Source organism: Gorilla gorilla, chromosome 17 (assembly GCF_029281585.2).
Source record: "Gorilla gorilla gorilla isolate KB3781 chromosome 17, NHGRI_mGorGor1-v2.1_pri, whole genome shotgun sequence".
Classification (NCBI taxonomy): Eukaryota; Metazoa; Chordata; class Mammalia; order Primates; family Hominidae; genus Gorilla; species Gorilla gorilla.
Window position 1 is genome coordinate 76,946,352 of NC_073241.2, and position 72,089 is coordinate 77,018,440.

General features: G+C 45.5%; 1 long non-coding RNA gene across 2 annotated transcripts; it reads left to right on the forward strand.

The window, feature by feature from the left end:
* Nucleotides 1-15,608: 15,608 nt before the first annotated feature.
* Nucleotides 15,609-42,055, forward strand: LOC109023968 (uncharacterized). Of its 2 annotated transcripts, XR_002003440.4 has the most exons (6): nt 15,609-15,814; nt 16,836-16,942; nt 21,443-21,581; nt 27,442-27,486; nt 40,961-41,163; nt 41,717-42,055. It is a non-coding gene; the product is annotated as an uncharacterized lncRNA (long non-coding RNA). The 2 variants fall into 2 exon arrangements; XR_002003441.4 differs by lacking the exons at nt 27,442-27,486; nt 40,961-41,163; nt 41,717-42,055 and adding an exon at nt 22,971-23,080 and having other exon boundaries at nt 15,612-15,814.
* The last annotated feature ends 30,034 nt before the right edge of the window (nt 42,056-72,089 follow it).

A 72,089-nucleotide genomic window follows, 5' to 3' on the forward strand; every position in this document is an offset into this window, starting at 1 on the left:
TCAGACTTTTCTTTATACTCAAATAGGTCACAAGGCCACTCCCAGATGCAAATTGGAAGCTGGGAAAGCCAATGTCTGGCATCCTTTGCCTCTAAGATAGAAGGTGAACTCTGCCCACTTGAAAGAAGGAGAGATGGATGACTTCTGGGTAAGTAAATGACGCATTTGTCCTAAGTTAAAGCTATGTGTTGTCAATATCTACTGAAAAAAAGTGACAGTTTTGCAGTGGAATAAGTAGAGAAAACGGTGAAAGAAATTCAGTCATCATTCAAGACACGTTGCTATAAGCAAACCTAACTCAAAACACTGTGCATAGGTTCAGTAAAGTAGCATCTCCTCTACTTTACCCCTGTCCCCAAACCTACAGACCCACCCTTTGATGCCATGTCAGACCCTGGCATGCTTAGGCAGTTCAAGTCTATGACTCAATTACTTTAAAGAAACAAATTGTGTCTGCCTTCTTCCTCCTGCCTTTCCTGAGCTCCTCAGCTCAACTCCCTGGCCTCCTTGACCCCAGGTTTATGCACATATACATGAACTTCCTTCTAGCAAACCTGATCCCACCTGGCTTTAAATTGCTGTTAAGGTATTTCTTCCTTAGGACTTCATCTATGACCCCTCCCAGAGACTGCATTTCATAGAAAGAATAGGACTACACAGGAGAAAGGGCATAACTTTGTAGTCAGACAGGATTAAAATCTTGACTCCAATACTACAGATATCAATAGAATAGTAAGAGAATATTACAAGAAACTTTATCAATAAATTCAACAACTTAGGTGAAATATACAGATTGTCTAAAAGACACAAATAACAAAAACTGGCTGAAAAAGAGGGAGAAAAATCTAGAGTCCTATATCTGTTAAAGAAATGGAATTAGTAATAAACAAACAAAACTTTGCCACAAAGAAAATACCAGAAAGAAATAACACCAGTCCATCATAAACTCTTTCAGAAAATAAAGAGGAAGTAATGCTTCTGAAACCATTTTATGAGAGCACATTACCTCTTGTACCAAACCAAAGACATAAGAAAACTGCAGTCTATCTCTTATGAAAAGAGTCACAAAAATCCTTAACAATTAGTAAATTGCATACAGCAACATATAAAAAGGCTAACATATACCATGGCCAAGTGGGGTTTATATCAGAAATATAAGGTTGGCTTAATATTCAAAAATCAGGCTGGGCACGGTGGCTCATGCCTGTAATCTCAGCACTTTGGAAGGCCAAGGGGGGCAGATCACCTGAGGTCAGGAGTTCAAGACTAGCCTGGCCAACATGGTGAAACCCCGTCTCTAATAAAAATACAAAAATTAGCTGGGTGTGGTGGTGGGTATCTGTAATTCCAGCTACTTGGGAGGCTGAGGCAGGGAGAATTGCTTGAACTCTGGAGGCAGAGGTTGCAGTGAGCCAAGAACACATCGCTGCACTCCAGCCTGGGTGACAGAGCGAGACTCCATCTCAAAAAAAAAAATCAATATAATTTATCATATTAACAGAATAAAGAATACCATATGTCTATCTAAACAGATCCAGAAAATGCATTTGATAAAATTCAGCCCCAATTCATGATTTTTTAGAAAAATTACCAGCAAACTAGAAATAAAAGGGAAATACCTTAACATGGTAAACAGCATCTGTGAAAAATTTAGAACTAACATCATACTTGATAGTAAAATATCGTATGTTTTCCTCCAAATATTGGAAACATTGCAAAGATATTCTTTCTTATCACCCCTATTTAAGCTTGTATTTGGGGGTCAAAGCTAGAGCAATAAGGCAAGAAAAAGAAACAAAAGTGTTAAAATAAGAAATGAATAAGCAAAAGTGCCTTTATGTGCATAGAACATGACCATGGACTTAGAAAATCCTAAGAAATCTATCTAAAAGCTACATACATCCACACAAAAACTTGTACACAAATGTTTATGATAACTTTTTTCAAAATTGCCAAAAACTGAAAAAACTAAATGTCCATCAATGGGTGAAAAGACGAACAAAACAGTAAAAAGAGACAAATAATTGATACATGCAAAAACATAGACAAAATTTTAAAAACCACATGTTGAGTGAAAAAAACTAGAGACAGAAGAAAATATGTTGTATGCTTTTCCTTTTATGAAATACTAAGTAAGACAAACCTAATCAACAGTGAATAAAGCAGATCAGGATTTACCTGGGGATGCAGTGAAAATCAACTGGATAGAAACATCAGGAAACCTTTGGAGTCATGGGTAAATATCTTGATTATGGTGACAGTTACATGGATGTACGCATTTTTCAAAACTCATCATACTGTACATCTAAAATGTGTGCATTTTATTCTTTGCAAATTATATCACAGTGAAGTTGATTTTTAAAAATTCTGTCCTCTTTGTTTACAGAGAGGCCTAGAGCAGCTGATTTATCCCTCAGAATCTTAATTTCATAAGATGACAATTCCATAAGTATTTACTTGCAGATTTGCCATGATTATCTATCTAAGTATGGTACTTAAAACTGAGTAAGTAAGCAGTAACTTATTATTAATAAATCTGAAGACTCAAATAGACGAATCTCTAATGGCAGGGCTTCAGATGTGATGAGAAGTTTGGAAAATACTTTGAGGCAGGAACTCTTGACCAGTCCTCTTCATAATGGTCATTTTCTCTAACGGAAAGTCCAATTTTCCCTAATGGCCCAGTAAATTGAGCCATTAATATCCTTCCTCCAAGATAACCCTAGGTTTGGAGTTTAAATGATATATTCTCATATTTTAAAAGAACTTTATTTCATTTGACTCCCATAGCTATCTTTGGAAGTGGGTAGATCATGAACCATATGACTCTAGAGTACAGAAAATTAAAGAGACTTGCCTAAGCCCACATACTTCAACCAAGCCTAAAATCAAGTGACTGAAGTATTTAGTACATTATCCAGAGAAGATGAGATGGGGTGGTGGGCAGGGGGAGATATGGAGGGGAGTTCTATTTTTGCAGAACATCAAAACAATCACTCTGTTTGAAACACTTTAGTAATGCGGGTCCATGTCCAAGGCCACAGAAAAAATTAGTGGCAGAATGAGATATCTCCTGAATCTCCCAGGGTGTTCTTCCTGTATCCCCTGCCTCCATCTCTCTCTTGAAAATGGTGATGGACCTGGTACTTGCCCTTGACCTTCAATAGAGCTTAACAGCACAAGATACTCTCCTCCCGTGCATTTTTTCCCTGCCTTTTCTGGGCAGCGTGGTCCTCTGACCCACTGCATACTCCTGCCAGTGCAAGCAGCTAGGGCTGGTGAAGATCAGTGGACAGTTGGCCCAGCTGTTCTGGCCAGGGAGGTTGCCCCACTCCTGGCTGCCCAACGGGAGTAGGAGGGACAGAGTAATTAATTTCTATGCATATCATTGCCAGGATCACTTACTGATCCGAGGAGGGAGATTAGAGATGTCACCCTGTAAATTGAGTCAGAGCCTTCACCTCGGTGCTTGGCTGGCAATTTTACACAGTGCCTGACACAGTAACAAATGCAGGGTACAAAAAGGCAGCAGCTCCCCTGGGTGATGGACGGGGGGAATTGGCCCAATAAATTGTTCCCTGTAAAAAGCCATGTTTCCGTCATTAAAAGGCAGTGAATTCTCTATTGCTTTTCATTAGCTCTGGCCTTGCTAGACATGAGGTGTAATTGACAGTGTGGTTACAGGAGGTGGGCCCCAAGGTGAGGGAGACAAAGAAACTGAAAAGAGATTCTTATTTATTAAGGTGGAGGTGACAGGCAGCCGCTTAATAAGTTTTTGGCATCGGGGCCAGGAGTTGGGAGAGTGGTCGGATCCTCTGAGGGTTGATCCAAGGACATTCATTCTACCCAGGAGAATAAAGAGCTGGTCAGACTCAAGGGAGAAGTTGGGGCCACCCTAGCAGGGCAGAGGCAAACCCTGGAGCGCTGGGCAGTGGAGGCTGCTCACAGCTGTCACCCCCACCCAGCTTAAGGGAATCATGAACACTGGACTGGGCTCAAAAGACCTGGGGTCTGGTTCTAGATTTCTCATTGACCAGACCACTAAGCAATTCTAGAAAAGTCACTGTATCTTTCCAGGTTTCCATATCTCCACCTGAAAAGTGGGAAGAATGAGGTCAAGTGAGACTTGCTCTCTGGAAAGGCATTTGGCGGAAGAGTAAAATACTGCAGACACACTTCTGATTTCTAGAATTGTTTTATTTTCTTAGTTTAAGCATAAAACCAAGAGTTTTTTCTACTGTGTGGGTTATAAGTGATTCTTCTCACTACGATTTTGATGTTCACGTTGTCCCAGAGGTGGTCCCTGGGAGCCTTGAGCTGGCCCCTGCATCTCCTCACAGGCCTCCTAGATTCTCGGAGCTTTACCTTACATCCCTGCACAATGAGATGTTCCAGGCTTATCTGATACATCCATTCCCTCCACACCCCAGCCCTGGCTCCTTTACTGGGTCAAAAGCAAAACAACTTGCATAGGAGCTGTCACTGCACATTTAGGAGTGAGATGTAGATCGCCTGTAGGACTCAGCCTCACATGCCACAGGATGTAAAGGGGTTGAAGTCAAAGTGACCAAGGATGTTTCTGGAGAGTGAGAGCTGTGGCTGTGCTATGAGTCCTACACCCACAGGCAGGTGGGAGGTGTGCTGCCCCAGGAGCTAGAGGCACACTGGGCTCGAGCAATCACAGACAAGAGGCCAGGGTAATGGGGAGGTGAGAAGGCTCTGGCCCAGGGTAATGGGGAGGTGAGAAGATCACCTGTCTGCAGCTTTCTCCTGGGCCAGGTGTGGGCCCTGCAGGAGAGAGAAGCCCTGAGGTCTTTTTTATTCATGCCCCAGAGGACTGCCCAGAGGGACGGGACCGCCCAGAGGGACGAGACAGCCCAGCAGGGAGCAGGGGCTGTGGAGACCCTTCCCCTAGCACCATGGGGAAGGTGTACATGGCCAACGTGGTCACCTGATCAAATGTATCACCCTTCATAGGAAGTGCAGTCAAGGGTTCCCTGTGGGACCTTCATGAAAGTGTCCCTGAAAGGAATAATGAGTTCAGAACATTGGCCAACTCAGAGACGGTCCATATGAAACGGTTTCCCGACAGCAAAACAGCAAAGCCAGGTTACCCTGGTTCCAGATAGGCAAGACCTCCCTTTCCCTCTCCAGCCTTCTAGGGATCAGGAAGTGCCTCTAGGACCAGGTGGGGGGCCGGGAAGAACAGCTGACCACAAACCCCCAACGTGTCCCAGCCAGTCCAGGCTGCCAAAGCCACCTGGGCTATAGGAGGGGAAGCGGGATCGAGTATTTAAACAGTCGTTTCCTGGACATTTTAATTACCCTATGAGATTACTCTTCTGATGGGTTGGGTTGGAGAATACAGCTATTTCCTAGTCGAAGCCTAGTGAACTTGTTTCCTGGGGCTACTGTAACAAAGTCCTAAGACTGGGGGGCTTAAGCAAGAAACACTGTCTCACAGTTCTGGAGGCCGGAAGTCAAAAATTAAGGTGCAAACAGGGCCATGGCCCTCTGAAAGCACTAGGGGAGGATCTGACCCAGGCCTCTCTCCTCGCTCCTGGAGTCCTTAGGAGTTCCCTGGCTTGTGACTGGATGTCTTCTCTCTGTGCCTCTTCACAGTATCTTCCTCTGTATGTGTCTCTCTGTGTCTAAATTTGCCCTTTTCATAATGATACTGTCAGATTATAGTAGGGGTCACCCTAATGACCTCATTTTAACTTGATTACATCTGCAAAGGCTTCATTTCCAAATAAGATTACATTCGTAGGTATTGGGGTTAAGACTTCAACATCTTTTGGGGGACATTATTCAAGCCAGAACACCTTGTATTTACTGCTCATTTGATAAACCCTTCCTTCTTGAGCACCTGCTGTGTCAGATGCTATGCTGGGCACTGGGATGATGAACACATGACTCAGGGAGACCCACAGTTGTGGAAAAACACAGCAGGACAGTGATTGCTTTGGCGGAGTGGACCTGTGCTGCACCCAGCCGGGAACATCGCTCCAGAGAAAGTGATTCTTGAGTTGAGTCTTTTCAAGTTGACTTTCAAGTTGATAGCTTTGAGTAGTCAGGCTAGGCTGGAGGAAGGGTTAGGGTGACCAGCTGTCCTGGTTTGCCCAGGACTAGGAGAGTTCTTAGGATGTGAGATTTCCGATGCTCATGTTGGGAAAGTCCCAGGGAAACTAGGAAGAGTTGGTCACTTCAGACAGGGAAGACACCTGACTTCAGGAAGCAGAGACAGGCAATTGGCCTAAAATCAAAGGTAAGAGGAAGTAGAAAGCTCTTGTTGAAGCTCTCTGTGCAGTTATAAAAAAAAAAAAAAAAGGAGCAGTGTTGGCCGTAGTGTCTTGGGAAAACTTCAAGGGGGAGATGGAGCTTAAACCGGGCCTTTGAGGATGGGAGGATTTGGATGGGGGAGAGAGAGGGCTCTCCAAGTGGAAGAACAGAAGGAGCAATATACACGAGAGAGATTCGCACCTGTGGGAGCTTCAGATGTAAGATGAGGTACAATTCCTGTCCCTGGAGCTTAGAACCTTGTGGAATAAAGACGGAGCCATGCTGCGTGCAGAGACACTATTAGGGAGGCAGGGAGTGAGCCATATCAGGGTCCACAGGAAACCAGGCACGTACAGGCAAATGCTGGAAATGGTGGGCCATGGGGAGAGGGGCCCAAGTGCTCTCCAGACTCCTCCTGGGGAAAGCTTTGCTATGCTCCTATAGAATACCAGAGGCCAAGTTCGGGATTCTAATGAGGCTGAGGTCCCCCAGGGCTACAACCCACCGGGCAACTGAGAAAGGCCCTTTTCTTCCCTTCTTCCCTATTGACTTCATTCACCCTTCCTTCCACCCATCCAATAATTACTATGTGTCCATTACATTCCAGGCCACATACTAGGGGCCAGGAGCACAACAGTGAGTAAAAAGAGAAATGGCCTCTACCCTCATAAAGCTGCAGCTCAGTGGGCAGAGGCAGACATTAATTAAATCCTCAGATAAATAAACATGAAATCACAAATAGGATCAGTGCTATGAAGATGAGGGCCAAGGCTCTGACGGGCATATCCAACTTGGTCTGGAGAGTCAGAAAGCAGGGATTGGGTCTGTCTGCCCAGGGAGCCTGCCCAGCATAGCACAGAGAGGCACTCAATCAATGAAAAAGACCAACGAATGAACCTGGGAACTGGGGAAGAGTTAGGATAGGGTGCAAATGGTAAGAGCCCAGATCTTGCCTGTTTAGGAAAGAAATTTTAGCACATACAAGCCAAAGATTCTTGAGAGGGAATGCCTGATAATTCATCTGATTTTTTTTCCTGAACAATTTGTCCTCTTCCCACTTGGCTGTCCAGATAATTGGGGGAACCCAAGAAATTGGATCAAAAGCCATTTCCCCATAGTAAAGAGCATGATTCTCTCCACCAACATTTCTCTTTGGGTTTTCTTAATTCAATTCCTTTTCCTCTTCATTCTACTACACAGGAATGCCCAAGAAGGGCCAGTCCAGATGCCTGGCACTCCACGCCTTGTTGTCCTCAGAAGAAATACTGGCAAAATGGGAGCCTTAAAATTAAGTAGCAGGCAGTGTCCAATAATTAATTTTATTTTATTCCCATTGTTTATTTAATACAACTTTAAAACTACATTAAGAAGGCAGAACTGTGCAGTGTAGCATGAAAATGAGCTGGAAGCTTTCCAAGTGGAGGCCAGGAATTAGCAAATTGGTCAGATGTGCAGGATGACTTCAACTAAGATGTAATCAAGAAGCCACACTTCTAATCGTTCATCAGCAAGAGATACTACCCCCAAAGCACTGGATTTCCTGATCCCTGGGCTGCAGGATGGCCTGCGGCCCCCAACCAGCCAGAGTGAAGACTATAGACTTCAACACCAGCTATAGACTTCCAAGGAGACTGCACTGGGGTATCCCTGAGCCACAGGCAGGGAGCAGAGATCTGTCCTGCTTCCCCTCATCCAGATGCCATTTGCTTCAGATTGCTTGCTGCCATCTGGAAGGAGAACCTTGAAAAGCCACCCTGGACCTGGTCTCTGCAACTCTAGAGGTAAATGGGGAGCTCTGGGCATGAGGCAGAGCTGCCTCTGTTAGTAAGGGCTAGGTGCCTCTACGAAGCCCATTTGTCTGTTACTATCTTGCCTGTTTGGTTTCTGTGGCTTCCCTGGATCTGACCATCTTATGAGCTTCCTGACCCCCCATTTTACCTGAACCCTAAATACAACTTTCACCTGCCTCTCCCTTGCTCCCTAGGAATTCCTGGGAGCCTGACCACAGCCTGCATGTAAATCCCACCCCTACTCAGTCCCCTTCTGATGTCCATTCACACATACGACTCTCTGAGCCTTTATGCCCACTCTACCTCCTGGCACCTTGGTCTTATGGTCTACAATGGGCGTTAGTGCCTGGCTTGACTGCCAGGAATCTGACTCACTTCCTAGTCACCTGGTCCAAAGCCCTCAGCACCGCCTCAGCTACCAGCCTCCCAGCCCCATCTCACTCTCATCTTGACCTCCTACTCTGGGCTTTCAGCCTTCTTCCATCTCTTTCTTTCCTGGCTTCTCACCTGCTTTTACAACCTCCTGCCCCTGGATTTGCTGTGGTTAGTGTCTGCCCGGAGCAGTCACATCCTGCCTGGATCCTCTAGCTCAGTCACTTGACAGCACCCTTCCCTTTCCTGCCATACATGCTCAACCTCAAGCAAGGCTGTCCTCTCAGTAATGCATTCACTAAGAAGTCCAGATGCCCCTAGGACAGCTCCACTGTGGGGCCTGGACCTCAGCTAGCATTCGGGGCCCTGCTATTTATAAGGAGGGATTCCTGTCAATGCCTCCTGCATCTCCTGTTGCTCAGCTGCTGTGTAAGCCAGCTCCAGCATTCCCTCCCCTCATCCCCTGGCTGTCCTGGTGCAGGCTGGCCTATTGCTCTTCCTTATGTGTTCTTGACACTGTCTTCTTCTCATTGGCTGCAACTGGTGTCCAATGCCCACCCACAGAGCCTCTCCCTAGGGAGATGTAAGTTTCAACCTCCCTGGCTCCACCTAGTCCAGACGACCAACTGGGCAATAATATTTAGTCAAAACAGTGTTTTCTAATGACCAATTTCTATGCCATCAATCAATAAGTCTATAGTATTGAACTAAACTAATGAAAAATGTCATAGAAAACACTTGGCCCATTGATTTTTTTCCGCCTCTGTTACAATTAGAGAACAATAGAAGGTCACATATGATCGAAGGCTAGATCATGTGTAAAGGACTCTGATAGGCAAAGAGTTAAGAGAAGGAAGAGGAAAGTCAGCGTGGGCTTCATCAGACAGACGCAGTTTAAGAGATCTTTGGGGCTCTACCTTTTACTATCTGTGCAATTAGAGACAGGGTATTTAGTCTATTTCTTTTTCTTACCTAAAATAGGACTGACATGATTGATTCGTATGAGGATATGAAACCAAAGAAATTTTTGGCCGGGCGCAGTAATCCTAGCACTTTGGGAGGCCAAGGCAGGTGGATCACCCGTGGTCAGGGGTTTGAGACCAGGCTGGCCAACATGACAAAACACCGTCTCTAGCTAAAAATACAAAAATTATCGGGATGTGATGGCGCATACCTGTATCTCAGCTATTCAGGAGGCTGAGACAGGAGAATAACTTGAACCCAGGAGGCGGAGATTGCAGAGAGCTGAGATCACGCCACTGCATTCCAGCCTGGGTGACAGAGCAAGACTCTACCTCAAAAAAAAAAAATTATACAAATTTACTTATTCATTTTCAATCATTTAAACATTTATTGAGTATCTTCTATGTCCCAGACAAAGTATTGAACCTAGGGTTATAAAGATAAATAAGACACAGTTGCTCAAAGAATTTGCAATCTAAAAAGGGAGGCTGTAGACACTTAAAGAGAGTCTGTGTGATAACAGACATATGCAAAAGTCATTATGGGAGCAAACAGGAGGGAGGTGGGGAGCAGAGACAAGATGGGAAGTCTCCCTGGAGGTGAAGATGACTGAGATGTGGTGGAAATATATGTGGCTTAGTCAGACAAAAAGGGATAGAAGAGCTCCCCAGACAGAAGGAGCAGCATGAACAGAGGCTTGTGGGAGGGGAACAACTTGGGGAGTGCATGTTTGTGTGTGCATTGACATGAGAGAATTATAATCCCATCAAGAATTTTTAGAGCCTAACGTTAAAGGCAGAAAATAATGACAGATCAGTCCAAAGCTAAGTAGTGTCCTAAGTCACATATTAAGAAGTTGGGAATTTACTTACTCCATGGGAAATGGGGAATTGCTCCATACTTTAAGCAGAGGAATGGCATGGTCAGATTTGGTGTTAGAAAGCTCTTTAGGCCTAGAGGATGGGGGAAAGGATTAGAGGGAAGCAGGCTTTGAAGTAGGGAGACAGGAGGAAGGGCTGAGCAGTGATCCAACTGAGGGTCATGAGGACCTGAGCAGGCGAGGGCCCAAGAGCCTGGTTATAGGTCAGAAGATAGCATAGAAAGACAGAAGGATGGAAAATACAGAGAAGCATGCAGGAGCCCCTTGGGACATGGTGACAAAATTAACTTCACTGTAACTGGAATACCAGAGCACAGAAAATCTTTAAAGCAGCAAGAGAAAAAAAGAAATATTACCTTCAAAGAGCAGCAGTAAGTAAGACTTATAGCCAACTTCTCGACAGAAATAATGGAAGCCAGAAGATAGAGAATGATAGATTCAAAGTCCTCAAAGAAAACAACTGCCAACACAAAATTCCTACAATGACTATATCCTTCAAAAACAAAGATGGAAAAGAGTTTTCTGCTTCCTGGTGGGATACAGTAGCTTGAGGCACACCAGTCTCCCTGCCAAGAAACACTAGCAGGGCCAGATGAAATAGAGAAATCATTCATTTGAAGTCATCGAAGATGTGCTGAGGAAATGGGAACTGGAGAGGCTCAGATTCTGGAAAGAGAGGGAATTTGGAGAGGTCAGCTGACTTCCCAGCCTGCAGGAGTCTGAGAATGGGGCTTTGCACCAACGGCTGCTGCTTGGGACCAGAGAATACAGCAGGACTTCTGATGGAAATTTGGGTGGGCGGGGGAGGTCTTGATCTCATGGCCTCTTTTCCTCTCAACCAAATCCCTTCACCAGAGCTCCCTGCTGCACTTCCTCTGCAGAACAGATGCTTGGGATAATGCTGGATGCTGCAGCCTGGGTCAGAGTGGGGCTGGATCCCTGCCCTCTGTCCTGCCCAGCTTTCCATGGAGCTCAGGGGGATGACTTTGGTTCTGGATGGCCTCAGAAGTTATGTAGCTGTACTGGCTTAATGAGAGAGTGAAGGTCAGGGTCAGAGTCAGAGCTGGGAACACAAAAGAAGGGTTGAGGGCAGAGATGGGTCACACCTAAGCCAGTTTTGGGAGACCACAATTAAGGAAAATCCAGAGACCTGAAACCCCACCTCTTACCTGAGACTGAACTCATGGCCTCTCTCATAAGCATGCTTCTTTGCTTATTATTCTTCTCTTCCTGCCTGGAATATCTTCTTAAACCACCTCTCCTCTCTCTAGCTATTCATTATTTCTCCTACAAGCCCTACCCACTATTATGAAGGAATCTGCACAGAGCCCTCCCTCCTTGACACCCTCAGACCACTTGCCATTGGTCACAAACTCCCTTGTATGATTGGCACTCAATCCCATCATGAACAGTTCCCAATTACCCTACCATACTGTAAGCTCCTTGAGGGCACAGGCCAGCCCCAGAACAGGGGTCTGCACCTAACACACATCTGAACATGATACTTTGAGTGAGGAGAGAGAGAATGACTGTGGCATTCTCAAGAGGCAAATATCTGAGCACTCAAGGTCAGGGCAAATGTAGATCCTCAGTTCTTGAAGGCAGAGGTCTTGTCTTCTCTCTCATCTCCCAACTTCCAGCCTCCTCACTCCCTAGAGCCTTGCTCATAGAAAGTACATGTTGAGACCAGGTGCAGTGGCTCACACCTGCAATCCTAGCACTTTGGGAGGCCGAGGCAGGTGGATCACTTGAGCATAGGAGTTTGAGAGCAGCCTAGGCAACATGGCGAAATCCTGTCTCCACCAAAAATACAAAAAGTTAGCTGGGCATGGTGGTGCACGCTTGCAGTCCCAGCTACTTGGGAAGCTGAGGTGGGAGGATCACTTGAGCCTGGGAGGTAGAGGCTGCAGTGAGCCTAGATGGCGCCACTGCACTCCAGCCTGGATGACAGAGTGAGACCCTGTCTCAAAACCTAAAATACATGTTGAATGACTGAATGAAGCCATTTTTCCAGTTATCTTTGTAATGGACTGGTCAAGATTTCTCCTCCTCCTCTTCCACCTCTTCCTTTATCTTCACCAGCCTCCGAGAGGACCTGGACCTCAGACTTGACTTTTGGGATATGGACTCCTTTAGGAATCTAAACCCTCTCTCTCTCTTTCTAAAAAAAAAAAAAAAAGGACTTCTCCCTGTACCAAAGTATATCACCCATACAGTGGATCTTTTGAATGGTCTAATGAAATGGGATGGAGATTGTCACCAAGGATTGGCTCCTATCTGTGAGGGCACCTGAGGCCACAAACACTCCTCTCCAAAGAGAATCAAAGTGATGTGATCATTTTTCCAGCCTACTCATGTGATTTCCAGCCACTTGTGATGTATAAACTGGCCATATATAATCTTGGGCAAGTCACTGGACCTCAGTTATCTCATTACAAAAGAAAAAAATCTCATTATAAAAAGAAAAAAAAATTAGATGACCAAGACAAAAAGAAGTTTTCACTTGATTCCATGGATGATCAATTCAAGATCAGTAAGATCAATGCCATATTCTTTGCTCCCACAGAGAAATCCCAACATTGACTCCAACAATGATTTTGATGTCAGTTGACACTGGGCTCATTCCCTCTCAGCCTGAGGCCCTATCTTGCAGGGCCACCTCCTTCTTGTTACCAGGTATGCTAGACTGAACAATGACCCCCAAAGATATCCAAGTACTAATTTCTGGAACCTGTGAATGTTACCTGGCAAAAGGGGCTTAACAGTTGTGATTAAGTGTGATTACCTTGAGGGTGATTACCACAAACTTAGTAGCTTCAAACAACACAGATACATTACCTTAAAGTTTTGTAGGACAGATATCCAACATGGGTCTCACCGGGTAAGGTCAAGGTGCTGGCAGGTCTGAGTTCCTTAGGGAAGCTCTAGGGGAGGGCCTGTTTCCTGCCTTTTTCAGCTTCCTTTTCAGCTTCTAATGGCCACCTGTCTTCCTTGGCTGTTGGCCCCATCCTTGGGCCAAGTCCTTCTCATGCTGCCATCTCTTCTATTCTCCCTTCCAATTCCCTTTTCCACTTTTAAGGACCCAGGTGATTACACTGGGCCCACAGGACAATGTCTGAGAATCTCCCTATCTTAAGATCAGCTGACTAGCAACCTTAATTCCCCTCTGCCATATAACCTAACATATTCACAGGTTCTGACAGTTAGAACATAGACCTCTCTGTGTAGTGGGGGCAGGTGGATATTCTGCCTACCATAGAAGGAGACAGTAAGGAGAACCTTCCAGACAAGAAGGAGAAGTATGACAGAGAAGTATGAGCCAAAGTCCATAAGAAGAAACCAGAGTTTCAGAAGGAGAATCATGAAAATAAGGCTGAAGACATAGTTTAGAGTCAGATGGTGGGCAAAGGGCTTTGAATGCCAGGATGGTGTAGGGCTCTGTTGTATAAACAAGAGGAAACAGGGTGTCCCTTGCTGGGACTGTGGTATAAAAGTTGCCTGGATGGGCCAGGTGCGGTGGCTCATGCCTGTAATCCTAGCACTTTGGGAGGTTGAGGCGGGCAGATCACGAGGTCAAGAGTTCGAGACCAGCCTGCCCAATATGGTGAAACCCCGTCTCTACTAAAAATACAAAAATTAGCTGGGCGTGGTGGTGCACACCGGTAGCCCCAGCTACTCAGGAGGCTGAGGCAGGAGAATCGCTTGAATCTGGCAGGCGGAGGTTTCAGTGAGCTGAGGGACAGTGCAGTGCCTGGGAAACAGAGCAAGGCTCCGTCAAAAAAAAAAAAAAAAAAAATCCTGGATGTTGTCATTTATTTATTTGACCTTCTCTCCATCATGGCACTGGGAAGTGAGGAAAGCAGTTCTCCTGGGCATCTATGGGCAGCTGCGGACAGGTGTAGAATTAATATGACCAAAACAGCAGGACACTGAAAACGGAAAGTGGGAAGAGAGGAGGAAAAGAGAGTGTGAACAGAACAGAGTTTAACCCCTTCATAACCTGCTCGCGCCTTTTAATTCCCATTGAATAGGCCTGATTCCATTTTGATAGAAAACATGCCCAGTGCATGGTTCAGAAGGCTATAGAATTGAGAGCTATTAAATACTAAAAAGACAAGGTGAGAAACAATTTGCAAAATCTCCTCTTTTTATAGACTGCAGCGATTGAGAAAAATTGAGTAAATTCCCCAGCTGCCTCAACTGCAGTCTGTTTCAAGATTCCATCAATTTTTTTACGGTACAATCAATATTTATGAATCCCCAAAGAAATGTCGCAAAGAGAAACCCAGCGCAACATTTTCTCAGTGGTTTGCAGAGATGTAACAGGGGGACCTAAATAACTTTTAAAATAATCTCAATGACAATCAAAGACTCTTCCATAGCCAATGCGGTTTAATGTCGGTCTTTATATTAGCGCTGCTCTGCCGGGGGCGGGGGCGGGGAAGGGAAAACGCTGAGAGTTTAATCTGTCCAAAAGATGACACTTGGCTATAATAAGTACGCTGTAATATGGTACTTAAAAATTCAAAGGAAGTGCTATATTAATAAGTCCCTGGATTTTTTGTTTAATGCATTCAAATATCGGTTAAGCAATAGATTTTTTCAGTCAGCTGGAAAAAAAAAGATTTCTGGGGAAAAAAAACAGACAAATCCACATTGCTTTAATGGCTACTTTAGGTTTAATATCTAAACTTATTTAAATAACTCTGCTCCCTCCTGCTGAAAAATATTGAAACTAATGGATTCCTTTGTGCGTAACCTCCATTTAAATGTGGAGTTTAATTTCCCTTTTGGCTAAACCTATGGGAAACTAGTCTTGAAATGTCCCTCTTAAAAAAGAGACGAAAACCCCATATAGAATATTTAGGGGCATTCCTTTATTTTATTTAAAATTGGTTTGGGGCATTAAAACTAAGTAGCCAACGAAAAGCAAGCCCGCAGACTCCCTACGTTTATACCTGGAGCCCGAGGTGGGTGCTGGGCGACTGTGGTTTCCCAGGTGCGCAGACGCCCATGTGCGCAATCAGAGCGCCTAAGCCCCGCGCAGATCCGGCACCCCCTTGGAGGGTGATCCCCGCCAGGGCCTGGCTCTCTCGACCCCCAAACGCTGTCCCCATCCTTCTCATAATGATAACACCGAAAATTCCACCACTGGAGCTTCCTCTCTGAGGCCTAAGGCTTTGATTTCTGTTCCATGCAAATCTCCTCAGGCAGAGTCGGACTTCCCTGTGGCTGAGGGCTATTTTGTGCGCATGAATATGCATAGAGACCTGTGATGTCAGAATGGGAACTAAGACCTAGAAAGTAATCCCTGCTGCCCTTTCGCTGGCCCAGGAAGGGGTGAATCACAGATCAGTGTCAGAGGTGCGATGAAAACCCAGGAGTTCTGATTCCTGGGTCACCATGCTCCCTTTGCCAAGGGTGGAGCCGACACCAACAGACTCTTAGCTCCTGTGCCCTGTGCATCCTGGTGTTCGTGCACGTGCTGCACGGGTGAGCCTGCCTGAAACTGAGCGTGTGGGTTAAGGTACAATATGCTTCTTATAACCACTCCAAACTGTACAGACATGAGAATACTAGGGCTGTCATTGTCATCAAAGGATTCCTTTAGACGTCTTCTCTCAGTTGTGTAGATAAAATGCAGGTTATAAAGATGCAGCTTGTATATAACTCTCTTTACAACACCCTACTGCGTAAAACCATCCACACCTGGGTGTGCCTGCCTAGTGATAGGCTTCAGCATGGCTGGTATATTATAATTCATGGACAATGGTAACTACTAATGATTTAAAGCTGAGAGGGAGAAAGAATGAGTTGGTCTTTCATACAATATATCTGTGATAGAGAAGAGCCCTGTGACAGAAGGTGGGAGTCCTGGGTTCTGGTCCCAGTTCTTTCGCTTACCAAAGGTGGGAGCTGAGCATCACTCATCTTTAAAATGGTGAGAGTGATAACAATAACTTGTAGACCAAAGGCAGGCCCCCGGAGCAAATGATTTGGGGAGATTCCTCAGGCTACATGATTTGATTATATTACATTATAACAAACATGACAGCAAGCTAAAGACATAGAATGTGATTCAGTTTTAGTATGTGCACACACACATACACGCACACACACACACACCAGCTCTGAAGTCAAGATCCCTTTAACAGATTTGCTTATTATAGGTGACTTAGAAAATGTGAAGGCTAAACATGAACCATAGCCTGAGGTAGTCCTGCTAGAAAGCCATGTGCCTGTCCTGTCAGTCTCTCCAAGACCACTTGTAGAACAGCCCAGAATGCCAGATGGCATGGGCAGTGTGATCTGAGGAGTGCCATGAACTACATGCTCTAAAAATTTCATCCCCACCAGCTTGTATCTGGAATCATGATGTAAAATTGCTCCTATGGATAAGAATGTTAAAAAAAAATTGAGTTCAAACGTAGAATTAATGCCCAAGGGAGACATTGCTGTTATTAGCCTTAACTCTTTAGCTAGAACTCATTTCTAGCTAAATTTCACTTTTAGCTAGAATTCAGTTCGATTCATTTGTCATCTAACAGGGTCTGGAAAGATGCATAAATTTCCACTAGAAGAGGAGAAAGGCATAAGACAGACCTCAGCTGTCGTCCAGGAAAGGAAGGGCCGCCAGTCTGGAGTGACAACTAGGGTCAGTGGAAGTCTGGGCAGTGGAGAGGGGAATCCTGAAAATAAGTTGCTTACTTCACTCAGAGTGTTCCAAGGACTGGCCTTGGCACCAGCATTGTCCAGGGGCCATGTCAGCTGATGTATTCTGCTCAGGGCTGTGAGGGCCTCTGAGAAGCAGAAGAAATGACTCCTGCTTTCCAGAGCTTATTGTCCAGCTGAGGCTATGAGACATTACAACATTCAGTAGGAACTCAAAGGGCATGGAGACTCAGAGCAGCATGGAGACTCAAAGAAGAAATCAGACTAACTGCACTCGTGGGAAAGGCTCTAGGGAGAAGAGGCCAACTGGAGAAAAGGCCATCCAGGACTGGTCCGACAGGGGTGGGCAGAGGGAACAGTGAGGAGAACAATGGAGAGGACCCACAGCTCACCAAGGCTACTCCAAAATATCCCACCAGTCACAGGGTCTCCTGAGTTAAAGTGTTATGTGGGTCATAGGCCAAGACTCAGACTCTACCCACAGTGACCAAAGTCCAGACCGCAGGCCAGTGGGTAGGAAGCATTCCCTGCCTTCCTCCATTCACAGGGCAACTCAGTCCTAACTCGTGTGCTGTTTAATCAACACAGAAGCCCAGCATGGACAGTCAGAGCCTGACAGACTTCAGAAAGCTTCTCCTCCAGGAATTCTTATTTTTGAGGTCATAGTTCCTTTAAGGATCTAGAGAAAAGTATGAACCAACCCTCTCCCATGAAAAACATGCACCTGTGAAATACACATACAATTTCACAAGCTTCAAAGACCCTCTCCTACTCCCCTCCACTGCAGAACCAATCCTTGAACCCCAGTTAGTAAGAGCTAGCCCAATCCTTTCATTCTGCAGAGAAGAGGATCTAAAGTAGAAGAGTAACATCCCAAGGTCATCAAGTTAGAGCTGGACCAGAACCGGCTCCCTCTTTCTAGTAGTGCAGTGATCTTTGGCAGTTTTTACAGACTCAGGGGTATCCTTAGGTATCCTTTCATATTTGTATCAATTGCCATGAACATACTGTGACAAACCATCTCAAAACTTAGTGACTTGAAACAACAAGCATTCCTTTAGCTCTTGAGTCTGCAGGTCAAAGATTTTAGGCTGGACCTGGTTGAATGATTCTTCTGGTCTCAACTGGGGCTGCTCCTCTGGAGGCCAGCTGACTTACAGCTTTAAAGTCTTACAGCTTTATGCTTACCTTCTCCCCATCCCACCTACCAGACCATGCACACATACATACACACACACACACACACACACACGTGTACACTTCTTTTCCCCTGCTTCAGCCATGTCTGACCCACTGTAGATAGACTTTCCTATTTCTGCTTAGCGGTTAAAAGAGGAATATCACGTCTTATCTTAACCTCCTAATGATCCTCCAGCTTTCCCCAGAGAATGGGTCTATAAATTGTACAGGACGGGGAGTTTAGCCCACTACATTCGTGGTCACCTTCAAAAAAGGTGGCCCACCAGCCAGTTTCTTCCCACAAAACAAGGCATTAGATCTCCTACAGGGCACTTTCTTGGTTAAATCACCCATGCTACTCCAGCCGTAGCAAATCTAATCCAGGTCCAGTGCATAACCTGAAGCAACCACAAATGACCCAGACACCAGGGTGCCACTAAGGTAACCTGGCTTATATTCTGCCATGCACAGGCACTTCATACTGAATGCTGCAAATTGGCCACCAAAATCCTCTGTTTGGGAGGACTAAATGTTGGCCGAACAAAGAGAAGATGAGTCACAGGATTTGTGGTGGTTGTCCTTATCCTACTTTTTCATTTCCCTATAAAAAATGTTGCACATCTTTGTTTTAGAAGAGCTGTATCCTGGGACAATTTTATGGCTGATGAGAACATATCTTGATCCACTCCACATTTCAGTGTAACCTTGCAGTATACCTATAACACTGGAGGCACACATCTCTTCCCTAGCAGCCCTTAAGAACCTGAATGGTAGAAAGAGGGAGGATCACAAAAGTTTGCTTCCAGCTCTATACTCACCCACAGGTGATTCCATATTTGTTTGTTTTGACTGTTTCTTCTTAATTCTTTTTTTTTTAAACTGATTCATTATATTGATGTCACTGACTAGCTTACCATGGTTCTTAATTACTTGCAGTCCGATAAGGGTATCATCAGGTTAACTTAGTTTCTGTTTTATGTAATTACAATACCAAACTCCTCTCTTTCATCGTCTGCCTTTCCAGTATGTTGGCCACAGAGCATTGTCATCCTCCCCATAACCCACAACACTCAGAGGGCACTCAGAATGAGGATGGGTAACTCATTATCTTTGTCGATCTGCCCGAGTTAGAATCCCTGCTGGTAGTATTACTTTCCAATATATGGGGCCTGTGTTCACATTGTTGAAATGTTTCTTAATTAAGAATCTTTTTTTCTGTCTTATGCATAAATTAATCAAGGTAATTATTGTAGCATTATTATTATTACATTGTACTTATAGAGCACTTACCTCCAAGGTGCTCAAAGTAGCTTATAGATTTTTTTAATCTAATGAACTCTAGTAGCCTCTAGGCAAGATGGAGAGCAGAGCAGGGATTAGAGTCACATTATCGTTGGAGAAATGGGTCAGGCCAGAAGTAGGGGTGGCTGTGGGTTGCTGCAAAATAACTCATTCAGATCCATGTTCTCCCTGTCTGTGGAGGTATGAGAAGCGAGCAAAGGGCTATCTTTGGGGTAGGAAGAGCTCCTTCTCTACCTGCAGAAAGCATAGGCAGGTAGCAGCTTTTGAGCCCAGAGGGCTCCTCCAGCAGGGTTTGGATCTAGAAAACACACAGGAGATATTAGTTGTTTTCTCCCTTCTTCTAATTTCCACCTGCCATGAAGTTTGACCAGGTCCCCAGACTGCTACTTTGTGGTGCAGGAAGCAAAGGGTATAAGGAGAGAGGAGGAAAACTTAGCACTTGGCATCAGCACCAGTTTACTCTGACCCTGACTCACATTATTGCATTTTCACATGCCTCTTTCTGATGCTCTACATTTCTTGGGAGCAGCTGAGCAGGGTAGACTTAGCCACAGACAGGCACCATCATGGTCTGGTGGAAATTCCTGTGCTGATGGAGATGGGGACGGGGGGCGGGGTCCAGCTCACTTTAATTTGACTAGAGGGCAACAGGAGATAGCAGCATTTTGTAAGAGCCTTGAGTTAAAACTTCCTGCATTAAGTACTGACAAATATAGAATGTGTGATGGGTGACTCAGAGAATGACCGTTGCAAGTACCACACAAAAATATTAATAACAACAACAATATCAAGGTACTGATCTTGCACGTCTATTTCTAGGTATAGATCATAGACTTTCTCCTCTCTCACAAGATTGCTAGGGTATGTATGGCTGTCGACGTCCACATTGTTATAACTCAGCAGAATCTAGTGGTCACTCATTAGCATATAAGCATATCTTATTGCTTGCAGGGGATAAAAATGGTAACTGACAGTGAGCAAAGACAATCTCATGATACATTTGGTAACGATAGGGTCTCTGCTTCCAGAAGACTCTCATCCATTTCATTAAGCAGACCCAATTCATGGTGATCCATGTGCTCCCTCAGCATAGAAAACCTCTTTCCTACCCTTGCACTGTCTGCCTTAGTCAGTACATCCATTAAGTCTCAACTCAGGCATCATTCTTTCATTTTATAATAACTTTTGACAATAGTGCCCATCCCTAAAAGACCAGGCATTATTCTGGGCACTGGGGTATAGAAGCAACAAAACAGATTGAAAAAAAAAAATTGTTGCCATCACAGAGTAGGGAAGGTGAAAGGACAGATAACAAAGAAATAGCAAGTTATCAAGTAAGTTAGAAAGCTGTCAGTGCTATGGATAAACATTAAAGCAGGGAAGAGGTACAATTTTAATAGAGTGGTTAATGAAGCCTTTCAGAAAGGACTTGGAGGGGATGGGAGAGTGAACCATGCAGATTTGTGACAGTATTCCAAGTAAAGGGAACAGGGAGTGCAAGGTACCAAGACCAGAGGATGGTTGACCCCTTCAAGGAAGAGCAAGAAGCAAAACAGCTGTCAAAAACAGAAAATAACAAATGTTGGCAAAAATCTGGAGATTTGGAACCTTTGTGCACTGTTGGTGGAAATGTAAAATGGGAAGCTGTTGTGAAAAAAAGTTTGCTAACTCCTCAAAAAGTTAAACATAAAATTACCAAATGACCCAGTAATTCCACTTCTAGGTATCTACACAAAGGAACTGAAATCAGGGACTTAAACAGATACATGTACACCAACATTCTTAGCACCATTATTCATAATAGCCAAAAGATGGAAATACCCAAGTGCCCATCAATAGATGAATGAATAAGCAAAATGTGGTATATCCATGCAATGGAATACTGTTCAGTAGACCACCATAAGGACTTTGACTTAGACTTTAGGATGGGAGTCGTGGAGGTGAGGAAATGGGGTGTGACATGATCTGACCATCTTTTAATAGACTTCTATGTTATGAATAGATCAACGAGGGGCAAGGATAGAAGCAGAGACATCAATGAAGAAGAGGCTATAGAAAGATTCTGAGCAAGAAATGACAATGGGTTGGTAATGGTAGTGCAGGTGATAAGAAGAAGTCATGTTCCGGATGTATTTTTTCAGGTAAAGATAAGTGTAAATACCAATGAATTGGATGTAAATTATGAAAGAATGAGAAGAATTAAGGGTGATTCAAAAGTTATTTGACCTAAGCTCCAGAAAGGATAATGTTACCATTAACTAAATAAATAGTAAGATGGCAGGGAAAGCAGGTTTGAGGATAAGAAGATCAATGCCTCAGTATGGAACATGGATTTAAGTGCTTATTAAACATCCAAGTACAGATGTCTAGTAGGTAGTTGACTATATGAATCTTGAATTTGGGAGAGCAGTTCAGATTAAAGTTTTTAGAGTCATCAGCATGTAGTTGAGACTAGTTGAGACAACTCAAGAATAATAGAAAAGGAGTATCCCAAGGACCGAGCTGTGGGGGACCAACATCAAGTGGTCAAGTTGATGAGGAGACTGAGAAGCAGCAGTCAGTGAAGCAGGAGGAAAAATAGGAGTATGGGATATCTCGGAAGCCAAGTGAAGAAAGTGTTTTTAGGAGAAAGAGTGATTGACTGTGTCCAATGCTATTGATAGTTCAAATAAATAAGGACCAAGAACTGGCAATTAGATCTAGAAACATGATGACTTGATAAGAACAGTCAGTGGAGAGGACAGGGCAAGAGCCTAAATGGGCAAGTTCAAGTGAGAATGGGAGGAGAGAAATTGGAAACAGCATATGTAGAGAAGCCTTCTGAAGGGTTTTGCTAAAAAGAGAAAGAGAGAGGTGGGGCAGTTGATGGAGGGGAAAGTGGAAGGAGTTGGGGTCTCAGAAGCTCAGAAGCTCCTCTGTTTCTCTGGCTGGTTAGGTGCCCCTCCTCTGGGTTTACACCCTGACCTTTGTGTGTATGCCTTCCCAAGCAGGCTGCAAGCTCCTGGGAGGCAGGAAGTGTGTATCTTAGTCATCTCTGAGTCCCCAAGGTCTAGCAATGTGTCTGATATACAGCAGCTCTCAGAAAATATTTGCTTAACTGAACTAAGTACAAATTTGATCATAGGCAGATTGATTTGCAAAGGAGTAAAAATTGGTGAAGAAATTAAAAAAAAGAATATCCAGCAAATCATCTGAATGGGATATGAATCGTGAATCAGGTCCTGGCCCTGGGATGTGCTTTACATCTTGGAGGGAAGATTTTGTGCCTTTAACAAACAAGATGGAGCTCTCAAATGCATTTTCCTTAATTTGACACTCATGTCTGCCATGGTCAAGTGTAGATAAGTGTAGCCTATGAAACCAGTGCCACTAGAAGAAATGTACCCTATGTTAGCAGGACTCAGCTATGAGGTCAATACCTGATGACATTAAAGGCTTGATTCATTGGCCAAAGTAAAGTCAATTGTTTTGAATTTGAATTCAAGTGACTAACAGCAGCTTGCTGGTCCTGCTTATTTCTCAATTTTCAGTGACTTTTATGAAGATTTTTAGACAGTGGACATCCAGATGGAGATGGATTTGTGCTTCCTTTTCTACCCTACAGTAAGAAGCAAAAAGGCCGCCATATCCTCCATAGAAGGCCAAGAACGTAATAACTCTTACTCTCCCCTTGGCTGAGTGACAGCTTAACAGCTAACATTTAACTCTGTGCCAAGCACTATATTAAAGCATTTTACATGTATTAACTCATGTAATCCTCTCAACACCTTCATGGAATTGATTCTATTACTGGTCCTGTTCTCTGGTTGAGAAAATTAAAGCACACAGAAATTAGATTAATTTATCCCAGGATACGTGGCTTATGAGTGGCCATCTAGCTCCAGCGTCTGTGGTCTGAACTATACCTGATATGGCCTCTTTCTCCTCTAAAAGGGTCTAGACTCATAAGAAAAGGCATCAAAACTTGCTTTTACTTCCAGGTGAGTTGGGTTCTCTATGGAAGGGCTCATTTAACTGGAGGAAAAGAACCAGCTCTTGATTCCACATTTAGCACTAGAAAATTATTCTTTAGAAGACTAAACATCCATCATATGTGTATGTCCTTAGATGAGTCATTAGCCTCTCTAAGTCTTAGTTACCAACCCAGGAAATGAGAATCATCTTACCTGCCCTATGTAAGACTGGTTGTCGGCAGGGTTAGACTGACAGCCAGTGGGGAAGAGTGTGGCCTAAGAAAGAGGAGATCCAAGACCCAGGTCTGGCTTTGCCTATGACTGCCAATATGCCCAGGAAACATTCTTGAACTTTGTCAGTTCTCCTGTCCTCAGCTTCAAAATGATGACATTTGGCCTCCAATAGTCCTCTCCATACTAACACCCTCCATTTCGTGTGAAATGAAGAAAAACAAGGCATTGTTCGGCTTGTTGGTTTCCTCCTCCTTTATGTTGTGTGTTGACATTGCCATTGGCCATAGCACCCTAGATTGTCCAGCCCATCACTTGGTGCAGCTTGAGGTCTCATTTTGCCTGGCTAAGAGGAATGGCACCGTACCCATGTGTGTGCCCTTGGAGGCACTCTAAACAACTAGCACACACAGGGGCCCCAAATCATTTTTGGTGAAATGGGCTTATTGCAGTCTCTTCCAATTTACAGATTTTGTAAATCTAGGAGAAGACTGGCATTTTTGGAAGACCCAAGGAAGGGGGCATAAAGAAATCTTTTAGTAAACCCAAATTGCATTCAGTAACCTAGACACTTTAAGAGAATACCAGGACCACATGATTTACAATTATACAAGGTTCTGCAGGTCAATTATGCTACAGGGTATAACAGAATTAGATTATTACATGGAAAGTGGTCCTGCACCCTCACTAACACTAGAAGGGAGTGTCCCTTTTGATGTTTCCACACCCATAGGCTGCCCCTTTTTTTTTTTTTTTTTTTTGAGATGGAATCTCACTCTGTTGCCCAGGTTGGAGTGCAGTGGTGCAATCTCTGCTCACTGCAACCTCCACCTGCCAGGTTCAAGTGAGTCTTCTGCCTCAGTAACCCAAGTAGCTGGGATCACAGGTTCCCACCACCAAGCCCACCTGATTTTTGTATTTTTAGTAGAGACAAAGTTTCACCATGTTGGCCAGGCTGGTTTCAAACTCCTGACCGCTAGTGGTCCACCTGCCTAGGCCTCCCAAAGTGCTGGTGTTATAGGCATGAGCCACTGTGCCCGGCCGTGCTGCCCCTTTCTTGATTTCACCAAAACTGTAACCAAGTGCTTGACTTTGGGACCAATGGAGTTCTGGGATGCTCTCACCAGTCTTCCCAGGAGGCTCTGCCTCTCCAACTGTCTACCTGTGCTACAGTCCTAAAACAGCAACACGATGCCTCAGCTTTTACTCCTTGACGTGTGCCACAGACATAGGCGGTGATGCCTCATTTCCTGCCTCTCCGAGAAGATGCTGCTCCACCAGGCTGTGGGCCCAGATGAGCACCAACACTCGCTTGGTTAAACCTATGGAGATGAAAATCTTCCTAAAGCAGATTAAGCTTCCTTGCCTTTTTTACGGAGTAGTATGAATATGAGTTAGGCTTTTTATTTAGTGGCACCTGGAAATAGAGAATGTAGAAGGCCCAGCATAGATGTCTTAGTCCATTTGTGCTGCTGTAACAAAAGATCTGAGACTGGGTAACTTATCAGGAGCAAGATTTATTTTCTCACAGTCCTTGAGGCCAGAAAGTCTAAGATTAAGGTGCCAGCAGGTTTAATGTCTGGTGAGGGCCTGCTCCATCAATGGGCCTCATCTCACAGTGCCATCTTCACCTAGTAGAAGGCAGAAGGGTCAAAAGAAGATGAATCCTGTGTCCTCACATGGTAGAAGGGTGGAACTTGTCCCTTCAAACCCTTTTATAAGGGACAAATCCATTCATAAGAGCAGAGCCTTCATGGCCTAATCACCTCCTAAAGGCCCCACCCCTTAATATTACCACAATAGGGATTAGGTTTCAACATGAATTTTGGAGGGGACACATTCAAACCATATTAATCAGCTTTCCACGTAGATGCTCAAGTTTTGCAGAACACTAGAGCTAGAAGACCTTAGATTTCACCCAACACAGTGTTTCATTTCCTCATTGCTGGCACCTGGGTAACAAGTGTTCTTTGAATGAAAGAATGCGTAAATGAATTAGTACTGAGCTGTAACACACTAATTCCTTTAAAAGCTAAGAAAGTGGTTAAGGCTATTTGCTCCTCTCTCCAACCACAGACGACCATGACTCCTTCAGCAGATGTCTGCTTTCTGTGAGTGTCCTGTCTCTTCCTTCTCTGAGGTTTCACCTGCCATGATTTACTACTCTCTGTGCCTGCCTATGGAAGCAACTTCTCTTTTCATTTCACCAGTTCCAATATGTTGATTAACCAGAAACCAGATAATCAATCTTCCTTAGGCGGTACAAAAAGTAAAGGTACCCGGACTCTGAGACAGCACCAAAGAGTCTCTCCCATTGGCCAAGGGCTTGAATTTCAGTGTATCAAGAGATGAAACCTATTTTGACTGGGACTTACCATTCATTCATTTATTCAATGCTTATTTGGTTCCAAGCATTTGGACCACTAGATAGCTAGATTTCAAAAAAGTGAAATATCACTTTAAAAGTGAAATGGGGGCTAGCCTAGCCCATAAAACCAGTTCTGACATGCTTGACCTGAAGTGAATAGGTTTTCAGTTGGCCTTTCCAATATAGGTCCTTTATTCTACTGTCTGCTCTAAAATGTAGATGAGTTTTTTAGCTCAAAGATTGTATGGTTTTATTAAAGTCTTTAGGCCTCAGACTTTTTTATGCTAATTGGTTCCAAAGAGTAAATTGAACCCACTTTTGAATTTTACTCATCTGGCACATCAAGGCAGGACTGAGGCTCAATTAACATTTCTCAGTATTGATACTTAAGGTACACCATATTGCTTTGGCCAACAATGGGTATTCTCCAAAAAAAGAATTGCTAATAAGGCCTTGTTTCAAGGATTTTATTCCTAGGGCTTTTCACCATAAGTACCTGATGGTATGAGGCAATACATTCTGTTGAGTACATCCCTATGTAATTGAGAAAGCCAGTCTCATGACTTTTGAGCCAGCCGTCCTCGACTCCTGTGCCTGCTGGCTGCTGTGACTGCAATAGAGTCACATCCTGATGTCTAAATATATAAATGTGCAAAGACAGTTAACTAGGACTTATTTGTGCCTTGGGAATTTAAAAAAAAGTAATTAACTGGTATTTTTAACGCATTTTCTCTTTACAGGATGATCTAGTTAAATGGTTCAGTTATAAGATCAGGGAATTTGGTACCTTTTGAAATAGCCCATCTTAAGTGGTTCCAAAGTTATCTTAATGGGCTGATAGCTTGCGCTTTGTCTCCCGGAGAAGCTAAAGGAGAGGGCACAGTTGATCTGATGAGCAGGTTGAAAAAGACGCAAGAACACAGAACAAAGAGGTCACGGTCAGCACCCACCGTGGTCAAGCCAGGAGTAAGCAGTTCACTCCCTGGGCTCAAGAATGTATTTAAAATATTATCTCAGATTTAGAAAAAAAATTTCTATCACCAATGCAATTAAAATACCCAATTTATAATCTGTAAGGAATAAAAATATCTCTAACTTCTTTAGACATCAAGCTACAAATTCTATATTTGGATCTATTGGTCAGTCCACACTGTTAGCTTAGGGGTCAGGAGAGTTCTGGGTAAGGTGCACTGTCCACTAGCATCTACAATGTGTAAAATGTGTATAATAGCATGGGAAGAAAGATAAAGTGTCACCAGCCTCCAAGATGGCCCCCAGTGATCCCACCTCCTGATCTTCGTACCCTGTGTAGTCCCCTCCTATATTATATCAGATTTGTTCTACATGACCAACAGAATATGGCAGAAGTGATGGTATGGTATTTTTGAGGTTGGGTTATACAAACACTACAGTCTCTGTCTCTCTCCCCTCTCCCTCTCTGTTTCTCAGATCATTTGCTCTGGAGAAAGCCAGCAGGCATGAGAGGCCCATATGGTGAGAAACCGAAGCCTCCTGCCCACAGCCACATGTGTGAACTTAGAAATTAGAAGATCTTCTAGCCCAGTCAATGGCTGTACAATGGCTACAACCCTGGCTAATACCTTGACTTCAACCTCACGAAAGACTGAGCTAGAACCACCCAACTAAGCTGTTCCTAGATTCCTCACCATCAGGAACTGTGTGCTGTAAAAATGCTTGTTATTATAAGCCACTAAATGTTGAAGTGTTGTGTGACACAACAATCTGTAAATAATTCAGAATACTAAAATATGAATGGGAACACAAATGTACAGACATGGTATAAGGAATAATTGGATGGTCACAGTGGGTCATTTCTGCCCTCTCGTATCTCAGAGCGATTACACCCTTTAACCTCTACTTCTCCCCTCTTCCTGAAAATTCTGCTCAGGGCTTAGGCTTCTAGGAAGCTTATCAAAGCTAGCCTCTTTGCTTTTCATTGGTGTTATTTGTGGGTGTTTATCCCATTAAGGCTGTGGGGTCCCAGCCCATATGGCAGCTTTAAACCTGATGCCTTTTTAGGCCCTCAGCTGTCTGAACAGGAAAGACCCTGGGGCCCAGAAGATCTCTCACTTCTTAGCACAGTGAGGCTGCTGGGCCTTTGACATTGTGTGCACATCTCTGAAGAATTAGAGTTGGGGCAAGAAGGAACAGAAACCCTGCAAGGAAGATCCCCACCCACTGCTGTCTTTTGCTGCTATTTCAGATTAAGTAAAGCAAACCCTATAGATGGGAGAGGCGCTCTTCTGAAGATGACATTTTCCTTAACTAGATACAAGGAGACAAGTGACCTGAGACAGGAAAGCAGGCTAGCCAAATAAATGAGAGTATCAGCCAGAGTTCTTCATGCAGGAAACAAATCATTTAATTTGTGTTAAGCAGAAAATGATTTAATATGCGAAACCGGTGCTTAGAAAATTAGTGAAAGGGCTGGAAGAGCTTCCTTTAGGCTGGATCTCTGGGAATGATATCCTGAGCATGCACTATGCCCAACTGACCAACCATGAAAGGTGGAAATCAGGAGGCCCCAGTGGACCTAGTGATGTAATCTGCAATCTGGGGAGGCAATTGCTGCTTTTGCCGCAGCTCCCTTCAATATCCTCAGAGCTTAGTGTTTGCACCTGCAGCTCTGCTCAGCAGCCTAAGGTGTCCACGCCGTTAGCCAAACTCTCAGGAAAATTGCCTTGGCATTAGTCCCACCTTCCAAATCTCACACAAGTATATTTAATGGACAGAATTCCATTCTCAACCAGAACCCTAGAGGCCAGGGAGTCAGTAACTTTTAGATTTCCAGACTCTGAAATTCAGAAAGGCACATTACAAAGAGGTTGGATTAATACTTAATACAGATTAACCATTTCTAAGGCAGAGGGCAAGCTCCTAACACCATGGCTGAGCTTCTTTCTCTTCTAGATGTAAAATTAGAGGAATCTAGATGTGCTCAAATGAGCTTCCAGATGACAGGTTAAAGATAACTTCTGTACCATTGAGGTGGCTGAGGGGACAGCAAAGGATCCTCTCTAGGGGATCCCAATTGAAGATGACTGAGCCAAGTCTTATTTGCATGATCTCATTCCTGTTTCCTTCTTTACCTGTTGCTATCCCCACACCTTTGATAAAATCTCATCTAAATATTTCAGCTGAACTCAGCTGGAATTAAGAGGAGATTTTTATGGCCAAATTAGGGGCAAAGCATAAAAAGGGAAACATGATGGTGACAGCAGTAATTATAGTGAAAGATTCCCAAGAGGAAGTAAACCTTGGGGAATGTCTTAGTCTTCTCAGGCTGCAATAACAAAAATACTTTAAAAAGGATGGTTGACTTATAAACAACAGAAATTTATTTCCCACAATTCCGGTGGCTGGGAAGTCCAAGACCAAGGTGCCAGCAAATGTGGTGTTGATTTCCTGATTCATTGATGGTAGTCTTTTTGCTGTGTTCTTACATGGCAGAAGAGGTGAATGAGCTCCCTGGGGCCTCTTTTATAGGGCATGAATCTCATTCATGGGCTCCACCATCATGACTTAACGGCCTCCCAAAGACCCCACCTCCTAACACTATCCCTTTGGGGGTTAGGATTTCAACATATGAATTTTCAGGAGGCATAAACATTCAGACCACAGCATGCAATAAGCCTCAGCCACCCTCTCTGCACAGACATCCTTTCCCTGTGCTCATCTCACAGGATACAGGCTTATTGTTGTGAAGGGAGCTAGTAGTATTCCTGCGAGCCAGACACCACAGCTCAGACTCCTTCCCCCAGCCCCATTCAGATGTAGGAAATTAACCAAGTGTCTTAACATCTTAGGCCTTCACCGCCTCATCTCCAAATGTCAGGGGGCTGAGCCAGAGGAGCTCTCCAGTTTCCTTCCAGCCCTAAAATCCATGAGTCCAGGCTCATGTTTATACCAGAGGAATAACAAGTGAGAAGGAGGAATGGGGCTGATATCTCTACCACCTGCCACAATGCCACTAGACAGTGGAAAAGAGATCCCTTGAGAATTTGAGTGAGTGTGGGTAGTTGTCAGAATAGGGCAGATTACCATCAAGGTCAATTGCAAGAGCAAGAAGCTCATCTGAGATCAGAATGGCTAGCAACAGGAGGTGGTGGCTTCTGGAGAGTCCTTGCTCTGAAGATGGTCTTAGGTGTCCATTCTGGGCCCATTCATTGGCACCTTCCTCTCCCAAATTAATGTTTTCTTATAGACCTGGGCTCTTTTAGGGCAAGAGCCCCATCTAAACCTGTCAGCCGTCAGCATCTGAGTCTGAAGCTTTCGCCAGCAGGCATGGGAGGTGAGCTCTTCTCTGTAAGAGCACTTTGGAAGTCATCAGGGGTTATACAGATGGAAGGGATTATCATTGAAATATAATTTCAACAAAGGTGGTACAATGCTCTGTTCCACTATGATGAAATGTGTCATTAAATATAGAAATAGATCAAGCACCTTCCCACTGAGATCCTCTGGCACCAAGTATCTAGGTGAGAAGCTGAGTAGCTGTGAGAGCTCACCAAATGTGAAGGAGGTGGGAGGAAAAATTCCTCACTAGGGAGATACACTTAACTAGACCTATAAATAGCCCGATCGCAGCTCGTTTGATTAATTTGGGGAAAAGGAGTAAAAGTGTTTTGACAATTCATCAGATTTCATGCTTTCAAAGCAGTTGCTAATGTAAATATTAGCATCCAAAATGAACAAATTGTCTTTGGTAATTAAATGCCCTAATTTACAGGTTCCATTAGCAGAGAACAGAGATAATTTCCCCCCTTAAATTAACTTTTCTCTCCTTCTCCCTTCCCTGTCTCAACTTGATAAGACAAGTGGATGTGTGGGGGCTCCAGAGGGGGCTGGAGGAAGTTTACTCTCTCTTGGTCTGAGTGCAGAGGACTGAGTCAGTCCCTGAAGGCAGAGCTCAGAAAGAGTGGAGTGAGTACCTGCCCCCAGAAAGCTTAACTCCCAGTGGCTGTGGCACACTGAGAAATGACCATCCCAGGGGCCAGGAGTGGCCTGCTGTTAGGGTCAGGAGTTCTCCTAGTAACTGTGCGAGATCTGCCTTCTGTTGTCTCTCTCTAGATCAGGATGTACCCCTTGGAAACCTATACTGGAGAGAGGTGGCCAATGACCGAGACCCCAAGGCTGGCCCCCAATTTCTAAGTCATCATATTTGTTCTTTCAAATACCTCTACCTTTCAGGATCTCTCTTATTCCACAGAACTCCTCTAAGGAGCCTAAGACTGTGCCCTATTACTCAAAACTCTTGGTTGACTACACTCCATGAAGTGCTCGCTGGTGGCTACTACACATAAGTCCTGGAATGTTTGCATTCTCGTAGGGGGCTACAGACTCTTAAACCAGCATCAGCCAAACAAATTGAGCTGAAGTTAAGTGGCCAGTGACTCACCACAGTGCTGAGGGAGGAGTTTGGACAGGAAGGCCTAGCTTCATCCCTCAATTCATACTCCATTTCCTATTATCCTGTTTTATTTAGGGTGACTAGGTGAGGTGAGTGAGGCTCCTAGGGTGCAAAATTGAAGAAAGTGTAGAGCTGGCATTTGCATGCCTCTGACAGTGAGTTCCTTCTCAAATCTGCACCCTAGGAAGGTGGCAGCAATATCAGCCCCATTCCCTGTCCTCACTAGTTATTCCTCTGCCATAAACATGAGCCTGAACTCATGGCTCTTAGGCCTGGAAGGAACTTGGAGAGCTCCTCTGACTCAGCCCCCAGTGTTCAGAGGTGAGGCAGCAAGGACCCAAGGTGTTAAGGCTGGACCTAGACCTGGATGGGGTGCCATGGAGGAAGATGGGGGACTTAGGAATGGGATTGGTGGCTGGGCTCTTTGCTCTTTGATCACACTACACACACACACACACACACACACACACAGAGAGAGAGAGAGAGAGCCCTGAGAAGACCTATAGTGAGGCAAGACTCCTCACTATTCTTCTAGGTCTCCAGCACATGGACAAAGGGAGGAAAGCACAGAGGATGGCTTTGAGAGAAGATTGGTTAAAGAAAGCGATAAGGAGAAGTGGGAAAGGGTCACCAGAACCCGTGGCCTGGCCCCATGGGATCTCTGTGAAATGTCCTCCTTCATAAAAAAAAAATATATATATAAAATATATAAATATATAAATATATTTATTATTATTAAATATATATATTTATAAATATATATATATCTCAAAAACTCAATAGTTACTCACATACTAAGAGCCTACTATGTACCTAGACGGTTCTAAGTGTGGGGAAAGAGTGGGGAAGCAAACAAGTGTAAGGCATGTAGCTTGCCCTGGAGGCATTGGCAAGCCTGTAGGGGAGAAAAAGAAAGATTTGACAAGTTAGCAAATCATGTAAGTCAGGAACTTCCAGCAGGAACAGGAGTGACTGCTGGGGCAAGGGATCTATGGGGATACAAGAGCAGGTGTGTAAGTCAGAATAGGCTAGGTTATGCTGCAGTAACCAATGACCCCAAACTGTCTGTGGCTGACAACAGCAACAGTCTGTATCAGATTGATTTCCAGCTCACTGCACATGAACAAGCTATGCTCTGTTCCATCATTTTCGTTTGAACCCAGGCTGATGGAGCAGTCTCTATCCAGGACATTTCTATTTGTCATGATAGAGAGAAAAGAGAAAACCAGTTGGTAAAGCTTCTCCTTGGATTGTGATACTTGTCATGTCCCCTCACAGTTCATTGAATGAGATCCACTCATGTTATGACCAAAGCAAGTCACATGCCCAAGCCAACCACTGATGGAACAGGGAGATATAATTCTCCTCAGGAAAGAACAGAAAGTATCTGAGAATAATAATACAATCTCCTACAGCAGGGAAAGCTTCCTGGGGAAGAAACAATGTGACATGGGTCTTGCAAGATGAATACATTTGAAAGAAAACATCAGTCCAGAAAGGCAGCATATTCTAATGATTAGAAGTGCAGGTTCCAGAAGCAGACTGCCTGGATTAAGCTCTCTGTCCCTCAGTTTTCTCATCTGTTATATGAGAATATGAATAAAACATATTAGACAGCGTTGCTGTGAAGCTAAATTAATTAATACAAATAAATTTTGAGGGGATGGTGCCTGGAACATAGTAAATAAATACCTATAAAATATACTAGATGAATACCAGGTCTTATTATTATTTCAGATTTTGTGGAAGCCCAAAGGATTAAAGATTCAGGGTGCATTTGGAGGACAATGCAGTACAGAACATTCTTATAGAAGTAAAAGAGTTACAGTAGACAGGACTAGCAGACAACCCCCAAAAACTGAGAGAATCAAGCCTGATTATGGAAGACCATGGATGCCAAGCTAAGAGGTGTGGGTGTGACTGATCCATGAATGTATGGACCAATGAGCTGACTCTCAGTGATCCCTTGGAAGTGTCATGGGGGTTTCCATTAAGTTTAGGTCAACTCTTCCACTGCCACAGGGAAATGGCAGTCTTAAGTCACAGTGGTGTCATGCACTGCTGTGTCAGAGCTCCTTCTCAGACAAGCTAGGTGACCCTAGACAAGTTCCTTTACCTCTCTGGGTCCTGAGTCTCCCCCTCTGTGAAAGGAGAGGCAGGCTTCAGGATTGGCAGGGGCCCTTCTGGCTCAGCCATCCCTATCACTCTTCTCCACTCTCCCAATCTACATCGGGCCTGGAACTTTCAGATGCTCCCTTACATCCCACCCTACCAACCTTTTACCCACTCCCTCCCACCCCAGTTCACACCCCCTCCCACCTCCATCTCCAGCAACCCCAGCTTCTTGTTTCCCAGGAAACCCTGTTTTGCCAACAGTGCCCAGAGCACAAACATGCAACCCAAGCAGCCCAAATGAGTCTCATCCCCTCTCTCCACCCACTGGAACACAGAGGACCTGGCTGGTATTTAATTAGTTTGCAATATTGCATATCTGTTAAATCTTTTAATCCATTTAATAAAAAAAAAGTTAAGACACATACACACAACTAACCCACTAACAATGGCCCCAATTTGTGTTTTGTCTGACTGGGAGTAATATTCATGTCTACATGAGGATGGCATGTAATTAACATGTCATAATCAAAATGACTAAGTTTGACACATTATAATCACTGCATGGAGATTATAGCATAGCCAGGGGCGATCCACACAGCCTATCTTAATATAATTTGCATAATGAAAGCATGGTGGCAGTAATAGCTTTTTTCTCTTGTTATCATAATTTCACCCAGGGCTGCAAGGGGCTTCCGCACTGTCAGATGTTGCCTGTTAAAAGTCATTGTGACTTGAAGAAGGCTGCAAAAGTGACCCAAAGTCTTGAAAAAATAGCTTGATGACTTGTCCCTTGTGAACAGAGTGGGGCAATACCAGGATGAGCCCCCCAAAAATTATTCTACAAACCCATACCCAGCAGGCATTGGGACAGGCACTGGGAACTTGATGTCCTCAGGCCCCTTGCTTGCTGAGGATGTGAAATTACCTTCTGATCAATGGCAAGTGCTGATATTCCTAGACCCCAGGCAAGCATGGCCAGACATGCATATCCCCCTAAGCAGACCCCTCACAGTTTGACAGTTGCCCAAATGGGGTTCTCATCCATCTAGGGCCATGATGCTGACCCTAGAGGTCAAAGGTATGGGTCTGAGAGCCATGCCGGCCAGTCAGTCAACCTCCATTTCATGGTCACAGACCATGTCCCTAACCTGAGTGAGTGCCTCATGGAATTAGGTGAGAAATTATGTGGGAAAACATCCACTCACACAGCATTCGCTCTTCCCCTAATTTGCCACAGGTTGCATTTAACCTGCCACTCTTTTAGCTCCCTGCGAAGCCTGCTCCTCTATGCCGGCCAAGGGCAGTTGTTCTCTATCAATCGCCCACTCTGTCCTCTTGCTCCTTCCTCCTCACCTCCTGCTGCCCCAAGCCCACTGTCTGACTTACCCGAAACCTCAGCTAGAGACCCACTTTTATTTAACCTGCTGATACCCCCTCAGTACCACCAAAAGCACTTTTATAAGCATTACATTTTAATCTCAGAGAATCATATTAATTGGGACAGGAGGACTTTTTTGACTAGGGCCTGAACTTGGAAATAATATCCCCATACAAATTTAGAGCATAAAAATACTTATACTCACTTCTAACAAAGGAAAGGGGACACTAATAACTTTACAATGGAAAAACCTTCACCAAGTGATCAAAGTTAATATCACCAGTGGCAAGCCATGTTGCTATCACGTACCCTTGACCTCATAAGATGAAAGAGTACTTCATTTCTGTGGCATTCTTCCTCTGAGTTCAAAACCCCGGTCTAATCATGAGAAAGTATCAGACAAATCCAAGCTGAGGGACATTCTTCAAAATACTTGACCAGAACTATTCAAAAGTGTCAAGATCATGGAGGAGAAAAATAAAAGACAGCAACTGTCACAGGTCAGAGAACACTATGGAGACAGGACAACTAAAGGCACGAATGGTATTCTGGTTGGATCTCAGGACTGAAAAATATTATTTGTGGAAAAATCCAAATAAAGATCATAGTGTAGTTAATAGTATTGCATAAATGTTAATTTCTTCTCAGTTTTGATAAACGTTCTATAGTTACATAAGATGTTAACATTAGGTAAAACACTGGATAAAATTGGGTGAAGGTATACCTCCATACTATCTTTACAACATTTTAGTTTATTCAGGCTCTATGAAAATAAAAAGGTTTAAAACGACATTTTCAAAATGTCACAAAAAAATATTGAAACTGCGGAGATCTCACAAGCTTTTAGCAAACTGTCACAGAATCCAATCTGAATAGAAGTCTTTGTTCCCAACTACATTTCCCCACGGTTTAGCAAATTCTGCCCACCTGGCTGATGGCTCTTGTGACGCTAAGCTATAATTACATTTTGGTTTTCATATGAGAGGGTAGAAAGAAGAATCTGAATCTATGATCATAAACTACCCCAAAATGTAGAGCTAACTCATTCCGTGGAAGCCTGCCAACCACATAGCAAATGGGCTTGTTTTCCACCTCGTATGTGATGTCATAAAGACACAGATGAAGGTGATTCAATGGTGGTTAAAATGCATAAGAAAAAAGAACTTCTAGTAAGATCCCAATAGAACTGGAAGAGACCTTTGACTTCTTGGGCCTGACCCTCTTTTTTTCTCTGAAGGGACTGAGGCTTAGAGAGCTCAGGGTCACACAGCAGATTGGCATAGAGTTGGAAGTGGGACCCAGCTCTTCAAATTCCCAGCCCAGGGATCAGAGTAAATTCACAGGAGCTCATGTGCAGAGTAGACTGTGAGGTGGTATCCTGGTCACCCATCTGTCCTGAGAGATAGAGAACTGCCAATGCATACTTCAAAGTCCTCCAGGACACATTGGCTAGTCTTGCTCTTCCTCATGGATGGTGTAAGCCTCCCTCTGCTTTCACGGCCACTTTCACCAGCTCCACTTTGCCTGGACCTGCAAGCTGCACTCCTGCACCCACCCAGAGATGCACTTTCTAGATACATTTTCTGGATGAGGCTGGATGCTATTCACAAGGCCCCAAAGCAAAGAGCTTTGTTGCCAAGTCAGGGCTGTTTTCCCCCTGCCAACACCCCTCCCTTATTTTTGGGGCTTGTCATTCACGGCTGCCTGTCAGTCATCCAGGTCCTGGTAAGGAAATGAGGCCAAGGAACTCAGGCACAGAGCCCCCCACTGCGAGGGAAATGTTGACTCACAGCCAATGCATTTTAACACAGGGAAACTCCCAGGAAAATCAGAGGGCTGCGCCTAGGCTCCAGGGCTTTCCATTCTTCTCCAGGCCTGGAATTAATGCCATCATTTTTTTCTGGGCCAGGAAACTGCAGGAAGGCTCTCCTCCACCATGGGCAGCCCTCCTGCCAACCAAAGGGGCCACTGCTCCACTGCGCAAGTTTCACAGCACCTCCTTACTCAGAGACAGCCTTAGATGTGGCAATATTATCTGAAAAATAATGACTGGCCCCCTCCCCCTCAAAAACATCCCCTACTATGTCCCTTCCTGGTGCCTGGAATTTCTCCACTAGATTTGGATTCCTTCGAATTAAGGAGAGTTTTTGCTTTGTTTTTTAACCTTTGTCCTTGGCTGCAAGGAACAGAGTCCACTTAAAGTCCCCTAAGCAAACTGGGGGACACTACAGTAACTTCTGAAGGAGGAGGACAATAAGAGACGCCTGGCCATGTGAGGAGCACTGCTCCCCATGATAAGCTTTGCCAAACCCCTAGATTAGACCAGTTGCCTCCTTTATCTCTCCCAGCTTTGTATAACTTCCCTCAGCACAGCTAATACTTATACAGTGATTCTTAGAAATATTTGCTTCATTTCTCTCTTCCCATTAGAATGTAGGCTCTGAAAACTCAGAGGCTGTTTTGATGTGCTGTCATGTCCTGGTACTAGCCTGGTTGCCAACACGGAGAGGAAGAGCAGTGAATATTACTGAAAAAAAAGAGAAGGGAAAAGGGAAAGAGGCCAGCCTGACTTTAACAGCAATAACAACCTCAGAGAGGAGGCAGAGGATGCAGCTAGGACCACCCAGCTCCTCCTAGGACATAAGAAGCTAGCCTGACACTGGACCACACAGCTCAGTGTGACCACCTGCCCCATTCTCTAAGAGCAGCTCTGACAGTTCACTCTGTTTCCAGCATTGTGAGATAAAAATCAACCCTCCTAAAAAGCAAACTGAATTTTTCCATATTGGAATTCTGTTTTCGACATTAATCATCATAAAGATCAAGGTCCCTACACAGAAATTCTTCCTACCAGTAACGTTTGCCATCTGCAAAGGCAAACTAAATACAAGACAAGTACATGCAGCCATGCCTCAACCAGACAGAGCATGTGCACCCTGCAGTGCTATAGGAGGCATTCAAATGAAATCAAAGTTTTGATAGTGTGGAGTCATATATGGGATTTTATTTTTGTGTTGTATTTACCTCCCCACTCCCAAAGGCCTGTAGCCCCATCCATGAAAGCAAGAAACTGGGGCATCATTATAGGCTTCCGTTCAGCAGCAAGTTAACAGAATACCTGTTTAATGGGTCTTCTTGTATGTCTCACAATAAGTCAGAAGCAGGCCAGGTGCAGTGGCTCATGCCTGTAATCCCAGCACTTTGGGAGAGGGATGTGGGCAGATCACTTGAGGTCAGCAGTTTGAGACCAGCCTGGCCAACATGGTAAAATCCCATCTCTACTAAAAATACAAAAAAAAAAAAAAAAAATCAGCCAGGCCTGGTGGCACATGCCTGTAATCTCAGCTACTCAGGAGGCTGAGGCACGAGAATCACTTGAACCTGGGAGGCGGAGATTGCAGTGAGCCGAGGTCGTGCCACTGCACTCCAAACTGGGTGACAGACTGAGACTCTGTCTCAAAAATAAAAATAAAAAATAAAGTAATCAGAAGCAATTGCCTACCTAGCATATATGACAACTGCAAGAAATCATTGGTTAAAAACTCTTTACAATATTATTTTTAGCAACAAGTTTCAAATTTGCCTCCATTGTCTTATGCAGGGACCTTGGCACATGAGAGTCAGGGTGCCTGGCACCCTCTATTTCATCCCTAGCCCTGACCCAGGGGTAAGTTCTGCCTTCAGACACACCAGTGGCAGCCAATATTGGATCCCATTTCTGCCACAATTCCAGTTGTTGGTGTGTGTATCACCCATTCACACTGTTGCTTTGTCATTTAAGTTGACTAAGGGGAGAGGAGCAGAGTGCGTGTGTATGTGAGTGCACACACACCCACACACTCACACACCATTGATGCTGATTAAAGGTTTATGAGAAGCAAGAAAATCTGATAGGATTTGGGCAGAATCCGACCAGTTTTAAGTTTTCCATCCTTAAGCCGTTAAGTCCTCACAAGCCGTTATTTTTGTCCTTGATGTTGAAGGGAGACTAAGTTGGGGAATGTAAATGGCAAGGCCCAGAGTTGCTGAGACGATTATCAGATTTGTGTAAGATTTACTCTGCTCTTTAAAAAAGATCATGCACTCATCCTCAACTCTCTCTCTCTCTGGTTTCCTGCAACCCCAGCCTGCAGAGAGATCATCAGAAAATTCAACTTTCAAGTGAGGATCGTAAGCCAGAGAGTGCAGGACTCCATACCAGGGCAGATGACCTGTGGATTCCAGAAGCTCTCAGGAATTTTGCAGATTTCTCAAGGGCAACCCTGTCCATAGAACGGGGAAAAGAACAAGCCCATGCCTCCAAAGAGAAACTTCACAGTTTGCCTAAGTTTAACCTCTAGTGATTCATTCTCTTGTGTGTGGGGGCCTTCCGATCTCTGGGAGCTCCCTCAAAGGCAAACTCCCATGCAGAGGGCATTTCTGAGGACTGAAATCCAGGTGATAATAGTAACTACTGCTTTTTTAGCATTTAGTGCTAACTTTGGCATTTGGCCAACCATCAAACACTCTCTTCCATCATCTCGCCCCTCCACCCACAGCCCTGTGTTATCAATCCCCTTTCCCAGCAAACCTGGGGACAAGTTGACTTGTCATCACCATCTGTACCTCCCCACTTTACACTCTCTCCACAGTCCACTCCACTAGGGCACTGGCTGCACATGTCACCAAAACCACTCTTGTCAGTGTCACCAAAAACTCCAATGTTGCAAGATACAAAGGCCATTTTTCGGTCTCTTGTACTGAGCCTCTCCTAGAAGCATAAGGTCCCTGGGCTTCCTTGGCACCTCCTCCGCCAGCATCTTCTCCTCTTTTTGGCTGCTCCTGACATAGTTCACCCACTGCCCTCTCCTTCTACCACTCTGTCGAGTACTGGTGCACCCCAGGGCTCAGTCCTAAGCCCCATTCTTCCCTCTATCCATGTGTGCTCCTGCAGTCCCATGGTTTACACACCATGCATTTACCAATGCCTTTATATAGTTCTCCCACCCAAACCTCTCCCTGAGCTCCAGCCAGAATCACATATACAACTGCCTACCTGACCTCCCCTCTCAGATATATTACAGATCACTCGACTAGTAGCTGGCTAAGGCAGGACATAAAGTCAACTTCAGGTAGATCTGATCTCAAGGCCTGCATTCTTAATGACTCCTGGACTAGAATCCAAGGAGACAGCTATAAACTCTCTGAGAGAAGAGGCATGTCCACTCCAAAGATCTACCCAATGGCCTAGGACAGACTTATTCCATCACTTCTCATGCTGTGAGAAATCTGTCATTGTGGGATTTCCCCACTTAAGTATAACTAGGTTGTTACCTTTCCTGCAATTTTCAAACAGGGCAGATATGTTAGGGGTAACATGGACCCACAAACACCTGGTATGTCTGTGTCTTCCCAGAGTGTAAACTCTGCTCAAACGTGGACACAGAAAGGCAGACAGCAGGAGAAATCATTTTCCTACAAAGAGAAAACAGATGTGTCTTGGAAGAGAAAATGAGACACACGTTTTTGTAATTTAAAAAACAAGACTTCAAACTTCAGGTGGACACCTTAGCCTTCTGCCACAGATTCAAAGGATATAAAGTAGAACTACAAAGAGCTTAAGTCCTGACTCCTAGAAGCTTGTTTCTAATATCTGCCTCCATTAGCCTTCATCTTAAACCAGAAAGGTGGTATGAACACTCAACAAACTGTCAGTGTACTTTGGAAGAGGTGGGATAAAAGTGGACATTTTTGCCTTGCCTCTGATGTCTTTAGCTAAGCCAAATAAATCTGGAAAGAAAAATTAAATATTTCCCTAAAACCTCACAGGAGAAAAAAAGAGAAAGGCTTTCAGAAGTCCCCAGAGAAACAAGAAATGACTATTTCCAAAACAAAGTTTGATTTGAAATTATAAGAAGCTAGAGGTAGTTTTGAAAACCAGTGAACACTCATGAACTTAATCAGGCTTAGCAAAGCAGAGACAGAAATGCAGATTGGAAGTTGCCCCTGGATAGCTTGGCCAGCAGAATAAAACCCAGAGGCAGAATCAATTTTTTTTCTTTCAGATTAAAGCCGCAGCGTCTCTCAGTTGAAGGCAGAGGTATAAAGTCAAAGACTCCAGAAGTTCTTGGAAAATGATAAGTCAATCTCTTGACAAATGATCCGGGGCAACTTCGAATTCCTGTTTCTATCTCTACCTCTCTGATTACTTTAACAAGCACTTTCTGATTGGACCTTGGTAATTCCAGCAAGCCAAGACTTTCCATGGGTAAGCATAATTTATAATAGCCTTAGACACCACTCCTCCATCACAGTCACCTTTGTCATCATGAGTTTCCAAAGCAACAGGAGGTGAGTACACTTAGCCCTCCTGGAGTCTATATGTAGCCTGTAGTTTAACTATAACATTAGTTGATTTTCATCCTACATGGTTATGCTATGGTAGGGGCAGGATTCTGGAGTTGGTCCTCCTGGGTTTGAGTCTTAGCTCTACCACTTACTAGCTGTGTATCTTGAGCAAGTTATTTCATCTCTTTGAGCCCCAGTTTTTTCATCTAAGAATGATGATAATAGTAATATCTATCTGATAAGGTTGGTGAGAGGATGAACTGAGATACAGCAGGAAAGTATTTGGTGCTGTGTCTACAGCACAGCAAGTAATTCAATAAGCAGAAGCTATTGTTGTTACTAGAGATTTCTTAGTCAGAGGTGTCTGACCTTGTCATAGCCATTTTCTAATCCATGGTGTTGAGTTCATGCCTCATATGTACAAAGTGTTGTTCAGGAACTCCGATAATGTCTGTGATCTGTACATTTCACAGGACTTCACCTCACCCTCTTAGACTACTGGCAACCTCGCATCCCCTGAATTCCTGTTCAGGGAGAAGAGCAAGTCCTTCCTTCAGGGACTGGAGAATGACAACCTTCACAGAACCCAGAGATAGAGACTGAGGACTCAGAATGTAGACTGGGAATAAGAGAACTACAGCCAGGGGCCAAATCTCTCCAGCCACACCAAAAAAAAAAAAAAAAAAAAAAGCTTGATTGGGGTACATTTGACATACAAAAAAACTGCACACATTTAATGTATACAATTTGATGAGTTGGGTACATGCATACAGCCATGAAACTATCACCACAATCAATGTAATAAACATATCCAGCACCTCCAAAAGTTTCCTTGTGCCCCTTTATTGTTGTTTTTGTGGTAAGAGCATTTATCAAGAGATTACCCTCTTAATCTTTTAAGTGCACAATAGTCTGGTTACCTAGAGGCACATTGCTCTACAGCAGATCCCTAGAACTTACTCATCTTGCATAACTGAAACTTTATACCCATTGAACAGCAGCTGTTCGCTTCTCTTTCCCCATTCTGTGGTAACCACCATTCTACTCTCTGCTTCTATGAATTTGGCTATTTTAGATACCTAACATAAGTAGGATTATGCAGTACTTGTTTTTCTAGTCTGCTTATTTCACTTAGCATAATGTCCTCCAGAGTCCCCCCATGTTGTCACATATTTCATGATTTTCTTCTTTTTTTTTGTGGGGGGGGTGGTGCTCACTGCAACCTCCGCCTCCCGGGTTCAAGCGATTCTCCTGCCTCAGCATCCTGAGTAGCTGGGATTATAGGCACCCACCACCATGCCCAGCTAATTTTTATATTTTTGGTAGAGATGGGTTTCACCATGTTGGCCAGGATGGTCTCGAACTCCCGACCTCATGTCATCCACCCGCCTTGGCCTCCCAAAGTGCTGGGATTACAGGCGTGAGCCACTGCTCCCGGCCTTCTTTTTTAAGACTAGATAATATTGCATTGAAAGTATATTTGTATATTTTATTTACTCATTCAGCCATTCATGGACATTTGGGTTTTTGTCATATCTTGGCTACTATGAATAATGTCCAGCACTTATTTTTGTAAATAAAGTTTTAATGGAACATAGCCACACCCATTCCTTTACAAATAGTCATCTACAGCTGCTTTCAGGCTACAATAGCAGAATTGAATAGCTGCTTTAGAGACTCTCACAAGCAAAGTCTAAAATGTTTCCTATCTGGATGCTTGTGATAAATGCAGATTCCTGGGTCTCATCCCAGACTTTCAGAATCTGAATGCCTGAGATACGGCCCAGGAGAGTGCATTAAAACAAAAACTATAACAATACTCCTCCAGGTGCATCTTAAGCCTATCAGAGATTTAATGTGAGACATAGAATGTGAGAATCTTTGTTCTTGATTCCTGAGGTTATATTTTATTCAAACATAAACCCCGCTACGCAACGTCCAGCATGCAGTGGGTGTTCAAAAGACACCTGCTTGTTACATTTTGAAAAAGCTGTTATTGTCAATGTCCCAGAGCCCACTGAGATTCAAACTACCCAATCCTAACCCTGCACACCCTGTCTCACCTGTTTGTTCCTGCAGAAACTGCAACAAAGGCTCTTGCACACAGTCCCCCTGACTCCCTCTTTCCCTCTGCCTCCTGACCAACCCTGGGGCCTCTGTGGCATGCCATGCCCCCTCTCCTCTTGGGAATATTGGGTAACAAATTGTCTTCTCAATGACAATCACCTCCTCATCTGTTGGCCTTACTACACCTCAAATTTTCTCTTATTACACTGTATTTTAAAACACCACCACCCCTCCCTGTCTGACAGATGCCTCAGTACCTTCTCCCCACGCGTATGTTCTGCCTCTCTCTCTGCTGTTCCCCAGGACACAAACATGCTCAGGTTGCTCCCCTGCATTTAGAACATTTTAACCTCTGCTCACTCCTATCTCCCCTGCCCTTTCCAATCAAGTTTCCCAAAGGCTTGTGTGTACTATCTGCCTCCTCCTCCATTCAGTCATCCAGCCCCTCCAACCTCTGCTCCACCAGAATTGTCCTGGCAAAAGGCACTGATTCTTTATGGCTAAACCATATGGCACATCTCCAGCTCACTGGACCAGGCCACTGCATATGACACCACTGTCCACCCACTCCACTGTCTCCTCTGTGCCCTGTCTGCCCTCTCCTCTGTGCCCTGCCCACCCTCTCCTCGGCACCCTGCCCACCCCTCCTCTGCGCCCTGCCCGCCCTCTCCTCTGCGTCCTGTCTGCCCTTTCCTCTACGCTCTCTCTGCCCTGTCCTATGTGCCCTGCCCGCCCTCTCCTCTGCGCCCTGCCCACCGTCTCCTCTGCGCCCTGCCTGCCCTCTCCTCTGCATTGTGTGCCCTCTCTTCTGCACCCTCTCCGCCCTCTCCTCTGCGCCCTGCCCACCCTCCCCTCTGTGCCCTGTCTGCCCTCTCCTCTGCGCCCTGCCCACCCTCTCCTCTGTGCCCTGTCTGCCCTCTCCTCTGCTCCCTGCCCACCCTTCCTCTTGACCCTCACCTCTGCACCCTGTCTGCCCTCTCCTCTGCAAGGTTCCTGTTGCACTCCTAGTGCCTACCTCCCCAACCACTGCTCACACCCTCCTGCCATCTGCAGGGGCTCCAATTGCTGCTCTTCCCCAGATGTGCTGCTGTTCCCCAGGCCTCTTTCTTCAGCCTTCCTCCTTTCAAATGACCATACACCATTTGGAGAATTGGATGAAAGCTGAGGACCCTCTCCCCAGAAAAATACACTAACCATACTCAAATTTCTGCATAAATATCAAGGGATTCAACAACCTCCTAAGGCCCATGCTTTCACCTTTGGGGAACCAAGAACATCTGGTTTATGTGTGTGCACACTCAAATTCCTCTGGTCACTCCAGATCTGATGTCCCCTCCTGATTTCTAGATCCTACAGTTTACCGGGAGGCTTCTCCTAGTTACCCCGTGGACATCTAAGTTCAGAATGTCCAAGGCTAAAGCCATTAGCCCCCACAGAACCCACTTCTGGAATTCCTCTTCTGGAATTCCCCCTCATGATCCTACCATTATCTGCTAAGCATTCAAGGCAAACACCTGGCAGTCTTTCACAATCCTCCCTCCTCCTCAGCCCTCACGTTCCGTCAGTCCCTAGGTCCTATCAACAATTCAAAACAATTTAATTGTTGAGGTCCTCCTCAACAATTCTCAGGCTGCCCCCATTCCTATCCCCTCTCCATTGCCCAGGTCCTTACCCTTGTCATTGCTCACCTGGATTCATGCCTCTAGCCACCCACGCTGCGAAAAGAGCAGGCATTCCAACATGCAGATCTGCTCAAAATCTCTCAACATCCCTCCCCACCTTACCCCCTGGTCTACAGCAATATTTTTCAAACCGTGGTCCACCTACAGATTCTCCAAAATTTGAGTCTTCTCAATGGGACACTTAAATTTCTACTTACATATTTTAGATCATTTGGATGGCTAAAAGGCTTCTAACTCCACACCTACATTTGCTTTTGTATTGACCATCACATTGGAACAAAGATGACCCACTTTACTTGTAGCAACTAATGAGAAATAGAGGTGAAGTAAAATGTCAAGTCTTCATTCCCAGCCAAATGAAGACCCACATTAGGAAAGAAGCTTTTGCAGAAGTTAAAATGAAGAACAGTGATGGGCGCCCTACCTAGCAGAGGTAATTGCAGCATTTGAAATAAATTGTGCTAGTGGTCAACGCCTTATTCACACCAAAGCAGTAGCTCAGTTTCAACAAACCAACATCATCCATTTAAGTTGTTAATTTGAATGTTGTTAGTTTTGCATTTTGTTTTTATTTGTAAATGTGTTAAGTTTATACATACGCATAACTGACATTTGTTTGTCAATATATACAATAAATATGGAAAAATAATAAAAGAAACATGAGGGAGTGGGGTCATTGGGAATTATTTTTTCCTTTAGAAGAGCTTACACATTGTTTAAGGTTGAGAATGTCTGGCCTATGGCCTATAAGATAATATTTCTATACCATAACATGAGCACAGGCTACCACCACCTGGCCCCTGCCTACCTCACTATCTACACTCATCACTCAGTTCCCGCTACCACCTGGGCTAACTCAATGCACCTGTAAAATTGCAGCTTCCCAAACACACAGCACCCCTCACTCAAAGTCAGGAATAAGGTGAGGCAAGTGAGGTAATCAGCAAAATTTTAGGGGACACCAAAAAGCTCAGTAATCAATATAGGTAATATTTTAATGCAATATTTTAAAAAATCAAAATTAATCAAAATTCAATGCATGATGAACAAAGTATCAGAGTAGTAAAGACAGGACCAGCACTTCTTTGAGTTTTGTGTGGAATCTTGCTACTCCTTGACACTCTCTCTCCCTACCTTCTCTGCCTGGCAAAGCACCCCTGACCGGATACATCTCACCTACTTGCCGAGTGGCATTGCAAATGGCACTTTACTTCTTTGATCTTTATATTCCCCATCTGCAGATAAGGATAATAATCTCACATGTGGTTTTGAGGATTAAAAGAGATAAGAATGACTATCGAATGTGAACACAGCGCCTGTCCCACGCCATTGCCATTGTTGGCAGTATTGTTATTGTCACAGTTATCTCCAGCATTGCCTCCCCTCTGAAGCATCACCTCCCCTCTGAAGTCTCTCCTAACATCCTTGACATCCCCAGGAAATTTTAAGAGAGCTTTTTCCGTTGCTTTCCTTATATATTGTATACATCTCAATTACAGCAAAAGATATATTTGTTGGGAAGCTGAGGCAGGAGAATCGCGTGAACCCGTGAGGCAGAGGTTGCAGTGAGCCGAGATAGCGGCATTGCACTCCAGCCCAGGCAACAGTGCATGACTCCGTCTCAAAAAAAAAAGATATAGTTGTTATATCATATATTATGATTGTTTCTATACCTTTTTTTCCCACTGACTATAAGCTGATTGAAGTCCAAGACTATTTTTTTTTAATCTTTGTTGGCTTCTGACACAGTAGCTGTTGAGTTAAATATTTATCGAACAAATGAGTGCATAAAATGAGATTTAGTCCAAGAACAAATTAATCCACCAAATGGCATCTCATGCAAGTACAAACCAATATCCATTCATAGATCTGACAAATATTTATGAAGCAGCAACAACATTCCATGCATCCTTCTAGGTGCTGGGGCTACAACAGTGAATAAAATAAACCCAGCCCTATCTCTGTGGCATCAACAGTCTCCCGGAGGAGATGGACAATTAAAAGCAATTACAATAAAGTGGTGAAGTGCGTTCAGGGAACTGGAAGAAGTTCCATTTAGTTGGAACATCAAGTGTGTGAGGCAGATAGTGAGGAGAGATGAGGCTGAAGGGAAATAAAGTCAGGCACCAGAGGGTCTTGCAAACCTTGATAAGGAATTTGGACTCTATCTCAAAAGCAATGGAGGAACACTGAATGTATATCAAAAGCAAATGGAGGAAATCCCAAACTTGTTCTTAGCAAAGAGATAATTATTGGTACCTGGAATTGAAAACTGCAGTGGTCAGGCTGGCTTTAGGTAGCGACAGAATTAGGACCTCAGACCAAGCTGTCAGGATCTGGCCTTGCCATTTCTAAGCTCAGCTCTGCTCTCCTCCAGGAGCCGAGTTTTTCCTTCAGCACCACGTGGAGGCCACAGCTGCACCAGCCTCACGTCCTCTGAGGTTCAAGAATAGTAAATCGGGCCAGGTGCAGTGGCTTATGCCTATAATCCCAGCACTTTGGGAGGCCGAGGCCTGGCCAACATGGTGAAACCCTGTCTCTACTAAAAAAAAAATACAAAAATTAGCCAGGCATGATGGCATGTGCCTATAATCCCAGCTACCTGGGAGGCTGAGGCAGGAGAATCACTTGAACCCAGGAGGCAAAGGTTGCAGTGAGCCGATATTGCACCATTGCACTCCAGCCTGGGCAACAGAGCAAGACTCCAAAAAAAAAAAAAAACAGCAAATCCTTTCTCAGGTGATTCAAGCTAAAGCCTTGGGCTGGACTGGGCTTGAATTACCCATCCCTGGACAACCACTGTGGCCAGGTGAGTGAAATGAGGTGATTTGTTTAAGCTGAGGTGACGCAGAGTGGCAAAAACAAAAACAAAATAGAAATCCATTACAGAAAGATTTTCAGCAAGGAGTGACTTCGTTATTAGAATTCTAAATTGAAAACAAACCATCAAACAACCCCACACTGCGGGGGCAATGCAGGGAAGCGGCATGGGGGAGGGGATACTGCAAGCGGGAAGGGCAGAAAGAGCCCACCCGATGGACCAAATGAGGAACACTGGCTGCCAGAAGCAGATTTGGGAGAAAGGTAAGACTCTTTACTCCTTCTTAAATCCTACTGGGAGATGTGTGTGTGTGCATGCGCGCAAGCATGCGTGTGCACAGGTTCTGTGTTTGGAAAGAACTGGGGTGTTCAAAACCATACCCCAAACAAGAGTGCACAGTTTCAGTCCTCACTCAAAGGGCTTCCCTACCTTTGGAATGCTCAAGCACTTACCACACCAGTTTTCAAAGCAGATGGGTATTTACTGCACACAAATGTCACATTGACTTTGGAATGTTTTCACATGTGCTCTTGTGGATTAATGAGCTCCTAATATTGTGATAATAATCATTTTCCATAAATATGCATAGTCAGCTTTTAAAAGTGTCACGTGCAGTAATTATTAGCTGTCTGGGTGCTAATCGCTTTGGGAAAATATTTACTTGCGTATGAAACGGAACCTATGTTTGTTTTGCTAAATGCACTGCGTCGCAGAGAGCCCAGAGCAATTACCAGCCTGATTTAAAGGGACTCGGATGCCAGGGAATCAGGATTGAGGGATCCTCACTCACAAGGGCTTGTGAAATGGTTGGTTGGATTTAGTTCAGTAAAATTATCGTGAGAACCTACTATGTGTAAGGTATGTTAGAAAGAGCATTATCTTTGGGAGGCCAAGGTCAGTGGATTGCTTGAGGCCAGGAATTCCAGACCAGCCTGGCCAACATGGTGAAACCTCACCTCTACTAATAATACAAAAATTACCAGGTGTGGTGGTGCACACCTGTAATCCCAGCTACTCAGGAGGCTGAGGCAGGAGAACTGCTGAACCCAGGAGGCAGAGGTTGCAGTGAGCCAAATGGCACCATTGCACTCCAGCCTGGGAGACAGAGTGAGACCCTGCCTCAAAAAAAAAAAAAAAAAAAAGAAAGAAAAGAGAAAGAAAAAAGAAGGGAAGGGAAGGAACAGGGAGGGAAGGGGAGGCAAGGCAAAGCAAAGTGAAGCAAAGTGAGGCAAGGCGAGGCAAGGCATGGCAAGGTGAGGCAAGATGAGGAAGATGAGGCAAGGCAAGGTGAGGGAAGGCAAGGGACGGTAAGGCACTATCTTTGAAGCTAGAATGAACTTAAATCCTAAGCCTTTTGTGACTTTGGATGACTTATTTAACTCTGAACCTCAGTGTGATCATCTGGAAAATGGGATAATATCCACTTCCTTGTCAGGAAGTTTAAATAACATACATAGAGTACCCAGCACAAAGTGTGGCATAGTGAGAGCTTCAGAACAGGCTCTTTCCTCCTCTCATACACACACTGTAGGGAACACATGGATAAAGAACACAGGGCTCCCACCCTCCTGGACCCTTCCAAGCCAAGTACCCAGAGGACTGAATTCAAGGAGAGTTTGATGAAAGATGTACTACTAATTGGTCAGGGGTGCAGAGGTAGGAAAGGTACCATCTAATTAGGGGGAAATCAAGAGTAGACTCAAATATGCAAGAGAACAGGCTTTGCCCACTGGCAGGGGATACAGCATGCATGGTTTGGGAAGCCACCTACATCCATATTCTCTCCCTCACTGGGGCCTGAAATTTTCACCTTCCTCAACTCATTTCTGTGAAACATTACACTTTCCTTGCATATCCCCTGGGGGAGCAGGGAAGGTAGGACAATAGCCCTTAATACTTCAGGGTGAATAAATGTATCCCAGTTATAGGGCAACAGGATAAAAGAGGCTGATATTGGGAAAGGGGGGCTTCTGAAATGCACTAAAATGGGAGACGATGGAAAGAAAAATCATCTCTTTATGGGAGGCTGTCCCCACTTCTGCTTTCCCTGCTCTCTTGGGCTGTAGTGGGAAGTCTGTCTTGGACTTCTGCAAACCCATGGCCTTCTTCCTGCCTTGCTAACCTTGGGGTTTCACAAATAGGCTGAAATAACACAGGTCTACACTCATCCATTGGAAGTCTGGGTAGGATGGTGATAAGTTACCTTATGTTCAACCGTGCTAAGGAAATGATAAAAGCAAGATTGTATGGGGAAGTTTAACTGAGCTAAGAGAATGAAATGCTTTAAAGCACACCGAAAGCTTTTATATACCTGCAGAAATGCATGGGTAGTTATTCCACATTATTCTGGTTTTTACAGGTTTGCCTCATGGCAGGTCCCCCAAAGAACCAGAACCCTTTATGGATTTGCTTGGGCTTGCTGGGTACTGATGTGACTAAGAAAGGGACATGATGTAAGGGAAAGGACCTCAAATTCTTGTGAATGTGCACATTCTGGTAAATATTCCTTTGGGCTAATAGTGACACAGGTGTGTGCACAGGTGCACCAGGGATCATAGGGGATTTCCTAGCATTAGTATGCTTCTAGTTTTAGATAACTCCCTCCTTTATTCACTGAGCCCTTGTATTTTCCTCATCTTCCTCTTTCAAGGCCTCTGTCCTCCCCATTTTGTTTATCCATGGGCTGGGGCTTGTGTCTTTGCCATTGTCTGGTTCCTAGAGTCCCAGGCTTTGGGAGGCCAGCTCCAGGTGGTGTCCTCCCTGCCTCTCCATCTTGTAATGAGATGCAGTATTTACTTGTAACATAGGATCATTTGGAACAGGAGTTCTGAGGAGCACAGAATGAGGGCTTTGCTGTTGACTGACTTGAATCACGGTTTCTCCTCAAGCTGTAGGCTACAGAGCTTCCTAACATAGTAAAATGTCAAGAGCAGACAGGGGAGATATTAGTGTCTTTCTACCTCTCATTAAAGGTGTTTTAACCTAGATAGATAGATAGATAGATAGATAGATAGATAGATAGATAGATAGATAGACAGACAGACAGATAGATAGATGGATAGATAGATTTAGGTGAACTAAGGCACAGATGAAAATAGTCCTACTACATTTCCTTCAAACTTGTTTTCTGATTCAAAGTTTTTCTTATCCAGATCATTTCCTCCACTTGCAATGTAGCCCTGCCTCAGGAGACCAGGATTCCAGATGGGAAGCAGAGGTGTGACCTCAGCAGTTCACCCACTTGGGCCTCTGTTTTCTCACCTGTAAAGCAAGAGGTTTGGTAATTACTAAGCTCTTTTGCTTTCAGGAAACACATCTACTCTGTTAATTCACATAAGAAAATATTTTGCCTCTGATTTAAGATGGCATTCTGAGCACATATATTTATTTCCCTGCCCACCTGAAATCTCACTGAAATTAAAGTGTAGAAGAATAAAAAGAAGCAAACCTGTAACAATGAAGACATAAGGTGAGTGGAGGCAGGGGTGACAAGTGAGAAAGTTCAATAGGTTTTTAGAAGACATAAAGTGGATGCGGCATGTTGACTTACAGGTCATAATAGTATAAAGAGACTGCAGGAGCAAATTCTAGCTGGCCTAGGAAGACTGACAGTGACAGCAGGAATGAGACTTCGGGTTGAAAACTGGGAGATTGATTGAAAGTCTATACCTAGAAAATAAATACCAAGGAGTACCACTTGGCACCCCTTCTCTCCATATTCCCCACCACCTCCATCTTGCCTCCTGAGTGGGTGGCCCAGTAAGAACCTTTATGCCAACAAAAAGTAGCTGCTCCTTTCTACAAGCATTGAATGAACTGACTGGAGACTACCAAGGTTTCAGGCATGCTTGTAAGGACCACAAGGTAAAACTGTTCTGCCACTGTGTGTGTGTGTGTGCACGCACATGCACATATCTGAGATGGGTGGCCTGATTGATGTGTTGCATCTCATGCATTTTAAATTAAAGTGTGTCAGCTGAGTGCACATACCAAGGAGCTCCAAGGCACATGTCCCACTCAAGGGAGAGACGTTAGGAGTGAGAATAAGAGACCTATGCCCAGTAAAGGAATCCCATACCAGTCTTCCCTCTATAATACGAATGGATGGCCCAGAAGCACCAGGCCAACAAGAAGGATCACCAGTATGGATAAGGAAAAGAAAGCAAAAACACTGGTTCCCTGAGAAAAATCAAGATGATTCAGAAAGCCTTTAACTTTTTCAATTTAAAAAAGGATCAGGGGAATTTGAGAGAACACTGTATTTATTTCACAGGAACAGAGTGCTATAAAAAAGGAAGAACTTTTTTTAAAAAAATAAAGAAAAGATGTCTTATAAAGATAAATAATGTCATTTGTGTTTTTTAAAAAAGTAGAAAGCCAGCCACAAAATAAATCGCATTAAAGAAATTTCTCAGAATGTAGATACTCCACCTCCTCAAAAGAAACAGAGATAGAAAATATTAACAAAATAATAAGAGACTTAGAGGACTAATCCAGGAGGTCCCATATTTGCCTAATAAGTATCTCAGAAAAACACAACACAGAATGTGGAGGGGAGAAAATTATCAGAGAAATAATCCAAGACTATTTTCCAGAACTGAAGCAGAACACCCGTGTTCAGAACACTGAATGAAAAGAGACACCTACTTATATATGTGGAATTTCAGAACACCCAGGACAAGAAAACATTCTGAGAGCTTACAGAAAAGAGAAAACAAAAGCAGTAGACTCAAATGCCACTGTATGTGGAGAGATATTAGAGCAAGGTGGACAATGTTCAGAAGGTAAATAATTTCAAATCTAGAGTTTTATACTCAAACATCTATCAATTCATAGTGAGGACAGAATAAAGACATTTCCAGACAAGAAAGGACTCAGAAAACCTACTGTGTTAGGCTGTTCTTACATTATGACAAAGAAACACCTGAGACTAGATAATTTATAAAGAAAACAGGTTTCATTGGCTTGCAGTTCTGCAGGCTGTACAAAAAGTATAACGTGGGCATCTGCCCTCAGGAAGCTTCTAATCATGGTGGAAGGCAAGGGGGAAGCAGGCACATCACATGGCAGGAGAGAGAGAGACAGAGAGATGCCATACACTTTTAAATGACCAGATCTCACAAGAATTCACTTCATGTCCTTTGTAGGGACATGGATGAAATTGGAAATCATCATTCTCAGTAAACTATCGCAAGAACAAAAAACCAAACACCGCATATTCTCACTCATGGGTGGGAATTGAACAATGAGATCACATGGACGCAGGAAGGGGAACATCACACTCTGGGGACTGTTGGGGGTGGGGGGAGGGGGGAGGGATAGCACTGGGAGATATACCTAATGCTAGATGACGAGTTAGTGGGTGCAGCACACCAGCATGGCACATGTATACATATGTAACTAACCTGCACAATGTGCACATGTACCCTAAAACTTAAAGTATAATAAAAAAAAATAAAATAAAAAAAAACAAAAAACAAAAAAACAGCACCAAGCCATGAGGGATTCATGCCCATGACCCAAACACCTCCCACCAGGCCCTGCCTCCAGCATTGGGGATTACAATTCAACATGAGATTTGAGCAGGGACACATATCACAACTATATCACCTGCCTCCCAAATATCCTTCCTAAAGAGGTTCCTTAAAAATGAAAAGTTGTAGCTTGAGGTTGTATTCAAACACAATAGTGAAATAAACCTAGAGAGGAAAAAGTGTGGTGTCCAGGGAACAGGGATTGGAACCCTCCAGCTCTAGAAGATGGCTGAATAGCAACTGAGAGGACCAGTTTTCAGGTCAGAGTAGCTCCTGGGAGGGAAACCTGGGGGTAAAGTGGAGAAATAGGTTGCCATAGATTGTATAATTAAGAATAGTTTTAGTGGTCAAGAATATGAGAAAGCCATGTTTTATCATAAAAATGAAAGACAGTAATTAGAAACTTCAGGGAAAACTGTACCAGACAGTAAGGCTGCAAATAAGAAGTGATATAACATGTAGCACAATTTTAATGCACTGATGGAGAATCCATGTGATCTCAACACCAGCCAAGAGAAACATAATCCTGGGCCCTCTTTGACCCAGCAGAGTATATGGTCATAATGATGTATCAGAAGATGGAGAAGATGGCCATGTGATGAAAAAAGCAGAGATCAGAGTGATGTATCTATTAACTAGAGAATGACAAGGATTGCCAGCAAACACCAGAATCCAGAAAAGACTGGAAAGAATTCTCTCATACAGGTTTCAGCAAGAGCATGACCTTACCAACACCTTGATTTCAGACTAATGGCCTCCAGAACTTGAGACAATACATTTGTGTTGTTTTACATTACCCAGTTCATGACACTTTCTCACAGCAGCCCCAAGGCATGGACCCAGGCGCATTCTCACCTACACAGAACTGAGGGTAAGCTGGCAGGAATAAAGGCCAGGAAGGGCTGGGTGTGGCAGCTCATGCCTGTAATCCCAAGACTTTGGGAGGCCGAGACAGGCGGATTGCTTGAGCTCAGGAGTTCAAGACCAGCCTGGGCAATGTGGTGAAATGCCATCTCTACAAAAAATACAAAACTTAGCTGGATATGGTGGTATGCTCCTGTCCCAACTACTCAGGAAGCTAAGGAGAAAGAATCACTTGGGCCTGGGAAGTTGAGGCTGCAGTGAGCCATGATCACACCAGTGCACTCCAGCCTGGGTGACAGAGTGAGACCCTGTCTCAAAACAAAACAAAAAACACAAAAGCCAGGAAAGCCCCTGGCCTGGATGTAACAGGAGGTGATGTTGGTTAGAGTCTTGGAAAGGAGACATTCAATAAGGAAGTGTGATGGTTAATTTTATGTGTCAACTTGGGTGGGCTAAGGGATGCCCAGAGGCTGGTAACACTGGGTGTGTTTCTGGGTGTGTCTGTGAGGGTGTTACCAGAAGAGAGCAGCATTTGAATCAGTGGACTGAGTAAAGAAGATCTGCCCTCACCAGCGTGGGTGGTCATCGTCCAGTCCACTGAGGGCTTGAATGGAACAAAAAGGCAGAGGAAAGAAGAATTTGCCCTCTCTGTTTGAGCTGGATTGTCCATCTTCTTTTGTCCTTGGACATTGGCACTCCTGGCTCTTGGGCCTTCAGACACAGATGGGACCTTACACCACTGGCTCTTCCAGCTCTCAGGCCTTCGGATTTGGACTGGAACTACATGAGCTGCTTTTCTGGGCCTCCGACTTACATACAGTACATTGTGGGACTTCTTAGCCTCCATAATCACATGGACCAATTCCTTATAATAAATTCCTCCCTACATATGTATCTATATCCTATTCATTGTGTTTCTCTGGATAACCCTGCCTAACACAGAGGGATCTAAACTTGATTTCACCTGCAGTGTGAAGCCACTGGGAGGCTCTTCCCCGCGTGGACCTGGTATCTGCCATAGCTCACTCCCTTTCTCCCTGTTTACATGTGACCAGGTCTTTAAGCCTTGACATTAAACACTTAAAGAGACAAGAGTTGACTCCTTCTCTGGCATTCAACAGCCAGCATTGCAAACTTCTAGAAAATAGAGGAGCCCTAGGGAAATCTAATAACAGCCCTACTTAAGAGCACTCGACAATTATTACCTCCAACTGTGAGAGAGGCTGAGTAATTAAAAAGGGTTCTTTATTTTGATTAAAAAGATTCCTTTTAGTGTTTCTGAATCTTTAGTGAAAGCCCAGAACTCTATTTTTAGCCACAAAACAAGATATGTGGCCGGGGGCAGAGGTGTAATTTAAAACATAGGATGAGCATTTGTAACCTGAAAAATGAGCACACGCCCCCAGTGGCCCCCAGACTGAGCCCGACCCCACCCAATGGCTTTCAGGAGGCACAGCAGCATGGCAGCATCAACCCTGCCACATGGATTAATAGGAGGCCCAAATTAATTGGTTTTAATCACTATAAATTTCCTTCCCAATAAAATTTCAAGAATTTCCAATCATGCTGATTTATATGTGTAATTAGAAATCCATTCACAGATGTCACACTGCTAGGTGGTGGGGAGTATCAGCCCCGGCTTAACTCCAGCTTGAGGCCTGAGCAATGAAAAATGATGATGAAAAACTTGGCAGGAAGCTGGGACAGGAAGCATGCCATGCCCCCTGGAAAGTGTCTGCCCCTAAGGTCACATGGGGGCTGCTTCCCACCAAGCACAGATTTTGCTTTATCTAGCCCCCAATCCCTCCCCTGCCCTTAGTCTAGATAAGAGCAAATCAAAGGGGTTTTTCATGTACCAAACAGACAGGCTTGACTGAGATAAGAATAGTGAGTACCCAGCCTCCCATCTGTCCAGAGTAGCAATGGACAGAACTGTGGGATTCTAGAGCCACAGGAAGAAGGACACCACCCTGCCAACTTCCCACTTCCAAAAGGCAGATTTGTCGCTTTCAAATTACCCATGTCCCAGGTTATCTAAATCCGGGGTATCTGTAGACAAGACGACAGGACTTTCAACTCCTGCTTGCTTTCTTTCCTCCTCTGCTGCTATCCTCCCTCTGCAAATGACTCAGTGTTGCAGCAGGAAAAGAAAGGGCAGAAAAGTCTCCATTTCAGGCCTGAAAAGGATTTCAAATCAGCAACCAAAGAAGTCCTCCTCTCCCTACAGTGATGAAGAGGAACAGGAAAGTCTATAGATGAACAAAGATACACCAAGAGTTTTATGTCAGGACTTTCACAGTATAAAGACTCGAAAGGCGGAAAAGAGGAGAAGGAGACTGAGGAACTCTGGATGGAGGAGTCAGAGGAACAGCAGTTATCATCAGTCATGTGGACTCAGGGCTCTAGAACTTGCAGGGAGAATCAGTCATAGAGTGAGGTCCCAGTGGAAAAGATTAATTCTAACCAATCAGGCAGCAAGGGCGAGAGAGCACTCCTTCTAGGGGACTTAGTGTCAAAGAGAAGGGAGAAATTGAAGTCAGGTGCATCAGACAGGAAGTCTGGGCCCCAGCCAGGAGCGGGCAGAACTCGGTCCTGAGCCAAACACGTCTGAGCTGGGCTTCCCAGGTGTCCTGTCTTGAACCTCACAGTTAGTGTCAGAAGGGAAGCAAAGGTGAGATTGCAGAATGCAGTCAGGACACCTGGGGTTGAGCCCAAGCTCAGTCCCATTGGCCCTGTGGCCTTGAATGAACTCCCTGGCCTCATCTGTCTGCTGCAGCTCAGACTTCTGCCATCCCATCATCTCAAAACCATCTCAGTACAGTGAACATTGCTTCATCTCAACATTACTGACTACGGAGATGGTAACTGAGACTCAGAGTGCCTATGTCATTTCTCAAAGTCACCTAGTTAGTAAAGAGAGGAGAAAGGAAGGAAATCGACATTTATTGAATCTCTACTATGTGCCAGGTGCTTTTTGTGGATTATCTTCACTATAACCCTAAAAGAACAAAAAAAATGAGGCTTGGATAAGTTAAATATTAAATGGCTAGCTCAAAGCCACACGAGCATCAGAGGTGGAGCCAATACAGGGCTAAAGTGGAGTCACTTTGTCAGCTTAGCTGTGATTTTAGCATCTAGGGAAAGGGGCTGATGACAGGTGGGGTTTTTGAAGGTATAAGAAGAGTTGTATCATGACGCAGTCAGTACTCAAGGGAAGACGTGAGAGGCTGTTCAGTAGGCAGCTAGAGGGTGTTGGGCCCTAGGAAGGTACTGCAAGGTCAGAAAGTCAATAGGAAATACCCAACTTGTCCCATCAATTTCTGAATTGACTGAGAAATAAGACGCAAGAGTCAGACAGAGGGAAGCCAAAGTAACAGCTGTATTGATAAAGCTGCCTTGGGAAATATGGTTTGAGCTTCCTGATACTTAACTTCTGAATTAGACACATAGCCTCTCCCCCACAGCAGCAGAGCCTGCCTCTAGAAATTCACCACATGGAGGAACAGGTTAGACTGCCCCATCAAGGAAGTAGCAGAGCCACAAGCTAGAGCAGCCCCACACACTGAGATCCTTCCCCCCATACTTCCCAAATGGTGGGTGTTGCTATTTTATGGCCCAGATAGGAACTGTAGAATGGCTCCCCCTACAAAGTGGACAGCTCACTAACCAAAGGGAAGAGGGCCTAGGTGGCACTGAGGTCAAACTTGCTTAGACTAAACCCTGTCTGCTTTCCATGAAGATCTCCCAGCTTCTTCATGGGCTAGAGAAGCAACCACCTGGACCTGGGCACAATAGCTCTGTAATACACCCCGCCCCCAACCCCACCTCAAATACATACAGACATATTCAGAATTATTGTCAATAGTGTTCTTATCCTCAAAAGTGATTGGTTGGTTTGCCCCCTCAGCCCGCCTCCCCTCGAAGAGAGAAGAAGATCATCTTTGCTCCAGCCTGATCCTTTAATGCGCCTAAAAGCTGTTGCTTCTGTCTAAAGCAGACCCCAGGCCCTGAGCAGCGAATAGGTGGAGAGGTCTTAATGGGGATTAGTGTCTGCCCAAGCAATGCCAGAACGGGGTCCTAAGAGGAGATTTTAGAGGTTGGGCAATTTTTAAGGGCTTAAATGTTTGATAATGCAGGCTCAGTTGCGTTTATGCATGTTAGGGCCTCAACAGCAATGCACCATCCAGGGCATAATGGATGTTGTAAGATTTGATTTTAGTAGTTTAAAAATATCCAAGTAGTCTGCAGGCTAATGGCCATTGGACAGACTCATTAGGATATCAATAATCATTCGGCATTCTGAAATCCTTTTAATACTCTGGGATAGCAAGGAGTGGACTAAGGGAGGGGAAGGTCATGGGGAACTTGTGGGGTCAGTTAAACAAGTGAAGGCAGTGAATGAAACAGAAGCTTCCAAGGCCTCGGTGTGTTCTCTGCCACCACCCACAGCCTGGTTTAAACAGTGAGTCTGGTGGGGCTTCATTGTAACTGATCAGGGAAGGGATGTTGAGGGAGAAGCTTAAACAAAGCCTCCCACAGCCCCTTACAGACCAGCAGTTGAAATGAGTGCTGCCTAAATCTCACAACCCATTCTCCACAGTGTGGCTTATACATTCTCACCTCCTGGTCTTGGCTCACTACCTTACCTGGTAGAGTAATTGCCCCCAAATAGATGACTTCTGCCCATCCTTCAGGTTCCTACCTCTGCCTTCCCCAGGTCCCCAGGCCACAGGTCTTTCCTGTTAGTGGCCTTCTCCGGCCCATAACTTTATACCATTAACCATGTCTTAGGGGCATCACCTCCTCTGAACTGTGAGATCCTGGTGAACAGCAGTACCTGCCACACACAGGTGCTCTGTTAGGCTTAAAATGACAGTTCTCATACTCTCTGTTGTTGCTTTGGCCACAGAAACTCTTTGCTTGTTGGGCAAGACTATTGCACATGTGCACAAATGCCCACAAACACAAAGTATCACATGGATTCAGAAGGTTTACAGGTCTTCTAAAACCCATCATGGTTCCTTCCCAAATCCCTAGGTATGAAGCTCTGGACGGAGGAAGAAGACTTTTCAGCCTGGGTAGTTCATTGTAAAGCTCTTCCATTCAAACAGGAGACAGAGATTTCTTATGTTCATAAGCCACAGCCCCAAGGGGCAGTGAAATGTCATCAGTTTCTGATTTTGTACCTTCGAGACCCAAAGAACCTTAGGAAGGAAGGAGCTTTGAATACCCTCAAAGACGGAATACTCAAATGTCAAAGATGCTTTTAAAGTCCTTTTGGAAAATGTCCCCTCTCCATGTAGCACTAAGGGGCAGCGGCCACCACGGTCTAGTCTTGGTCAGAAGGGAGCCATCTCCACCCCTCTGCATCCTGTTCACTGCCACCCAGATGACAGCCTGGCTGGGGTCGCAGCTCTCAGATGACCTGGATGGGCTGTGGAAGAGCACAGGAGGGGGCAGGAGGTGTTTTGGACATATTCCCTGGCCCAACAACCTTGCTGAGGACAGGACTACTGAAGCCTGCATGCTACTGAGCTTTGTCAGTTTGGCCCGCCATGGTGTCCAGTGCCCACTGGGTCATCACTGTGCTGGAAGAATAGCATCTAAGACACTAGCCTGACATCTTGTCACCACTCCAGACTGCCAGCCATTCTCCCTATTTCAACTCTACAGCAACCTCACTAAACATGGACCGGGTCTAAGAGCTTCCACTCTGCAGCTCAGGAAAACTGAGGCACTGAACAAGACAAAAGGCAGCCACGAATGAAACTTGAAGTCTCCATTATTGCTGTAAGGGAAAATGTGAGAGACCTGGACTGCCTCATTTTCCCACTCTTACAAGCTTTGCTCCATTCCTCCCTTAGAACCAACCAACATTTCCTCCTTCAGAAGACAGTCCCTAGTGAGCTATACCCAGCCCATCACCATTCATTCATTCACTCACTCCATATTTACTGAGCACCTTTCATGTCCTGCTCAGCCCCTGTCTTCACAATGTCTGTGTGAGTGCTAGAGTGTCTGTATCCTACATAAGCTTTGTTTCCATGGTTTCTAGAGGTAGCCTCCCCATCTTAGATTATGTATTTCCTGGTAGGTAGTCTCATCCCCAGGCACTTATTGCCTCTGTTTGTCATGAGACAAACTTTGAGCACCTACTGTGTTACCAAGATAAATAAGACAAAAGGCCTTCCCTTAAAGAATTCAGTCTGGGCCGGGCGCAGTGGCTCACACCTGTAATCCCAGCACTTTGGGAAGCTGAGGCAGGCGGATCACCTGAGGTCAGGAGTTGGAGACCAGCCTGGCCCACATGGTGAAACCCCGTCTCTACTAAAAATACAAAAATTAGCCAGGTGTACTAGCAGGCACCTGTAATCCTAGCTATGCAGGAGGCTGAAACAGGACAATCACTTGAACCGGAGAGGTGAAGGTTGCAGTAAGCCGAGATCTCGCCATTGAACACTAGCCTGGGTGACAAGAGTGAAAATCCACCTCAAAAAAAAAAAAAAAAAAAGAACTCAGTCTGAGGCCAGGTGCCATGGCTCATGCCTGTAATCCCAGCACTTAGAGAGTCTGAGGCAGGAGGATTGCTTAAGGCCAGAAGTTTGAAACCAGTCTGTGCAACAAACAGAGACCCATGTCTCTACACAAAAATTTAAAAATTAGTCAAGTGTGGTGGTGTGTGCCTGTAGTCCCAGCTACTCAGGAGGCTGAACTGGGAGGATCACTTGAACCCAGGAGTTAGAGGCTGCAGTGAGCCACAGTGGCATCACTGCCCTCCAGCCTGGGCATCAGAGCAACATCCTGTTTCAAAAAACAAAAAAGAAACACTCTCACAGTATGGAGGGGTGTTGGAGACATGAGAGAGCTATGACAGACTGCAGGAAACAAAGAAAGAGAATACCCTAGACAGGGAGTCTCAGGAAGGCTTCTCAGAGGAGGAGACACCTGGGCTAAGTCTTAAAATATAGACTATAATTTCCCAGTCATAAGGGATGGGGTTTTCCAGGCAGAGGGAGCAGTACAGGAGCAAGCCAGGAAGAAGAGAAGCACCATGACATTGGGGAACCACTGGCTGGAGCTTGGCTTTCTAGGCAGGGAGTGGTGAGAGCTGAGTTTGAGGTAGAAGGCAGGGGTCAGATACCTGATGTCAGGGATGGATACAGCAGTGCCCAAAACAGATAGTGCCTGCCCTCCTGGAACCTTCATTCTAATAGATAAAGTATATTAAAACACATACACTAATAAATACAAAATACATAATACGTCAGGTGGCAATGCATTTTGGCATTGTCAGTGGAGGAGACTTGTAGATGAGCATTTTTAATAGATTGCTATGGTGGCTGCTCAGCAGTGGCCCTGAGGAAGACCCGGTGGAAACAGGGAACTCCATAGAGACTATAGTCCAAGCAAGTGACAGTGTGGGTCAGAATGAAAAGAGTGACTTGGAGAGATTATTGGACAGGTGAGAGGGTGGCAAATAACCACATACACTCTGAAACCAGAGCACCTGGTTCATGTCCTGGTTCTGCCATTTCCTACCTATGTGGCTCCAGGCCTCAGCTTTCTTGTCTGCGAAATGGGGATGCTACTAACGCTCCCTACTTTGTAAGGGTGTTGTCCAGATTATGGGAGTCGAAGTCTTCAGGGAGCTTAGAGAAGTACTTGATGTACACCAAGTGCCCAATATATGTCAGCTATCACCATTACTTAGCTATGGAGTAAGCAAAACTTGATGAAAGCTTGATGGGAGCAGTGGAGCTGAGGGAGGAGCCCCCACCCTCTGGCTAGCTGGAGAGACATCAAGAGGAAGAGCAGGTTGGGGAATACGGTTGTATGCATAGAGTTTGAAGAATCCAAGACATCTGGTGAAGATTGCAGGCAGGAAGTTGGACAACTGAGTCTGAGCAGAGGTCTGGGCTGGAGATAGTCATATGGGGTATCATCAGTACACTGTGTGAGTTGACACATGGGAGTGGCTGAGATCCCTGGAGAGTCATAGCATGAGAAGAGCAGGTGGTCAAATATGGAGAATTCCCCAACAGTTAAGGACCGGATAGAAGGAGAGAAACTCACCAAGGAACATGGCAATGGCAGTCCCAAAAGTTTAGGAAAAGCCTAGAGCGTGTGAGATGACAGAGACCAAGGATTCCAGGGTGGGGTCACCAGCCAGGCATCTGCAGGAGACAAACCATGAGGTCACAGGTCACTAAAATATCACTGACATGAAAGAGATGAGAACAGGTTTTTTAGGAGAGGCATGCTTAGAGAGGGCTGGGAGCCACAGGAGGCCAACCTAGAGAAGCAACAGCAGATCTCAAAGCTGACTGTAGGCTGGTGGGGCTGGTTACTGCTGGGACTCTGCACCTGAGTGAGGTCTGAAAATCTGGGGCCAGAGCAGAGCATCCACAGAGAAACACACCAGGACCTTCCTCCATCCCCCATTTCCCCCACAAGCCATCAGTCCCCTTCTCTTAATGAATGTCATCCAAATGTCTAAAGAATACCTGTTTGAAAAGGCACCAAACCATATCTTTAAGGCAAAGGAAGGTTTCCAGGCAGAGATGGAGCCAATGGCATCCAGTGAAGAAAGGCCCCATATATTTGAGCTGAAGAAGCTCATTGGCTTGACAGTGGGGGGGAGAAGGTCACTGGAGAACTGAACCATGGCTGTGGACAGGCAGAGCTAAGGAGAGCGCATGGTTCAGAAGTGGATGGAAGTTGCGGAGAGGAAGTAGGAAGTGTGGGATGGGAGAGAAGGGAAGAGATCAGGCAGGAACTGCAGGGCACTGGAGCTAAGGGAGGGGCTTTTTGTTTTTGGGTGGGGGAGGCTTGCACATAAGGTAGCACAGAATGGAAAACTGATGACAAGGAGGGAGTTGAGAGAACAGGTGAAGGGAAGGAGAAGACAAGAGGTAAGGCCACAGTAGGGGGCTGGAATTGAGCAAGTCCAGGGACTCAGACCATGGGTCTCCATTATATAGAGGAAGAAACTCAGGCCTGGGAGAGTAAGTAACAGATCTGAATATTGGAAGGGTCCAGATCTTTGAAAGGCCAGTTCCTACTCCTGATCAGGCTGTAGGGTTCAGCTCACACTTGACCATTCAATCATTTGATCATTCACTTATTTGTTCACTCAACAAATATTTTCTAGCCCTTCCAGTGTGAGCTATATGAATCAGGCACTCTTCCACGCACTTTGAATGTATTACTTCACTTACTGCTCACAGTAACCCAGGAGGTAGGCATTATTATTACTTGACATTTTCAGATGAGGAAACTGCAGCACAGAAAAGCTGAGTAACTCACTTGAAGTTGCACAGCTCTTGAGTGGCAGAGCGAACCTTCAGAGCCAGGCTGCATGGCTACAGAGCCTCTGGACTTAGCTAATATGTTGTTCTGCCTTTCCAGAAAAAAAAAAAAAGCCCTAGGAGTGAGGAAATCTGAGTTCTAGTCTTGCCTTTGCCATCTCCTGACTGGGGGTTCCTGGGAAAAATGCTTGGTTTGACCCCCCGTCTCCAGTCTGTAAAGAAGGGGGTGTATTGGGTGATTTCTGTCATTCTTCCTTTCAGAGAAAGAGCCCAGAGAACTTGGGGCCTGAAGGGTCTGGCCACCTGTCCTCACTGAGCAGCCGAGATGGGAAGATGAAGACAGACCCAGCCGTCTCTAACCCCACACTCAGAAGGTGTTCCTTGAGTCTGGGAGGGTGGAGAGTGGGGATCTCTGCCTCCTTTTTTCCCAGCTGACACCCACACCTCTCTCTGAGCAGCTTCCACTGCAGGAAAACTAATAAGGCTGGCATTTTATGATCCCCCACCTTCGATGACAACAGGCAATTTGAAGAGTCAATAAAAGATGTGCTGTACCAAGGGTGTTTTATGGCTTATCAAACCATAAAACCACACAGCCATTTGACCAAGGTGCTGGAAAGGGGTTATAGAAGTGAATTCACCAGCCCTTTGTCCAGGGGGGGCTTCCAAATTAAGGCATATGATGGATCAGCTGCAGGGGGAAGGGGCAGGTGTGTAAAGGAGTCTTTCTGAGCATGTTGGATTCTGGACATAGGCTTGGAGAGCTCCTCAAAAGATGGAACTCTCTAGGTATGATTACGAGGGCCCCTGAGAAACCCCAGAGATCCCCCCACCATCCTGTCCTAGGATGTTTAAAATCCCTTTCCCATGGGCCTAGCTTTCTGACCCTGAGGCCTGTGGCCTAGGGCAGTAGCTGCCTTTTGGTCTGAAACTAGCTCCTACTGCCCTCCAACTGTGTGACCTTAAACAAATCTCCCATCTCACCACACCTCAGCTTCCTTATCCTGTAAAACAGAGATAATGATGCCCACATGTTTGGCTTGTTGGGAGGACCTGGCCCCAGGAAACTGCTCAAGACATTGGATATGTCGGGAGAGTGGAGGTACAACTTCCCCTGAAAGAGAACCCAAGCCCTGACATCCATACTCAGGTGTCACCAATAGCTCTCAGGACATTTTCTGAGAGCATCCATCTATCCATCATCCATCCAATGACATGCATGAGCACCTGCTCTGTGCCAGGCCATCGTGATGAGCAAACACTAAGCCCCTGCCTGCTGGAGCTCACAGGCTAGTGAGAAAAGGAGGTGATCCATGCATAAGGTTGAGGGTGTATGGGCTATAAAGAAAGATAAAATGGAGTCAGGGGTAGCATGATGAGAACATGCTGCTTTCAAGGGACTTGCACACTAATGACAAGGAAATGGACAATGAACCACGAGCAGATAAATTGTGTGTGTGTGTGTGTGTGTGTGTGTGTGTGTGTAAATAGGGTGCTAAGGCAGAGAATGATGGGAATGTCACTTAGAAATGACATTTAGGCAAGGACTGAAGATTGAGAAGGAGCCAGATGTGCAAATAGTCAAACAAGAGGTGTTCCAGGCAACAGCAAGTCCCTGAGGTGGGTGAGAGTTCTGCAGGTCCACGAAAGTGCAGAGGAGCCCAAGTGGTGGGAGACAAAGAGGAAGGGCCTGAGCCAATGGCTTAGAGTTGGGATGGAGTAGGTCCACCTGCTGCACCACACAGCATTGTGTTGCTCTCACCTGATCTTTGTGATTGTAGTAGTGCCCTGTTGCTGCTGCAACAAATCACCACAAACCTAGTGGCTTAAAACAGCAAGAATGTATTCTCTCCCAGTTTAGATGTCAGAAGTCCCCTGTGAGTATTAAGGAACTAATATCAAAGTGCTGGCTGGGCTGGTTCCTTCTGGGGGCATGGGGGAGAATCTCTTCCAGCTTCGAGAGGCTGCCAGCATTCCTTGGCTCCTGCCGAACCACTCCAATTCCTGCTTCCATCATGGCATTGCCTTCTTGGACCCTGGACTTTCTGCCCCGCTCTTATAAGAACCCTGTGATTGCATCAGGCCGACCCAGATAATCCAGAAAAACATCTTTTCTCAAGACTCTTGACTTTATCATAGCTGCAAAATCTCTTTTGCAATAGAAGGCAAAGTATTCACAGATCCTGGGGATTTGGGCATGGACATCTCTGGGAGACCACTATTCCATCTGCTGCAGAGATGTCTTGTGGCCCACATGTGGCTGGTGACCTGAGAAGAGCCTGCAGGTTCCAGGGCCCCCTGCAGTAAAGTCACAGCTCTGTACTCCAAGCCAGACCCACCTCTCTGACCAGGAAGTCTTGCTCCCACCCTGATGTCAGGTCTTTTTCACTGGGGAGCAGGGAATTCTCCTGCCTGGACCTGTCATTCCCTTTCCCCACCCACCTCCTACACCATCCCAGCCTCAGCCATCTCCTCCCTCACGGCCTGCAGGAGAGGCTCACCCCTCCTTGGTACCTCACTGAGCCACACTGCCCCCCTACCACTCCTCATCCACATCTTGCTTCCTCTGCTCAGCATTCCTCACCAGGTACTCACTCATTAGGCAATGAGGATGTGCAGCAGCAGGACCTGGGGACACAGGGAGTAAACCCTAGGACTTCCGTCACAGTGGGAGGAGCAGTGAGTAACCGGTAAGCTTTTAGGGAAGGACCAGGGGATGCTGTGGAAGTTCAGAGGAGGGCCACATGACTGGGCCATGGGCTGGGGCATTTCAGGGGAAGGAAGCCGTTGAAGTGGTCTGGCAGGTGTCCGACTCCAGCCCTCAGCCACCTCCCCCTGCTGGCCACACAGCCTGCACCCAATGAGACACCACCCTGTGCTCACTCTCAACCCAAGTCCATGTAGGTGTGCCTTTTGAAGGAGGGCTCCCAGGCACCACTTTTCCACACAGCGCACAGTGCAGACCAGGTGCCCATACAACCTCAGCACTTGCCAGCTCAAAGTCAGAAAGGTCGGATGTAGAGAGGTGGTGGGCAAGGGGCCAGCCTGGTCCCTCCCTTGGCTCCTCTGGCTAATCTGACCCACCTCCTACCCCCTCATGTCCACATTGATTTTGTAATCACCAATACCCCTGGCTCCTTCTCGTCCTACCTACGTAAGCCAGGGCCAGGAGGCCTAGGCGGCTGCTCCATCAGGCATTAGGTACAGGCATTAGCCATCCTTGTGGCTCCATGGGGAATGCTAATGCACCTGTTCTTTCTGGAAGCCAGTTCCCCGGGCCCTCCCTACCACCTCTTCAACTCCATTTCCACACCAGGCTCCTGCTGCCCTCTCCCAAAGAGTGAATTTCCTGAACTGATGGGCCACTCCAACTCTCCCACTCCCCATCTTGCAAAGGCTGGGACATGCATCCAGGCAGCCACCCAAACTTCACCCATGTATGGATCAGGATCAGTGGTGTGTAAATATTTAACAACCAGCTCCTAGGGGGAGAAGCCCTGAATAGGAGTGTTTGCCAATTTCCATGGTGTAAATACCCTCACTGTGGCCAATTTCAAGTTACTAATGGATTAAAGAGTGCCATGGAGCCAGCTCCAGCACGCCCCCACAAAAACAGTGCTGAAGAGACCCACTTGCCCCAACATGGCTTCTCCACAGCCTGGCATTGTTCCCTCCATTACAGTGTCACCCCTATCATGAAGGCAGGGCTCTCTTCCAAGCCAGGGGGAGTGTTAAGATACGGCCTTTTGAGTCAGTCTGATCTGGGGTGAAATCCCAGCTGTGTCACTGAAATAAGGTAGATGGGTTTGGGGAAGTTGCTGAACATTGTCAGACCTCAGTCTCCTTATCGGTAAAATGAGGTTGATATCATTTACATGAGAAACATAAGGATTACATGAGATCCTATATGTGAGGCACTTAGCACAGCACCGGTCAGAATCAGCACTCAATACACATAGCCAGCAGTGGGGACTGAGACCCAGAGAGCATGCTTCTAAGATTTGAGGACCCTCAAGGAAATGCTGACAGGGACCCTGCACCTGGCACAGTCCCTGGCCCTATCCATGCTTCTTAAGAATTGGACTGAGATCGGTTCTTTGCCTTAAGGTTGGAAAAGTACTGCTATGTCTAATCTGCAAACACAAAAATATCAGCCCCACATATAGACAGAGTCTTCTGCATTTTGTGATTTTAGGGGCACAAAGAAGATCTCCTGACTCAAATAATACCTTTCACACCTGCTCAAAGACACCTAAAATCCCAGCAGGGCAGCTTCATCCCAACACTGGGCTGTCATCATGCACTCCTTCCTCGGAGTGGGTGAGCATCAAGATGAAAGCATCGAGTGAAAGAGACTAATGTCACCTGACGCTTGCTGGCCAAAGGAGGGCACTGAATATGAGGGACAGTGTGCACAGAAAGGTGAGCCCAGGGAGAAGGAGGCCTTTGGACAAACCTAATGGTGTCCTGGTTTTACTCAGACAAGCCCTGGTCTGGATGGAAGGGAATGGCAGCAGCTCCCCACGCCTTTGTTATTTGAGGAGCACTCAAGTCTGGGGCAGTTGACAGCAGCAGCTCTGGAGGCAGTGAGCTCCACAGCTGGAAGCCAGGCCCAGACCAGCAGGGCCTGTAAAGAGGCCTTGGTTTGGGTCATCCCCAAGGCCCAGAGCTGCTGGAAGCTGAGAATAGAAAAGATTTGTTTGAATTCCTAGACTCATATCATCACTTCAAAGATCAGTTTTAGTAACATCGATGGGGGAGGGGAGAGGCAGGAGAGCAGGTAGTAACTACTGAGAATAAAAGCATCACTTAGTAGTTTGGTTTGAAATAAAAATCTTACCCAGGCAACGCATGGGCCAGGCTAGGCCCGGGAAGTGATAAGGAGATGGACCCTGGATTAGAGAAAATACAAGACAAAAGGAGAGTGATGAGGGAGAATAGGAGGAGGAGATGAAGAGGAAGAAAGAAGAGATGAAAATAAAGGAAAAACAGGGAAGGAGAAAAAAGGGTAAAAGAGACAAAGAAAGAGAGAAGGAAAAGCGAAGGAAGGAGGGAGAGAGGAGGACAGGGAGGAACACAGGGAGGATGGAGGGAAGGAAAGAAGGAAGGGAAGAGGAGAGAAAAAGGAAGTGAGGGAGGGAGAGAGAGAGGGAGGGAGAGAAAAGTGAGAAAAGGAGAAAGACAAGGAAGAGACAGAATAAAAGGAAGGAAAGAGGATGAAAAGAAGAGGTGGGAGAGGAGGAAGAGGAGAGTGTGGGGCCTGGCAGATGAGGACAGAGAGCTCGGGGAGGGGCAAGAGGAAGGACAGCAGAGGGGAGCAGCAGGAAGAGAGGAGAGAGGAGACAGAAGACCTTGAGAGTCTTACATCTTGATCAAGGCATGACTGATAACATTCCAGCAGACCATCTTTCAGGCCCCTTGTTTGATGACAAAGCTTATCCCCCCTCCACCATCCATTATCGGCTCTCCCTCCCCGAGGCAAGAGCATCAATAATGCTCCCTCTTCGAGATGCGCGTCCCCCACGCTGAACGAGCAATGCAGGGCCGGCCATTGCTGGTGGGCATTCCCGGCCTCACATCATTACCGTCCTCCAATCCTTCACCCCACCTGCCGGGCCGCTGACCACCCTCCTCCGACGTCCCCCTCCTGCAGCAAGCTTCTCTTCTGAGGGCGGGACCCCAACCCCCAGGCAGGCAGCCAGAGTCTCCGCCATTGCTGGTGGATGATCTCTGACAACTTGGTATCAGGGCTTGGTTTTTAAAAATTATTGTTTAGTTTTGTTTTGCTTTAATTAAGAAGGAGATCAAACTTCCCCATTCTGGTTGGCTCTTCCAAGAGGCCTAACAGTTTGAATTTGAATGCAAACATCTTCAAACATCTGTTGCCATAATTTGGTTGGATTAACATCTAGTTTGCTGGGCCATCTGCTGTTCCCCCAAACCCCATCACTGTCTCTTCCCCAGGCCAGGCCAGATATCGCACCTCTGCAGGTAGTGGAAGGGTTTCAGAGATAATCCCAGTCAAAGCCACAAGTTTTCTTTCAGTAAAACTTGGAAACAGACTGGCCATGACCCATGGGATGCCAAATGCCATTAAGGGGAACCTAAAGAGGGAGAGTTGTGTCTGAACAGCTGGTGAGTTTACCCCTTGGGCCTGTATGCTCTTAAAGGGGCATTTCTTCTTCCACCAGTTGAGCCTTCCTTGCCCAGGCCAGGGCTGCCATGCAAGGATGCTGGGATTACATCCTGCACAGCCCCACGGGCTCTGTTCTACATGAAAGGCATTGCTGGGGTTGTGCAGTAGACAACCTGTGCAGCTGCATAGGGCAACCCTGTTCTCAGTCTCTGCCAGACTTTCCCTCCCTTTGCTTGGCATTCAAGCACCTTTCATGGTGCTTCTTCTACAAGACAAAGGCACTGGCAGGAAAGTCAAGGAAAACCCAGATTTTCCTCTAGTCTCACTGTCCAGCCATCGTGACAAGTGCCTCCACACAAGAGAGGATCTCCCAGTTCCTACCTGGGCACACCAAAAAACACACCCACTCTGCTATGGAGAAGCTCCTCCTAGGCTGAGCTGACATTCAGCAACCAGGCCCTGCCCTAGCTCTTCAGGGGTGGACCGAGGGATTCTAGAGCTCCAGCCACCTGCAGACTCCTCAACAGACTTCCAAATGCACCAGTGTGGAGGATCCTGGGATATGCTTCAGAGGCTTAGCTTGGGGACTGTGCACTCCCATGTGTGACCCCAGGGCTGGTTTCAGTGAGGCCAGCCAGAAACCATTGTCGGGCCATGCACAATAGGGTGTGGCAGTAACATAAGAAGAAGAGAGCAGGAGGTATTAGGATCTCTGGATTTGCTCTTCCTCCACTGCCTCCCATGGAAACTGCCTTCTCTCACCCTCCCTCATTTGTCCCTTCAGCCAGATCAGCCTCCTCATGGTCCCTGCTAGACTGTGTCTGCCCTTTGGCTTATGCCATTTTCTGACCCACCTGCCTCACTCCATCTCACTCAGCCCCAACATCCAGCTCCATCCTCCTTCTCCATGGCGCCCCCCCAGATACAATCCTCCAGTTTCAAACTCCCATGGCAGTTATCAGTTCCACACAGGTGACAATTATTATCTACTTCCTCCTATTATTGAATTACTTGATGTCATTTGCACACACATGGTCATGTGGTATTTATGAACATGCATGGCTGAATAAATGAATGAATAAATCAATCAATCTGGTATCAGTATTATAACTAAGGTCCCAGTGCCTTTGCAAAAACCATGTGCATATTCAACATATAGATATAAGACCTACAACCCTGAACACCTGTAACTGATTCCAAGGTGTGCAAGGGTTGGCAGATGCCACTGGGAGAGCGGTCCATTTCACTGGTAGCTGCAAACAAAGTCAGCCAGTTAATAGAAACCTGTTTCTAATTGCTTGACATATAATAGATACACCTCCAAGCAGCTGAGACCACCGAATCCCATTCAAAGCCCTGCTTCCCGGCTTACACCTAAGCCTTTCATGTTTTATTAGAGCCCTGCACATTTCATTTCCTTTTATGTGGGGAAGAAAATGGACCCTTGGTTCTAGAAGGGGCATTCACAGATGCACTTTTACTTATTGAAGGGCAGCTTTGTAGAAAGCAAACCCCCTGCCTTGGGTTTGTGGATTCAGGTTCAAGGAAGGTGGAGAAGACAGGGGTCACTTTCTCTCCCCCAGTATCATCCAGAAACATGAAGATCTCAATCACATCCAGCCCAGGGTGAGATCCTGTGTGAACAGAGCCATGTAGGCCCTGCTCCCCAAGCTTGTACACTTAGCTGCCACCCCAAGAGCAGAGCAGCCCCCACAACACATTCCCAGTGTGGCCAGTGTCTCAGAGTGGACAAACCAGCAAAGGCAGTCATAAATCAGGGCTCCCAGCACTCCCACACCCCATCTTCCCCTGCCTCTCCCAGCCTGGATATGGAGTCCACCCACAGCTCTGCTGGCAGAGGACCGGCAGCCTTGACCCCACCAGCCGGCAGTGACCTGGAATCCATCATCCTGCTCAAACTCGGACACGTACTGGGGCTTAAAACACCCTTCACCCTCCAGGGGCCCAAGAGTGTCAGAATTTCCAGCCTGCTCCTGTCCTTCTGCTCCAGCCAGAGGAGCAGGAGGGGCTTGTGCACTGCACTTGCCTGCTGTGTCCTCCCACCCCCGTTGGACTACAGCCTAGGCTCAGAGGAGACACCAGGCCCAGCTTTCGTCCTGCTCCCTAGACCACACCCCCAGCCACAACCACCAGCCAGGTTCCTGTCATGGCTGGACAGCTCCCTCCAAAACTCGGTGTGGAGAATTGCCCCTGCCAGGAAGCTTCTTCCATGCTCAAGCCTTTACGAGACTTGAATTTTCAGAGCAGAACTGCTGGGGCACTGCAGCTCCCGCTGGGTGGTTTTCAGGGGCCAGCTTCTGTAGCTGGGCCAGTCCCTGCAGCCTCCCACTCCTGCACCATGACAAGCGAGGCCCTTGGTAAGCCTCATCACATTGGCAGCAGTGCAGCTGCTCCACCTTTATGAAACAATAGG